At 45.4% G+C, this 72,089-nt stretch overlaps 1 long non-coding RNA gene across 1 annotated transcript; it reads left to right on the top strand.

Moving 5' to 3' along the window:
• The first annotated feature begins 31,349 nt into the window (after positions 1 to 31,349).
• LOC147965355 (uncharacterized) lies at positions 31,350 to 48,978 on the top strand. Its single transcript, XR_015608301.1, has 3 exons — positions 31,350 to 31,604; positions 35,784 to 35,872; positions 48,770 to 48,978. It is a non-coding gene; the product is annotated as an uncharacterized LOC147965355 (long non-coding RNA).
• Positions 48,979 to 72,089: the final 23,111 nt, after the last annotated feature.

Genomic DNA, 72,089 nt, shown 5'->3' with positions numbered 1-72,089 from the left:
AACCTTGTTAGTGGATTCCTTTTGATGAGCATGAGATGGATGAATTTAGAAAACACAGCTCTCTATACCCTCCTTTTACTTTCTGTTATTTATATTAAATAAAGCAAAAATAGTATTTTCTGTCTGCTTTCTGAATTATCCATGCAATAAAAAAATACCCCAAAAATAAAAGTTCTCCAAATGCCCTGAAAATGAAATATGATTTTTTTCTAGAATATTTGAGGATTTTAGGCACTCAGAACATAGCAGGGAGAGCAGCCACGTGCCCACGAGGGTGGAGGGCGTGCCCACCCCCTAGGCGCGCCCCCTGCCTTGTGGACCCCACGTGGGTCCCCTCCACTTATCCTTGCACTCACACACTTCGTCTTGCTCCAGAAAAAAACTCTAGGCAGCTCAAACCCGAGTTCTTGCTCATCTTGCTGCCATTTTCGATCTCCTTGCTCAAAGCTCCATTCACAAAACTGATTTGGGGATTGTTCTTTGGTATGTGACTCTTCCAATGGTCCAATTAGTATTTGTTCTAGTGCTTTATTCATTGCAAATTTTTGCTGCTTAGGTGCCCCTGTTCTTGAGCTTGCATGTCAAATTTATGTGGTCAAAAGTAGTTTTAATGCATGATATAGCCTCTAGGCACTTGTAGGAGTAGTTGTTATCAATCTTGTTGAGTTTGGTTCACTTTTATTTTAAGTTACTAAAATATTCAAAAAAATCAGAAAAAGATGAAGAGATTTTTTATGGGCTCATCAAGCCGAAGCTCGAAGGATAAGCAAAGTGAAGAGAACAAGAAGCCGAAGCTCGAGGGATAATCTCCCTCGTACCGCGGAGGTTCGGCCATGTGAATGGCCTTGCGATGAGTTCTTGAGAGAAGCCGGGATTCATGAAGATTTTTATCATTTGGCTGAGAATGCAGTGTTGGAAATATGCCCTAGAGGCAATAATAAAATGGTTATTATTATATTTCCTTGTTCATGATAATTGTCTATTGTTCATGCTATAATTGGTGTTATCCGAAAATCGTAATACATGTGTGAATACATAGACCACAACATGTCCCTAGTGAGCCTCTAGTTGACTAGCTCGTTGATTAATAGATGGTTACGGTTTCCTGACCATGGACATTGGATGTCATTGATAACGGGATCACATCATTAGGAGAATGATGTGATGGACAAGACCCAATCCTAATCATAGCACAAGATCGTGTAGTTCGTCTGCTAAAGCTTTTCTAATGTCAAGTATCATTTCCTTATACCATGAGATTTTGCAACTCCCGGATACCGTAGGAATGCTTTGGGTGTGCCAAACGTCACAACGTAACTTGGTGGCTATAATGGTGCACTACGAGTATCTCCGAAAGTGTCTGTTGGGTTGGCACGAATTGAGACTGGGATTTGTCGCTCCGTGTGACGGAGAGGTATCTCTGGGCCCACTCGGTAGGACATCATCATAATGAGCTCAATGTGATCAAGGAGTTGATCACGGGATGATGTGTTACAGATCGAGTAAAAGAGACTTGCCGATAACGAGATTGAACAAGGTATAGGGATACCGACAATCGAATCTCGGGCAAGTATCATACCGGTAGACAAAGAGAATTGTATACGGGATTGATTGAATCCTCGACATCGTGGTTCATCCGATAAGATCATCGTGGAACATGTAGGACCCAACATGGGTATCCAGATCCCGCTGTTGGTTATTGACCAGAGAGATGTCTCGGTCATGTCTGCATGCCTCCCGAACCCATAGGGTCTACACACTTAAGGTTCGATGACGCTAGGGTTATAGGGAAAGTTTGTACGTGGTTACCGAATGTTGTTCAGAGTCCCGGATGAGATCCTGGACGTCACGAGGAGTTCCGAAATGGTCCGTAGGTAAAGAATAATATATAGGAAGTGAGGTTTTGACCACCGGAAGTGTTTCGGGCATCACCGGTAATGTACCGGGACCACCATAGGGCTCCGGGGGTCCACCGGGAGGGGCCACCAGCCCCGGAGGCTTGCATGGGCCAAGAGTGGGAAGGGATCAGCCCCTGAGTGGGCTGGTGCGCCTCCCACCAGGGCCCAAGGCGCAGCTAGGAGGAGAAGGGGGAAACCCTAGGCGCAGATGGGCCTAAGGCCCACCCTAGGGCGTGCCCCCCTCTCCTCCTCTTGGCCGCCCCCCTCCATCCCATCTAGGGCTGCCGCCCCCTAGGGGTGGAAACCCTAGCAGGGGTGCACCCTCCTCCCCTCCTCCTATAAATAGTGGGGGTTTGGGGCTGCCAAGGACACGAATCTCTCTCTCTCTCTCTCTCTCTCTCTCTCTCTCTCTCGGCGCAGCCCTACCTCTCCACATCCTCGTTCTCCATAGTGCTTGGCGAAGCCCTGCTAGAAACCACTCTGCTCCACCACCACCAGGCCGTCGTGCTGCTGCTGGAGTTGTCTTCCCCAACCTCTCCCTCCTCCTTGCTAGATCAAGGCGTGGGAGACGTCACCGGGCTGCATGTGTGTTGAACACGGAGGCGCCGTTGTTTGGCGCTTAGATCAGAATCGACCGCGATCTGAATCGCTGCGTGTACGAATCCTCCAACCGCGTTCTTGAAATGCTTCCGCATCGCGATCTTCAAGGGTATGAAGATGCACTCCCCTCTCTCTCGTTGCTAGTTTCTCCATAGATTGATCTTGGTGATGCGTAGAAAATTTTAATTTCTGCAACGATCCCCAACATGGAGGCCTCACCGCCTTCCTCCACGACCAGCGTAAACAGTATCTCTTACTCACCAATATCTTTGTGCAAAATTTTCATTTCCATGCTAGGAGATCACCACCTTCGGTGGAATTTTATTTATATGATGAGCATAAGGAGATGTCACTTTATGATTTTTGCCGGGTCTGTTTGATACCCTTTGAAGGCGGCATAGAGGAACCACATTGTAATGATGTGGAGGGATTTATTGATACAATTATTGTAAGGGAAACGAGGAAAGTTTCCAATGCAAGAATCACTAGCATACATTTTCATGTTATATGTTACTTTGCAACATTTGCTAGTAGATGCTTAATTGGTCGTGGGAACTGTGGAAACCTTAGTGCCCCTGATATTGTTATTTTGCGCCATGCCTTGTTTCATGATACTACTTTCAGTTTAGGCGCTATTGTTGCTAAACAGTTAAATCTGAACCGTACTAAGGGCCCCGTCCTCGGAGGCATCTTTGCCTCACGCCTTGCTGCACACTTTAACATACCTATCAGGCATTATGAGAAAGAGGAAAAGTTGTTGCCTCCTATTGTTCTAGGTTATAAGAGTATGGTAGCACATGAGTTTATTGTTAAGGATAAGAATAATATACTCAAATATAAATTGATATTTAACAAAAATTATTGTGAGTTTATTACCTTGCCTGCGCCCTCTTTGTTCAACATATTTTCAGGCATGTACCTTGTTCTGCCAGAGGCCATTCATGCCTACTGGAGCCAGATGTCAGCTGCAGAGCCGGAGCCACCATCTGATCCTCACCGTCAGTCTGTTTATCAGTGGAATTCGGAGGAGATCGCCAGCCAGTGGCAATCTGAGGACCCTTCTCACTACGACCCCAGCTACAGTTTTGATCCATGGGCATAGACCAACTTAGGCCAAAAGCTTAAGCTTGGGGGAGTACGTATCTCTCACCGACATTACATTCATGTTCACACACTCATGCCAGTTGTCGGTGCTCATACTTTTTCATCGTATCATCCATGCTAGTTTAATTTCTTTTTAAGCTATCTTCTTGTGTGTTTGAAAAACCTTAAGAAAAACCAAAAAAATTAGTTGTAGCTTTTAGTTAGTTTACTTTCCATGCCTGTAGTAGTAGTAATTAAAAAGAAAACCCAAAAAAAATTCTCGTTCTTCTTTTGCTTGTTGGGAGCTTTCCCGTGTAAATAGTTTTATTTTCTTTCTTTTCCTTGGGGGTCGAGAGGACAAGACCATGATGACAATATTGAGTGGCTCTCATATGCATTATTGTTGATCTAACAAAGAGCCCATATTACCTTGACTTCTCTCTTGAATTTAATGCTTGCATATTCCATCTTAGTCCAATGCACGTGCACTATTATATTATCCACACCATTCAGTCGTGCAAGTGAAAGGCAATAATGAAGATATATGATGAACTGATTGAGATAAGAAAAGCTGGTATGAACTCGACCTATCTTGTTTATGTAAATATGATTAGTTCATCGTTCTTGATTCAGCCTATTATGAACGAAACATGTTTGCAATGACAATTAGAGATTATAGTTGCTTATGCCATGCTTAATTTTCTAGGAGTTTATAATGGTTTACCTTGCGTGTCAACATGCTATTAAAATGGTTGTGTTGTGGTATGATAGGGTGGTATCCTCCTTTGAATGATTCGATTGGCTTGACTTGGCACATGTTCACGCATGTAGTTGAAACAAAATCAACATAGCTTCTACGATATTTATGTTCATGGTGAATTATATCTTACTCATGCTTGCATTCGGTGTTGATTAATTTCAATGCATGTCCATGACTGTTGTCGCTCTCTAGCTGGTCGCTTCCTAGTCTCTTTCTAGCCTTCACTTGTACTAAGTGGGAATACTGCTTGTGCATCCAATTCCATAAACCCCAAAGTTATTCCATATGAGTCCACCATACCTTCCTATATACGGTATCTACCAACCGTTCCAAGTAAATTTGTATGTGCCAAACTCTAAACCTTCAAATAAACATTCTGTTTTGTATGCTCGAATAGATCATGTATCAACTAGGGTTGTGTGTATCTTCCATGCTAGGCAGGTTATTCTCAAGAGGAGTGGACTCTGCTCCTGATTCACGAGAAAATGGTTGGTCACCGGGATGCCCAGTCCCATGCTCAAATCAAATCAAAATAATTGCAAACAAAACTCCCCCAGGATTGTTGTTAGTTGGAGGCACCCGTTGTTTCGGGCAAGCCATGGATTGATGCTTGTTGGTGGTGGGGGAGTATAAACTTTACCATTCTGCTTGGGAACCGCCTATAATGTGTGTAGCATGGAAGATATCGAGATCTCTCGGTTGTTATGTTGACAATGAAAGTATACCACTCAAAATATTATTCATCTCTATTTCAAAATCGAGCTCTGCCACCTCTACAAATCCCTGCTTCCCTCTACGAAGTGCTTATCCATTTACTTTTATGTTGAGTCATCATCCTCTTATTAAAAAGCACTAGTTAGAGAGCACCGCCGTCATTTGCATGTACTACTGTTAGTTTACATTGAGTACGACTTGACTGGATCTCTTTTACCATGAATTACAATGTCTAGCCAGCCCTTGATCTTTAAAGGTGCTCTGCATTTATGTTTTGCGGTCTCAGAAAGGGCTAGTGAGATACCATCTTGTTATATCATATTATGATTGTTTTGACAAAGTGTTGTCATCCGAGATTCATTATTATTGCTTGCTAGTTGATTATGCCATTGATATGAGTAAACATGAGACCTAAGTGTCATTGTGAATATGGTTAGTTCATAATCTTTGCTAAAAACTTGAATGCTGGCTTTACATATTTACAATAACAAGAGCAAACAGAGTTTGTAAAAGTTTTTCTTTATCACTTTTAGTTTATCAACTAAATTGCTTGAGGACAAGCAAATGTTTAATCTTGGGGGAGTTGATACGTCTCCGTCGTATCTACTTTTCCAAACACTTTTGCCCTTGTTTTGGACTCTAACTTGCATGATTTAAATGGCACTAACCTGGACTGGCGTGGTTTTCAGCAGAATTGCCATGGTGTTATTTTTGTGCAGAAATAAAAGTTCTCGGAATGACCTGATAATCAACGTAGATTATTTTTGGAATATATAAAAAATACTGGTGAAAAGATCCACGTCAGGGGGGCCACACCCTGTCCACGAGGGTGGGGGGCGCGCTTACCCCCTGGGCGGTCCCCCTGCCTTGTGGGCCCCCTGATGCTCCACCGACGTCCATCTTGACTCCATATATTCACTTTTGGGGAGAAAAAAATCAGAGAGAAGAAATCATCGTGTTTTACGATACGGAGCCGCCGCCAAGCCCAAAACTCTCTCGGGAGGGCTGATCTGGAGTCCGTTCGGGGCTCCGGAGAGGGGAATCCGTCGCCATCATCATCATCAACCTTCCTCCATCACCAATTTCAAGATGCTCACCACCGTGCATGAGTAATTCCATTGTAGGCTTGCTGGACGGTGATGGGTTGAATGAGATTTAACATGTAATCGAGTTAGTTTTGTTAGGGTTTGATCCCTAGTATCCACTATGTTCTGAGATTGATGTTGCTATGACTTTGCTATGCTTAATGCTTGTCACTAGGGCCCGAGTGCCATGATTTCAGATCTGAACCTATTATGTTTTCATGAATATATGTGAGTTCTTGATCCTATCTTGCAAGTCTATAGTCACCTATTATGTGTTATGATCCGTTAACCCCGAAGTGACAATAATCGGGATACTTACCGGTGATGACCGTAGTTTGAGGAGTTCATGTATTCACTATGTGTTAATGCTTTCGTCTGGTACTCTATTAAAAGGAGGCCTTAATATCCCTTAGTTTCCAATAGGACCCCGCTGCCATGGGAGGGTAGGACAAAAGATGCCATGCGAGTTCTTTTCCATAAGCATGTATGACTATATTCGGAATACATGCCTACATTACATTGATGAACTGGAGCTAGTTCTGTGTCACCCTATGTTATAACTATTGCATGATTGATTGCATCCGACATAATTATCCATCACTGATACATTGCCCACGAGCTTTTCATATATTGTTCTTCGCTTATTTACTTTTCCGTTGCTACTGTTACAATCACTATAAAACCAAAACTGCTACTGTTACTTTTACCACTACTATCATATTACTTTGCTACTAAACACTTTGCTGCAGATATTAATTTTCCAGGTGTGGTTGAATTGACAACTCAGCTGCTAATACTTGAGAATATTCTTTGGCTCCCCTTGTGTCGAATCAATAAATTTGGGTTGAATACTCTACCCTCAAAAACTGTTGCGATCCCCTATACTTGTGGGTTATCACTAGTCTTTGATAGGCTAGGTTTTCCCCTTCTCTTCTGGCATTCTGCGGTTCAGTCCACAGATAAAACCCATTCCTTTACAGATGCATACTTAGTTTAGATTCGATGTAAGTCTTGCGAGTACTTTGGATGAGTACTCATGGTTGCTTTGCTACCCCCTTTTTTCCCATACCCGATTGTTGCGATCAGATGACGGATCCCCGGAACTAGATGCCACCGCCGACCTATCCCGACCGTCCTCGTAATGCGCAGGATTGCAAAGGATGATTGGCCCATGACCCCTTCGCATTTAGGATGTAAACTGGTGTGCTGGCCTCTCTGTTGGGCCTAGGTAGGACTAGGGGCGTGTTGATCGGTCGAGGCCGGTCATGACCTGATGATGTGTCCGACTGAAGTTGATCGAGCGTTTTGGGTAAGTTGGTGCACCCATGTAGTGAAGTATATCTATTCGAATAGCCATGTCCACGGTAACGAACGCTTGGAGTTGTATCCCGATCGGTACAACTAGAACTGGATGCCCAGGCATGAGAAATAGATATGATGGCTCCGGGATTGCTTTGTAGCAGTGAGTCGAGAAAGTAATCTCTGGGCATTGTTACAACATACTTACTACTGTTATAATATGCTATACTCTTATCTCTTCTGATGCTGCAAGATGCTTGAAGATTCTAGTCTTTGATAGGCCAGGTTTTCCCCTTCTCATCTGGCATTCTGCAGCCCCCCTTTTCCCATACCCGATTGTTGCGATCAGATGACGGATCCCATGAGCTAGATGCCCTAGAGGCAGCAATAAAATGGTTTCTATTATATTTCCTTAATCATGAGAAAGGTTTATTATTCATGGTAGAACTATATTGACCGGAAACTTAAATACATGTGTGGATACATAAACAAATACCGTGTCCCTACTGAGCCTCTACTAGACTAGCTCGTTGATCAAAGATGGTTAAGGTTCCCTAACATAGACATGAGCTCATTTGATAACGGGATCATATCATTAGGAGAATGATGTGATGGACAAGACCCAACCGTTATCATAGCATATGATCGTTCAGTTTATTGCTACTGCCTTCTTAATGTCTAATACATGTTTCTTTGACCATGAGATCGTGCAACTCCCGGACTCCGGAGGAATGCCTTGTGTGTTATCAAACTTCACAATGTAACTAAGCAATCATAAAGGTGCTCTACATGTATATTCGAAAGTGTTTGTTGAGTTGGCATGGATCAAGACTGGGATTTGTCACTCCGTATGATGGAGAGGTATCTTTGGGCCTCTCGGTAACACATCATCACAAGAAGCTTGCAAGCAAAGTGACTAAGGAGTTAGTTACATGATGATGTATTACGAAACAAGTAAAGAGACTTGCCGGTTGTAGCGACCTGACCCGAATGGATCAAGTCTCTGTGCTTAAGTGTCATCCCTGGATCGGTATGCTGACACACACAGTACTCGAGGATTTATAGCAGAGGTAAATCACATGTAAAAGTAACGTAGATACTATTACCTCAAATCCAAAATAGCGGAAGTAACAAGGTTGTGGATTCCCATCAACACCAACGGCAAAGTTGAGTGTAGAAATCGTAACCCTAACGTATCACTTACTCGTCGTAAGAAAATCCTGCAACATGAGACGTTGCAGCCACAAAGGGTCAGTACATTGAATGTACTGGCAAATTCACACCATAGAGAATGATGAATAAAGACTATCACTACATGCATATTTGGCTGGTGGAAAAGCTCTATGGTTATAAGGTTTTTGCGAAAAGCCAATTTTTCCCTACTATAAAGGAATACATTTTAATTAACTATCATGGTGGTTGTTGAACATTGAGAATGGTTGACAGCATTCTCAATCCCAATTAAGTAACATCATTAAAACCCAACAATTTTCATTTAAAGTAACGTGATGAGATCAACAGGATAATCCAAGAACTAGATACTCAAGATGTCCATAACCGGGGACACGGCTAATCATGATTAGTTTATACACTCTGCAGAGGTTTGCGCACTTTTCCCCACAAGACTCGATCGCCTCCGTTGGATTTCTCGCACTACATGGTGTTTGAGAAACGGATGACCGAGACACAGTCTTTCAGAAGCGCTAGCACCTTACGATGGATAGACCGGTACACCTACTTTCCCCTACATCTGCTAGTCTACCCTGTAAGAGTTCGCACGACTTACTCAACTATGCCAGAGCCCATAATGGCTTGTGGCTGCACACGGAAGTTTCTAGTTTGAAAAATCTCATGATCCCTTTGAGCCTGGGTGGCGGTCCAAAAGAAAACAGGCAAGTCCTGGATTACCCAGGTGCCTAGACAGGCAATCCTAGAATAACCAGGTGCCTCAATCCACCCAGATGTGTGTTTAAGTTGCCACCTTAAGTAAACCATTAATTAACAATCTCACATCTGTCATGGATACTCTCAAAACCCAATCCACGTCTACTAGCATAGCATGGCATAATAAGCAAACGTAGAAGTAACTCCCAAAGGTTTGATAATAAACAGGTAATAGGTACTACCTCATCTACTTCCCATCCCACAATTTAATTAGATCCTAATCATGCAATGTGTGAAGATTGATCTAATGCAAAAAAACTGGGTATGGAAGGGGATATGATCAAAGTGTGAACTTTCCTGCAATGTTGATGAAGATGATTCGCACTCAAAACTCTTGATAGATCTACTCGTCACACTCCGGTCAATCTATCGTAAGCAAGCAATAGTAACCACACATAAGCAATCACTCAAAAGATCAGGAAGAAGACGATTCGGAAACATCAAAACCAAGCAAATAACTCTTGCAACATAAAACAATTTCTAACAGTACCAAAATTATGTGGATTTGGCCTTATTAGAATGTTTAGGTCAAGAGCTTCGATTTGCAAAAAGAAACAACTCAAACGGAGCTACGAAACTCAAGTTATGATCAAACGAAGTTTGAATTCAAATCTGGTCTAATTCAAATTTTAAACTTTTCAAAAACATGTTTGAGTTGTTTTACTGGATAGAGGAGATCATAACGAAGACGTGGGCGTTGGTTTCGTTGAATTTGGACTAACGGTTGAAAAGTTGTGGTGTTTTGAAAATCAGGGACTAAACTGAAAAATAAAATCTACACCTAGGTCCCTGGCCACGTGTCAGAAATCTATTGGTTAAAAACCGTTCGCTGCGAAGGCAAAGCAGTGAACATTCACTAAGTAAGTAAAAACGATTTGAAAAGAAAAAAACTAATCTAATCCTATCCATCTAACCTAGATCGGACGGACGAGGAGCACCGGCGGCTTATCGCGGTGGTGGGCGTCGACGTCGCCAGAGAAGGAGGCGGCAGCGGCGTCGGGGTCGTCAGGGTCGCTGCTGCGGCGGTCCTCCGGCATGGCCATGGGGTCGGGGAGAAGCGGCGCGAGTAGGGGAAGGCGATGGTGGCGTCAGCGAAGGTCGAGGGTGGCGGAACGGGGCGCGGCGGCAGCGGCAGATCTCGTCGGAGGCGGGAACTCCGGCGAGGGCGGTGGCGGCTGCGGTTTGCGGCAAAGGAGGAGGAACGGGGACTGGGCGGCGGTATAAATAGGAGGAGGGGGTCGGCTTGCGCGAGGGGCAGAGGGAGAGGAGTCCCGCCTGGACACGGCGTCGCCGGCGAGGAGTGCTGGAGTCGGACTCCGGCAGCGGGTAGGAGAAGAACCCGACAGGTGGGTCCCACCTGTCGGCGGCAGAGAGAGGCAGCACCCGATCGGGGCTACGAGCGGGCGAGGGAGCGGAAGGCGGTTCGCGCGCGGGGAGCTGCTGGGCTGCGGCTGGCCTGGCCCGGTTGGTTGTGTCGGCCCAGTACGGCGTCGGGAATTTTTTTTTAAATAAAAAAACAATAACACAGAAAAAGAATAAAATAAAATAAAACAAATATATTATATGGGCATATAATATATCAAAAAATTTCAGAAAAATATTTTCTACAACGTGGACATTTTACTAACATTAAATAAAATACAAAAAAATTCTAATAATTCTAACAGTGCTCCTGCTCTAATAAAATCCAATAAAAATCATTCTAAAAATACCAAAATGATTCCAAATTAATTTTTCTCCAATTTTCTGTTGTAGGGAATCATGTTACCCAAATTTCCATATATTTTATTTTTGGAGAAAAATAATTTGAATAAAACTCAAATAATTCCAAATTGAAAATAAATTCAAAAGAACTTTGAACTTAATTCTTTGAACTCCCAACTCATATTTCATATAATTTGAAGAAGTCATTTTATCTTCTCTCATGAAAATCATTGAGTTGCATAAAGTTTCAGAATTGGAAATATTCTCAAATGAAATTCAAATATTTTCAACACCCCTTGTCATTTAATTAAATGGAAGAAGTCATGTCATCTTCTCTCCAGGGTTTCGTGATGAAAAAGTATTTGAATTCACGGAGAGCATAAAGGCAAAAATGAAAGTTTGGGAAAGTCCTTTTATTCCCTCTCATTTAACTTTTGAAAGTTACGAATTCACTCACTTTCAGACAATCAATCAAACAATCAGTCAAATCTATCTATTTATTATAACATTCCAAAATTTAGAATTTTGGGATGTTACACCGGTAACGAGATTGAACTAGGTATGGAGATACCGATGATCAAATCTCGGGCAAGTAACATACTGGCGGAAAGAGGGAACTACGTATGTTGTCATAAAGGTTTGACCGATAAAGATCTTCGTAGAATATGTAGGAACCAATATGCGAATCCAGGTCCCGCTATTGGTTATTGACCGAAGAAGCTTCTCGGTCATCTCTACATCATTCTCGAACCCATAGGGTCCACACACTTAATGTTTGTTGACGATATAGTATTATATGAGTTATGGCTGTTGGTGACAAATGTTGTTTGGAGTCTCGGATGAGATCACAGACATGAGAGGAGTTCCGGAATGGCCCGGAGGTAAAAATTGATATATAGGATGATATGGTTCGTCCAAGGGGTAAGGCCCATGAGGCCTTAAGACAGTACACAAAGGGGTTTTCTCCTAGGGCAGGGACTAGACGCCAGGGTTCCTGGCGTCTGCCCCCTGGGCCAGACGCGGTAGTCCGTGGCGTTTACGTAAACGCCAGGAACCGTAGAGTTTGGCCCTGGAGTTCGAGAAGGACTCTTCTTTGCGTTCCAAAACGACTTTGGGGAGGCCCTCTCCCCAAGAAACAACCCCAGGGCTCAACATATAAATAGAGAGGCAGGGCTAGCACCTAGAACACATCAAGATTCACCAAGCTGCGTGTCGGCAACCCCGCCCCCTCTGGTTTATCCTCCGTCATAGATTTCATTGTGCTTGGCGAAGCTCTGCGGACATTTTTCTTCACCACCACTGTCACCACACCATCATGTTGCCGGAACTCATCTACTACCTCGCCCTCTTGCTGGATCAAGAAGGCGAGGACGTCGTCGAGCTAAACATGTGCTGAACGCGGAGGTGTCACACGTTCGGTATTTGATCGGGACGGATCCTGAAGGTGTACCACTACATCAACCGCATTGATAAACGCTTCCGCTTAGCGATCTTCAAGGGTATGAAGATGTTATCCCCCTCTCGTAGCTATGCATCTCCATCGATAGATCTTGCATGTGCATAGAGTTTTTTTTTCTTTTCCATGCAACGTTCCCCTATAGTGGCATCATGATCCAGGTCTATTCATAGATGATATGCACGAGTAGAACACAAAGGAGTTTTGGGCGGTGAGGTTCATATTGCTTCCCACCAATGTATTATTTTGATTCGACGGCATTGTGGCATGAAGCGGCCCGGACCAACCTTACATGTCCAGACCGGTTCCATTGATTGACATGCAACTTGTTTTGCATAAAGGTGGCCGGCGGATGTCTGTTTCTCCTACTTTAGTTGAATCAGATTTGACTATGGCAGTCCTTGCATAAGGTTAGATAGCTTGATAATCACCTTTGTGGTTTTGTGTAGGTAAGAACGGTTCTTGCTAGTTTCCCGTAGTAGCCACGTAAAACTTGCAACAACAAAGTAGAGGACGTCTAACTTGTTTTTGCAGGCCATGTTCTGATGTGATATGGTCAAGATGTGATGTGATATATGTTGATGTATGAGATGATCATGTTTTGTAACAAGTTCACAACTTGCATGTCGATGAGTACAACAACCTGCAGGAGCCTTAGGGTTGTCTTTAATTATTATATGACATGCGTGTCAATCACTTAAGCGCCATGTAATTGCTTTACTTTATCGCTATGCGTTAGCAATAGTTTTAGAAGCAATAGTTGGCGAGACGACCCCGACACTACGATGGATATCAAGGTGTCGTGCCAGTCACAATGGAGATCATACCGATGCATTGAAGATGGAGATCAAAAGCACAAGATGATGATGGCCATATCATGTCACTTATTTCTGATTGCATGTGATGTTTATCCTTTATGCATCTTATTTTTCTTAGAACGATGGTAGCATTATAAGATGATCCCTTCACTTAATTTCAAGATAAAAGTGTTCTCCCCGAGTATGCACCATTGCTAAAGTTCATAGTTTCAAAGAACCTCGTGATGATCGGGTGTCATAGACTCTACATTCACATACAACGGGTGTAAGCCACTTTTGCACAAGCAGAATACTTGGATTAAACTTGATAGCCTAGCATGTACACACATGGTCTCGGAACACTTGAGACTGAAAGGTCGAACATGAGTCATATAGTAGATATGATCAATATGGAGATGTTCACCATTGATGACTAATACATCTCCATCGTATTTATAATTTTTGATTGTTCCATGCCAATATTATACAACTTTTACAAACTTTTGGCAACAATTTATATGATTTTCTTGGACTAACATATTGATCCAGTGCCAAGCGCTAGTTCCCGTTTGTTGCATATTTTTTGCTTCGCAGAAAATCCATATCAAATGGAGTCCAAACGGGATAAAAACTTATGGAGTTTTTTTGGAATATATGTGATTTTTGGGGGAAAATCAATGCAAGACGATGCCCGAGGGGCCCACAAGGGTGAGGGGCATGCACCAGGCGTAGGTCGCGCCCTGGGCCCTTGTGGTCACCCCGTAAGGCGATTGGTGCCCTTCTTATGGCGCAAGAAAGCTAATATCTGGATAAAAATCATGTTAAAATTTTAGCCCAATCGGAGTTACGGATCTCTGGGAATTTAAGAAATGGTGAAAGGCCAGAAATAGGGAGCGCATAAACACAAGGAAACATAGAGAGAGAGAGAGAGATCCAATCTCGGAGGGTCTCCCGCTCCTCCGCCATCATGGAGGCCATGGACCAGAGGGGAAACCCTTCTCCCATCCAGGGGGGAGGTCAAGGAAGAAAAAGAAGGAGGGGGGCTCTCTCCCCCTCTCTCCCGGTGGTGCCGGAACACCGCCGGGGCCATCATCGTGCCGCTATCTACACCAACAACTTCACCGCCATCATCACCAACAATCTCCCCCTCTATGCAGCGGTGTAACACCACTTTGTTGGGGAACACAGTATTTCAAAAAAAATCCTACAATCACGCAAGATCTATCTAGGAGATGCATAGCAACGAGAGGGGAGAGTGTGTCTACGTACCTTCGTAGACCAAAAGCGGAAGCGTTGAGTAACACGGTTGATGTAGTCGAACGTCTTCGCGATCCAATCGATCAAGTACCGAACGCACGACACCTCCGCGATGTGCACACGTTCAGCTCGGTGCCATCCCTCAAACTCTAGATCCGGCTGAGGCCGAGGGAGAGTTTCGTCAGCACGACGGCGTGGTGACAGTGATGATGAAGTTACCAACGCAGGGCTTCGCCTAAGCACTACGACAATATGACCGAGGTGGAAAACTGTGGAGGGGGCACCGCACACGGCTAAGACAAATCTTGGAGTGCCTTTGGGGTGCCCCTTCCCACGTATATAAAGGAGAGGGGAATAGGAGGCCGGCCTAGGAGGAGCGCGCCTATAGGGGGAGTCCAACTAGGATTCCCAATCCTAGTTGGAGACCCCTTCCTTTTCCAAGAGGGGAGAGAGGGAAGGAGTAGGAGAGGGAGAAGGAAAGAGAGGGGGGCGCCGCCCCCTCCCTAGTCCAATTAAGACTTGCCATGGGGGGCGTGGCCACCCCTTGAGACCCTTCTCTCCTTTCCCGTATGGCCGGGGAAGGCCCACTACTTCCCCCGGCGAATTCCCCTAGCTCTGTTGTACTCCGAAAAATACCCGAATCACTCGGAACCTTTCCGATGTTTGAATATAGCCTTCCAATATATCAATCTTTACGTCTTGAGCATTTCAAGACTCCTCGTCATGTCAGTGATCTCCTCCGGGACTCCGAACAACCTTCGATACATCAAATCACATAACTGATAATACAAATTGTCATCGAACGTTAAGCGTGCGGACCCTACGGGTTCGAGAACTATGTAGACATGATCGAGACACATCTCCGGTCAATAACCAATAGCGGAACCTGGATGCTCATATTGGCTCCTACATATTCTACGAAGATCTTTATCGGTCAAACCGCATAACAACATATGTTGTTCCCTTGGTCACCCCGTAAGGCGATTGGTGCCCTTCTTATGGCGCAAGAAAGCTAATATCCGGATAAAAATCGTGTTAAAATTTTAGCCCAATCGGAGTTACGGATCTCTGGGAATTTAAAAAATGGTGAAAGGCCAAAAATAGGGAGCGCATAAACACAAGGAAATAGAGAGAGAGAGAGAGATCCAATCTCGGAGGGGCTCCCGCTCCTCCGCCGTCATGGAGGCCATGGACCAGAGGGGAAACCCTTCTCCCATCCAAGGGGGAGGTCAAGGAAGAGAAAGAAGGAGGGGGGCTCTCTCCCCCTCTCTCCCGGTGGTGCCGGAACACCGCCAGGGCCATCATCGTGTCGTGATCAACACCAACAATTTCACCGCTGTCATCACCAACTATCTCCCATCTATGCAGCAGTGTAACACCTCTTTGTTGGGGAACACAGTATTTCAAAAAAAATCCTATGATCACGCAAGATCTATCTAGGAGATGCATAGCAACAAGAGGGGAGAGTGTGTCTACGTACCCTCGTAGACCGAAAGTGGAAGCATTGAGTAACACGATTGATGTAGTCAAACGTCTTCACGATCCAACCGATCAAGTACTGAACGCACGACACCTCCGCGATCTGCACACGTTCAGCTCGGTGACATCCCTCGAACTCTAGATCCAGCTGAGGCCGAGGGAGAGTTTCGTCAGCACGACGGCGTGGTGACAGTGATGATGAAGTTACCAACGCATGGCTTCGCCTAAGCACTATGACAATATGACCGAGGTGGAAACCTGTGGAGGGGGGCACCGCACACGGCTAAGACAAATCTTGGAGTGCCTTTGGGGTGCCCCTGCCCACGTATATAAAGGAGGGGGAATAGGAGGCCGGCCTAGGAGGGGCGCGCCTATAGGGGAAGTCCAACTAGGATTCCCAATCCTAGTTGGAGACCCCTTCCTTTTCCAAGAGGGGAGAGAGGGAAGGAGTAGGAGATGGAGAAGGAAAGAGAGGGGGCGCCGCCCCCTCCCTAGTCCAATTCAGACTTGCCATGGGGGGCGCGGCCACCCCTTGAGACCCTTCTCTCCTTTCCCGTATGGCCGGGTAAGGCCCACTACTTCCCCCGGTGAATTCCCCTAGCTCTATGGTACTGCGAAAAATACCCGAATCACTCGGAACCTTGACGATGTTCGAATATAGCCTTCCTATATATCGATCTTTACGTCTCGACCATTTCAAGACTCCTCGTCATGTCCCTGATCTCCTCCGGGACTCCGAACAACCTTCGGTACATCAAATCACATAACTGATAATACAAATTTTCATGGAACGTCAAGCGTGCGGACCCTACAGGTTCGAGAACTATCTAGACATGACTTTTACACATCTCCGGTCAATAACCAATAGCGGAACCTGGATGCTCATATTGGATCCTACATATTCTACGAAGATATTTATCGGTCAAACTGCATAACAACATATGTTGTTCCCTTGGTCACCCCGTAAGGCGATTGGTGCCCTTCTTATGGCGCAAGAAAGCTAATATCCGAATAAAAATCGTGTTAAAATTTTAGCCCAATCGGAGTTACGGATCTCTGCGAATTTAAAAAATGGTGATAGGCCAGAAATAGGGAGCGCATAAACACAAGGAAACAGAGAGAGAGAGAGAGAGAGAGAGATCCAATCTCGGAGGGGCTCCCGCTCCTCCGCCGTCATGGAGGCCATGGACCAGAGGGGAAACCCTTCTCCCATCCAGGGGGGAGGTCAAGGAATAAAAAGAAGGAGGGGTCTCTCTCCCCCTCTCTCCCGGTGGTGCCGGAACACCGGCGGGGCCATCATCGTGCCGCGATCTACACCAACAACTTCACTGCCGTCATCACCAACTATCTCCCCCTCTATGCAGCGGTGTAACACCTCTTTGTTGGGGAACACAGTATTTCAAAAAATTCCTACGATCACGCAAGATCTATCTAGGAGATGCATAGCAACGAGAGGGGAGAGTGTGTCTACGTACCCTCGTAGACCGAAAGCGGAAGCGTTGAGTAACACGGTTGATGTAGTCGAACGTCTTCGCGGTCCAACCGATCAAGTACCGAACGCACGACACCTCCGCGATCTGCACACGTTCAGCTCGGTGACATCCCTCGAACTCTAGATCCAGCTGAGGCCGAGGGAGAGTTTCATCAGCATGATGGCGTGGTGACAGTGATGATGAAGTTACCAACGCAGGGCTTCGCCTAAGCACTACGACAATATGACCGAGGTGGAAAACTGTGGAGGAGGGCACCGCACACGGCTAAGACAAATCTTGGAGTGCCTTTGGGGTGCCCCTCCCACATATATAAAGGATGGGGGAATAGGAGGCCAGCCTAGGAGGGGGGCGCCTATAGGGGGAGTCCAACTAGGATTCCCAATCCTAGTTGGAGACCCCTTCCTTTTCCAAGAGGGGAGAGAGGGAAGGAGTAGGAGAGGGAGAAGGAAAGAGAGGGGGCGCCGCCCCCTCCCTAGTCCAATTCAGACTTGCCATGGGGGGCCACCCCTTGAGACCCTTCTCTCCTTTCCCGTATGGTCGGGTAAGGCCCAATACTTCCCCCGGCGAATTCCCCTAGCTCTGTGGTACTCCGAAAAATACCCGAATCACTCGGAACCTTTCCGATGTTCGAATATAGCCTTCCCATATATCGATCTTTACGTCTCAACCATTTCAAGACTCCTCGTCATGTCCGTGATCTCCTCCGGGACTCCGAACAACCTTCGGTACATCAAATCACATAACTAATAATACAAATTGTCATCAAACATTAAGCGTGCGGACCCTACGGGTTCGAGAACTATGTAGACATGACCGAGACACATCTCCGGTCAATAACCAATAGCGAAACCTGGATGCTCATGTTTGCTCCTACATATTCTACGAAGATCTTTATCGGTCAAACCGCATAACAACATACGTTGTTCCCTTTGTCATCAGTATGTTACTTGCCCAAGATTCGATTGTCGGTATCCTCATACCTAGTTCAATCTCGTTACCGGCAAGTGATACATCTGCAACGTATCTAGAATTTTTGATTGCTCCATGCTATTATATTATCTATTTTGGTTGTTAATGGGCTTTATTTTACACTTTTATATCATTTTCGGGAATAACCTACTAACCGGAGGCCCAGCCCAAATTGTTGTTTTTTTGCCTATTTTACAGTTTCGCCAAAAAGGAATATCAAATGGAGTCCAGACGGAATGAGACCTTCGGGAACGTGATTTTCTCAACAAACGTGATCCAGGAGACTTGGAGTGGGCGTCAAGAAACAATCGAGGAGGCCACGAGGCAGGGGGTGCGCCTAACCCCCTAGGCGCGCCCTCCACCCTCGTGGGCCCCTCGTTGCTCCACCGACCTACTTCTTCCTCCTATATAAGTCAACGTACCCCCAAACATCCAGGAGCACCACGAAAACCTAATTCCACCGCCGCAACCTTCTGTACCCGAGAGATCCCATCTTGGGGCCTTTTCTGGAGCTCCGCCGGAGGGGGCATTGATCACGGAGGGCCTCTACATCAACTCCATGGCCTCTCCGGTGATGTGTGAGTAGTTTACTTCAGACCTTCGGGTCCATAGTTATTAGCTAGATGGCTTCTTCTCTCTGTTTGGATCTCAATACAAAGTTCTCCTCGATCTTCTTGGAGATCTATTCGATGTAATCTTCTTTTGCGGTGTGTTTGTCGAGATCCGATGAATTGTGGGTTTACGATAAAGTTTATCAATGAACAATATTTGAATCTCCTCTGAATTCTTTTATGTATGATTGGTTTATCTTTGCAAGTCTCTTCGAATTATCAGTTTGGTTTGGCCTACTAGATTGATCTTTCTTGCAATGGGAGAAGTGCTTAGCTTTGGGTTCAATCTTGCGGTGTCCTTTCCCAGTGACAGCAGGGGTAGCAAGGCACGTATTGTATTGTTGCCATCGAGGATAAAAAGATGGGGTTTATATCATATTGCTTGAGTTTATCCCTCTACATCACGTCATCTTACTTAAAGCATTACTCTGTTCTTATGAACTTAATACTCTAGATGCATGCTGGATTGCGGTCGATGTGTGGAGTAATAGTGGTAGATGCAGAATCGTTTCGGTCTACTTGTCGCGGACGTGATGCCTATATACATGATCATGTTACTGTTGAGCAATTGACAGAATTAAGCATAGTTATGAGAATATATAGGTATGATCATGTATATAGGCATCACGTCCAAGACAAATAGACTATCTCCTGCCTGCATCTACTACTATTACTCCACTCATCGACCGCTATCCAGCATGCATCTAGAGTATTAAGTTAAAAGCAGAGTAACGCCTTAAGGAAGATGACATGATGTAGAGGGATAGACTCATGCAATATGAAGAAAACCCCATCTTGTTATCCTCGATGGAAACAATACAATACGTGCCTTGCTGCCCTTACTATCACCGGGAAAGGACACCGCAAGATTGAACCCAAAGCTAAGCACTTCTCCCATTGCAAGAAAGATCAATCTAGTAGGCCAAACCAAACCGATAATTCGAAGAGACTTGCAAAGATAACCAATCATACATAAAAGAATTCAGAGAAGATTCAAATATTATTCATAGATAGACTTGATCATAAACCCACAATTCATCGATCTCAACAAACACACCGCAAAAAGAAGATTACATCGAATAGTTCTCCACAAGAGAGGGGGAGAACGTTGTATTGAGATCCAAAAAGAGAGAAGAAGCCATCTAGCTACTAACTATGGACCCGTAGGTCTGAGGTAAACTACTCACACTTCATCAGAGGGGCTATGGTGTTGATGTAGAAGCCCTCCGTGATCGATGCCCCCTCCAACGGAGCTCCGGAACAGGCCCCAAGATGGGATCTCGTGGATACAGAAAGTTACGGCGGTGGAATTAGGGTTTTGGCTCCGTATCTGATCGTTTGGGGGTACGTGGATATATATAGGAGGAAGGAGTATGTCGGTGGAGCAATAGGGGGCCCACGAGGGTGGAGGGCGCGCCTGGGGGGGAGGCGCACCACCTACCTCATGGCCTCCTCTTTTCTTTCTTGACGTAGGGTCCATGTCTCTCAGGTCTTGTTCGTTGAGAAAATCATGTTCCCGAAGGTTTCATTCCGTTTGGACTTCGTTTGATATTCCTTTTCTTCGAAACCCTAAAAGAGGCAAAAAAAAAACAGCAATTCTGGGTTGGGCCTCCAGTTAATAGGTTAGTCCCAAAAATAATATAAAAGTGGATAATAAAGCCCAATAATGTCCAAAACAGTAGATAATATAGCATGGAGCAATCAAAAATTATAGATACATTGGAGACGTATCAAGCATCCCCAAGCTTAATTCCTGCTCGTCCTCGAGTAGGTAAATGATAAAAACAGAATTTTTGATGCGGAGTGCTACTTGGCATAATTTTAATGCAATTCTTCTTAATTGTGGTATGAATATTCAGATCCAAAAGATTCAAGGCAGAAGTTCATATTGACATAAAAATAATAATACTTCAAGCATACTAACAAAGAAATTATGTCTTCTCAAAATAGCATGGCTAAAGAAAGTTGTCCCTACAAAATCATATAGTCTGGCTATGCTCTATCTTCACCACACAAAATATTTAAATCATGCACAACCCCGATTACAAGCCAAGCAATTGTTTCATACTTTTGACATTCTCAAAACTTTTTCAATCTTCACGCAATACATGAGCGTGAGCCATGGATATAGCACTATAGGTGGAATAGAGTGGTGGTTGTGGAGAAGACAAAAAGGGAGAAGATAGTCTCACATCAACTAGGCGTATCAACGGGCTATGGAGATGCCCATCAATATATACCAATGTGAGTGAGTAGGGATTGCCATGCAACGGATGCACCAGAGCTATAAGTATATGAAAGCTCAAAAAGAAACTAAGTGGGTGTGCATCCAACTTGCTTGCTCATGAAGACCTAGGGCATTTTGAGGAAGCCCATCATTGGAATATACAATCCAAGTTCTATAATGAAAGATTCCCACTAGTATATGAAAGTGATAACATGAGAGACTCTCTACTATGAAGATCATGGTGCTACTTTGAAGCACAAGTGTGGTAAAAGGATAGTAACATTGTCCCTTCTCTCTTTTTCTCCCATTTTTTTATTTGGGCCTTTTCTCTCTTTTTTTTTGGCCTCTTTTCTTTCTCTTTTTTTTATTATTTTTCATCTGGAGTCTCATCCCGACTTGTGGGGGAATCATAGTCTCCATCATCCTTTCCTCACTGGGACAATGCTCTAATGATGATGATCATCACACTTTTATTTTTCTTACAACTCAACAATTACAACTCGATACTTAGAACAAAATATGACTCTATATGAATGCCTCCGGCGGTGTACCGGGATATGCAATGATGCATGAGTGACATGTATGAAAGAATTATGAATGGTGGCTTTGCCACAAATACGATGTCAACTACATGATCATGCTAAGCAATATGACAATAATGAATGTGTCATGATAAACGGAACAGTGGAAAGTTGCATGGCAATATATCTCGGAATGGCTATGGAAATGCCATAATAGGTAGGTATGGTGGATGTTTTGAGGAAGGTATATGGTGGGTGTATGATACCGGCGAAAGGTGCGCGGTATTAGAGAGGCTAGTAAAGGTGGAAGGGTGAGAGTGCGTATAATCCATGGACTCAACATTAGTCATAAAGAACTCATATACTTATTGCAAAAATCTATAAGTTATCAAAGCAAAGTATTACACGCATGCTCCTAGGGGGATAGATTGGTAGGAAAAGACCATTGCTCGTCCCCGACCGCCACTCGTAAGGAAGGCAATCAAAAAATAAATCATGCACCGACTTCATCACATAACGGTTCACCATACGTGCATGCTACGAGAATCACAAACTTCAACACAAGTATTTCTCAAATTCACAACTACTCAACTAGCACAACTTTAATATCAGCATCTTTATATCTCAAAACAATTATCAAGTATCAAACTTATCATAGTATTCAACACACTCACAAGAAAGTTTTATTATTAATCTTGTGTACCAAGCATATTAGGATTTTAAGCAAATTACCATGCTATTTAAGGCTCTCAAAATAATCTAATTGAAGCATGAGAGATCAATAGTTTCTATAAAACAAATCCACCACCGTGCTCTAAAAGATATAAGTGAAGTACCAGAGAAAAACTATATAACTCAAAAGATATAAGCGAAGCACATAGAGTATTCTAACAAATTCTAAATCATGTATGGCTCTCTCAAAAGGTGTGTACAGCAAGGATTATTGTGGTAAACTAACAAATAAAGACTCAAATAATACAAGACACTCCAAGCAAAACACATATCATGTGGCGAATAAAAATATAGCTCCAAGTAAAGTTACCGATAGAAGTAGACGAAAGAGGGGATGCCTTCCGGGGCATCCCCAAGCTTTGGCTTTTAGGTGTCCTTAGATTATCTTGGGGGTGCCATGGGCATCCCCAAGCTTAGTCTCTTGCCACTCCTTGTTCCATAATCCATCAAATCTTTACCCAAAACTTGAAAACTTCACAACACAAAACTTAAAGTAGAAAATCTCGTGAGCTCCGTTAGCGAAAGAAAATAAAAGACCACTTCAAGGTACTGTAATGAACTCATTCTTTATTTATATTGGTGTTATACCTACTGTATTAGAACTTCTCTATGGTTTATAAACTATTTTACTAGCCATAGATTCATCAAAATAAGCAAACAACAAATGAAAAACAGAATCTGTCAAAAACAGAACAGTCTGTAGTAATTTGTAGCTAGCGCAAGATCTGGAACCCCAAAAATTCTAAAATAAATTTCTGGACATGAAGAATTTATCTATTAATCATCTGCAAAAATAATTAACTAAATAGCACTTTCCAAATAAAAATGGCAGTAGTTCTCATGAGCGCTAAAGTTTATGTTTTTTACAGCAAGTTCAACAAGACTTTCCCCAAGTCTTCCCAACGGTTCTACTTGGCACAAACACTAATTAAACACAAAAAACACAACCAAAACAGAGGCTAGATAAATTATTTATTACGAAACAGGGGCAAAAAGCAAGGAATAAAAATAAAATTAGGTTGCCTCCCAACAAGCGCTATCGTTTAACGCCCCTAGCTAGGCATAACAAGCAAGAATAGATCTAGGTATTGCCATCTTTGGTAGGCAATCCATAAGTGACTCTCATAATAGATTCATAAGGTAATTTAATTTTATTTCTAGGAAAGTGTTCCATGCCTTTCCTTAATGTAAATTGGAATCTAATATTTCCTTCCTTCATATCAATAATTGCACCAATCGTTCTAAGGAAAGGTCTACCAAGAATAATAGGACATGAAGGATTGCAATCTATGTCAAGAATAAAAAAATATACCAGCACATAATTCCTATTTTCAACAATAAGAACATCATTAATTCTTCCCATAGGTTTCTTAATAGTGGAATCCGCAAGGTGCAAGTTTAGAGAGCAATCATCAAAATCACGGAAACCTAACAAATCACACAAAGTCTTTGGAATCGTGGAAACACTAGCACCCAAATCACATAAAGCATAGCATTAATGATCTTTAATTTTAATTTTAATAGTTGGTTCCCACTCATCATAAAGTTTTCTAGGGATAGAAACTTCCAATTCAAGTTTTTCTTCATAAGATTGCATCAAGGCATCAACGATATGTTTAGTAAATGCTTTATTTTGACTATAAGCATGAGGAGAATTTAGCACGGATTGCAACAAGGAAATACAATCAATCAAAGAGCAATTTTCATAGTTAAATTCCTTGAAATCCATAATAGTGGGTTTAGCAACATCTAGGGTTTTAATTTCTTCAATCCCACTTTTATCAAATTTAGCATCAAGATCAACAAATTCTGAATTCTTGGAACGCCTTCTAGGTAAAGGTGGATCATATTCGGTCCCATCATTATCAAGATTCATATTGCAAAACAAATATTTAATAGGGGACACATCAATAACTTTTAGATCTTCATCTTTATTTTCATAGCAACTAGAAGAACACGCTCTTATAAAGGCATCTTTCTTAGCACGCATCCTAGCGGTTCTTTCTTTTCACTCATCAATGGAAATTCTCATGGCTTTGAGAGACTCATTGATATCATGCTTAGGTGGAATAGATTTAAGTTTCAAAGAATCAACATCAAGAGCAATTCTATCAATGTTCCTAGCCAAATCATCAATCTTAACCAATTTTTCTTCAATCATAGCATTAAAATTCTTTTGCGAAGTAATAAATTCTTTAATATTATATTAAAAATCAGAGGGAATCTTATTATAATTTCCATAAGAATTGTTGTAGGAATTACTATAATTATTAGAGGGATTACTAGGATAAGGCCTAGAGTTGAAATTTCCTCTATACGCGTTGTTACCAAAATTGTTCCTACCAAAAAAATTCACATCCATAGATTCATTATTATTATCAGTCAAAGTAGACAAGGGCATATCATTAGGATCAGAAGAAACACTCTTATTAGCAAATAATTTCATAAGTTCATCCATCTTCCCACTCAAAACATTAATTTCTTCTATCGCATGCACCTTTTTATTAGTAGATCTTTCAGTATGCCATTGAGAATAATTAACCATAATATTATCTAGGAGTTTAGTAGCTTCTCCTAAAGTGATTTCCATAAAAGTGCCTCCCGCGGCCGAATCTAAAAGATTTCTAGAAGCAAAATTCAATCCGGCATAAAAAATTTGTACAATCATCCACAAATTTAAACCATGAGTAGGGCAATTACGTATCATTAATTTCATTCTCTCCCAAGCTTGTGCAACATGTTCATGATCAAGTTGCTTAAAATTCATAATATAGTTTCTAAGAGAGATGATCTTAGTGGGACGAAAATACTTAGAGATAAAAGCATCTTTGCACTTGTTCCATGAATCAATACTTTTTCAGGCAAAGACGAAAACCAAGCTTTAGCATGATCTCTAAGCGAAAAAGGAAATAGCATCAATTTAACAATACCATTATCCACATCTTTCTTCTTTTGCATGTCACACAAATCAACGAAGCTAATTAGATGGGTAGCGGCATATTTGCTAGGAAGGCCGGAAAACGGATCTTTCATGACAAGATTCAGCAAAGCAGTATTAATTTCACAAGATTCAGCATCGGTAAGAGGAGCAATCGGAGTGCTAATAAAATCATTGTTGTTGGTATTGGCGAAGTCACACAATTTACCATTATCTTGAGCCATCGTGACAAGCAAGCAAACTAACACACAAGCAAATAGAAAGCAAGCGGGCAAAAAGAGGCAAATAGAGAGGGAGGAAGGAGAGAGAGAGAGAGGGCGAATAAAACGGCAAGGGTGAAGTGGGGGGAAAGGAAAACGAGAGGCAAATGGCAAATAATGTAATGCGGGAGATAAGGGTATGTGATGGGTACTTGGTATGTTGACTTTTGCGTAGACCTCCCCGGCAACGGCTCCAGAAATCCTTCTTGCTACCTCTTGAGCACTGCGTTGGTTTTCCCCGAAGAGGAAGGGATGATGCAGCAAAGTAGCGTAAGTATTTCCCTCAGTTTTTGAGAACCAAGGTATCAATCCAGTAGGAGGCTATGCGTGAGTCCCTCGTACCTGCACAGAACAAATAAATCCTTGCAACCACCGCAAATAGGGGTTGTCAATCCCTATAAGGCCACTTACGAGAGTGAGATCTGATAGATATGATAAGATAATATTTTTGGTGTTTTTGTGATAAAAGATGCAAAGTAAAATAAAGGCAAAGTAAATAGCAAAGTAAATAACTAAGTAGTAGGAGATCAATATGATAAAGATAGACCCCGGGGCCATATGTTTCACTAGTGGCTTCTCTCGAGAGCATAAGTATTCTACGATGAGTGAACAAATTACTGTTGAGCAATTGACAGAATTGAGCATAGTTATGAGAATATCTAGGTATGATCATGTATATAGGCATCACGTCCGAGACAAGTAGACCGACTCCTGCCTGCATCTACTACTATTACTCCACTCATCGACCGCTATCCAACATGCATCTAGAGTATTAAGTTAAAAATAGAGTAACGCCTTAAGCAAGATGACATGATGTAGAGGGATAGACTCATGCAATATGAAGAAAACCCCATCTTGTTATCCTCGATGGCAACAATACAATACGTGCCTTGCTGCCCTTACTGTCACCGGGAAAGGACACCGCAAGATTGAACCCAAAGCTAAGCACTTCTCCCATTGCAAGAAAGATCAATCTAGTAGGCCAAACCAAACTGATAATTCGAAGAAACTTGCAAAGATAACCAATCATACATAAAAGAATTCAGAGAAGATTCAAATATTATTCATAGATAGACTTGATCATAAACCCATAATTCATCGGTCTCAACAAACACACCGCAAAAAGAAGATTACATCGAATAGTTCTCCACAAGAGAGGGGGAGAATGTTGTATTGAGATCCAAAAAGAGAGAAGAAGCCATCTAGCTACTAACTATGGACCCATAGGTCTGAGGTAAACTACTCACACTTCATCAGAGGGGCTATGGTGTTGATGTAGAAGCCCTCCGTGATCGATGCCCCCTCCGGCGGAGCTCCGGCATAGGCCCCAAGATGGGATCTCGTGGATACAGAAAGTTACGGCGGTGGAATTAGGGTTTTGGCTTCGTGTCTGATCGTTTGGGGGTACGTGGATATATATAGGAGGAAGGAGTACGTCGGTGGAGCAACAGGGGGCCCACGAGGGTGGAGGGCGTGCCTGGGGGGGTAGGCACGCCCCCCCTACCTCGTGGCCTCCTCTTTTCTTTCTTGACGTAGGGTCCAAGTCTCCCAGGTTTTGTTCGTTGAGAAATCACGTTCCCGAAGGTTTCATTCCGTTTGGACTCCGTTTGATATTCCTTTTCTTCAAAACCCTAAAAGAGGCAAAAAACAGCAATTCTGGGCTGGGCCTCCGATTAATAGGTTAGTCCCAAAAATAATATAAAAGTGGATAATAAAGCCCAATAATGTCCAAAACAGTAGATAATATAGCATGGAGCAATCAAAAATTATAGATACGTTGGAGACGTATCACATACCTAGATATTCTCATAACTATACTCAATTCTATCAATTGCTCGACAGTAATTCGTTTACCCACCGTAATACTTATGCTCTTGAGAGAAGCCACTAGTGAAACCTATGGCCCCCGGTCTATCTTCCATCATATTAATCTTCCAATACTTAGCTATTTCTATTGCCGTTTATTTTACTTTGTATCTTTATTTATCTTTATCATAAAAATACCAAAAATATTATATTATCATATCTTTCAAATCTCACTCTCGTAAGTGACCGCGTTGGTTGTGAGGTTCTTATTTGTTTGTGTAGGTGCGTGGGACTTGAGCGTGATCTCCTACTTGATTGATACCTTGGTTCTCAAAAACTGAGGGAAATACTTACGCTACTTTACTGCATCACCCTTTCCTCTTCAAAGGAAACCAACGCAGTGCTCAAGAGGTAGCAAGAAGGATTTCTAGCGCCGTTGCCGGGGAGATTCGCGCCAAGTCAAATCAAGATTTGACCCCTGACAACAAGCCATTTATGGCACCGTTGCCGGAGTCTACGCACAAGTCAAGACATACCAAGTACCCATCACAAACTCTTATCCCTCGCATTACATTATTTGCCATTTTCCTCTCGTTTTCCTCTCCCCCACTTCACCCTTGCCGTTTTATTCACCCTTCTTCTGTTCGTCTTTCCATTTGCTTTGATGTCTTACTTGGCTCGTTTGCTTGTTTGGTTGGAATAGTTGTTTATTTATTGCTAAACATAGAACCTAAGATCTATGGATCCTCATCCACTTGCTAATCTTTTTAAGAGATCCAATTATGATGAACCAATTGCTAGTGAGTTTTGTGCACTAGATTATCTTTATGAAGTTTTGCTTGAAATTCGTGAATCTGAAAATTGTGATGAATTACTTTATGGAGTGATTCACGATGGATCTTTGAATAGAAAGCATGATTGCAATGATGATAGTATAAATTCTATTAATGTCAATTGTGCTTGTAATATGCAAAACCCTAAGCATGGGGATGCTAGTTTTGCTATGTCTACTACTTGTTGCAATGATCATGATTGGGGTGATTCTTCTTTTGATCTTGAAAATTTATTTTAAGCCCCATGATGAATATGATATTAATTATAATGTTTGCAATAATATTGAAAGTGGGTTTGGAGAGGTCATGACTTTAGTTAATGTTAATCCCACTATTTTGGAAGAGTGTCAACTTTTCATGCATGTGGATCATGGTGAAAATATTTTATGTGATAGATATTTGTTGAATTTTCTTATGATCCTACATGTAATTATTATGAGAGAGGAAAATATGGTGGTAGAAATTTTCATGTTACTAAATTACCTCTCGTTACGTCGAGATTGCTATTGTTTCTTTCCGCTTCCTTGCATATGCTAGTTTTTGCTTGCCTTGATAATTTGTTTTCCTATAAGATGCCTATGCATAGGAATTATGTTAGACTTAGATGTGTTTGTCATGTGTTTTATTATGCTCTCTTTGTGCTTCAATTCTTGTCTTTCATGTGAGCATCGTTGAAATCTTATGCCTAGCTATAAGGCTTAAAGAAAAGCGCTGGTTGGGAGACAACCCAATATTTTTTCCTTTCTGTTATTCAATAAATAATTTATCTAGCCTCTATTTTGGTTGTGCTTTTTGTGTTTGATTAGTATTTGTGCCAAGTAGAACCATTGGGAAGACTTGGGGAAAGTCTTTTTGATCTTGCTGTAAAAAACAGAAACTTTAGCGCTCACGAGAATTGCTGCCATTTTTATTTGGAGAGTGCTATTTAGTTAATTCTTTTTGAAGATGATTAATAGATAAATTCCTCACGTCCAGAAATTTATTTTAGAATTTGTGGGGTTCTAGAAGTGGTCGAAACCTACAGATTACTACAGACTGTTTTGTTTTTGACAGATTCTGTTTTTCGTGTGTTGTTTGCTTATTTTGATGAATCTATGGCCAGTAAAAGAGTTTATAAACCATAGAGAATTTGGAATACATTAGGTTTAACACCAATATAAATAAATAATGAGTTCATTACAGTACCTTGAAGTGGTGTTTTGTTTTCTTTCGCTAACGGAGCTCACGAGATTTTCTATTTTGTGTTTTGTGTTGTGAAGTTTTCAAGTTTTGGGTAAAGATTTGATGGATTATGGGACAAGGAGTGGCAAGAGCCTAAGCTTGGGGATCCCATGGCATCCCAAGGTAAAATTCAAGGACACCAAAAAGCCTAAGCTTGGGGATGCCCTGGAAGGCATCCCCTCTTTCGTCTTCGTCTATCGGTAACTTTACTTGGAGCTATATTTTTATTCACCACATGATATGTGTTTTGCTTGGAGCATCTTGTATGATTTGAGTGTTTGCTTTTTAGTTTACCACAATCATTCTTGTTGTGCACACCTTTTGAGAGAGACTCACATGATTTGAAAATTATTAAAATACTTGATGTGCTTCACTTATATCTTTTGAGCTATATAGTTTTTTGCTCTAGTGCTTCACTTATATCTTTTAGAGCACGGCGGTGGTTTTATTTTATAGAAATAATTGATCTCTCATGCTTCACTTATATTATTTTGAGAGTCCTTTAGAACAACATAGAAATTTTCTTTTAGGAATAATATAAAAACTTTCATAGAAGTGCATTGAATACTATGAGAAGTTTGGTACTTGATAATTGTTTTGAGATATGGAGATGGTGATATTAGAGTCATGCTAGTTGAGTAGTTGTGAATTTGAGAAATAATTGTGTTGAATTTTGTGATTCCCGTAGCATGCACGTATGGTGAATCGTTATGTGATGAAGTCGGAGCATGATTTATTTATTGATTGTCTTCCTTATGAGTGGCGGTCGGGGACGAGCGATGGTCTTTTCCTACCAATCTATCCCCCTAGGAGCATGCGCGTAATACTTTGTTTCGATAACTAATAGATTTTTGAAATAAGTATGTGAGTTCTTTATGACTAATTTGAGTCCATGGATTATTCGCACTCTCACCCTTCTACCATTGCTAGCCTCTCTAGTATCGTGCAACTTTCGCCGGTACCATAAACCCATCATATACCTTCCTCAAAACAGCCACCATACCTACCTATTATGGCATTTCCATATGTGACGCCCGGATAATTAAGCTACAGTAACCCTCTACTAATGTTGCCACGTCACCATGATTACTGTTGATAATCTCGCGATGATTCAAAACTCGTTCGAATTTATATTTAAAATAAAGTCAAACTATAAAAGTTTTCAATTGTCAAACTAAAATGTTCAAAAGGTGGTAACTAATCCATAGGCCATTATAGTGGTGAAATCAAACTTTTTGAAAAGATTTAAGTGGTCTAAAAAATTAAAATAGTAGGTAAAACAATAAAATAAATGTATTTTGAATTTTATAAAATAATAAACTATTTATTTAGTTTGGCAGTAGCATAATTATTAACACTAAAATTAGTGACTACTTTTATAATTTATAAAACTAATACAAAAGGAAAAGTAAAAGAAAAACAAAACAAAAAATAAAAAAGGGCGACGCCCACCACCGCTGGGCCGACTGGCCCAGCTGGCCTCTAGACCAGCCAACCGCCCCCAGCGTAACCACCCCGCACCCCGCATCGTGACCTAGCGTCCCTCCCACCCCCCCCCGCGCCGCATGATTTCCCCTCTCTCTCTCTCGCACGTCCCACCCCCGTCTCCCGCTCGATCTGGACGTCGTCCCCCCCCCCCCCCCCCCCCCCCCCCCCCGACGCCGGCCCCCTCGCCGGACGCCTCGCCCTCCTCCCCGGACCCCCTGATTCTGGATCGAGGAGGGCTCGATCCCATGCCGCCCAGCGCCCCCCCTCGCCTGGATCTGGATCGCGGCAGGCACGCCCTGACCCCGCCGCCCTTGTCGCCGATGGCCACCATCGTCGGTCTGCCCCGTCCTCGACCATCTCCCCGCCGCCTCCTCGTCCCCTCCCCGCCGGCCTCACCAGGCCTCGCCGCCCCTCGTCCCTTCCACGCATGTGAGCCCCGCTCCCCTCGTCCTCCCCTGCTCCCACGCCGCGCCGTCGTCGCATGCATCCCGCACCCGCTCGCCGCGCTAGACGCCCACATTCCCCGCCTCACGCTCGCCCTAGCTACGTTCCGCCGCGCTCCCCTGCCGCACCCCGCGACCTGCTGCGTGCTGGCTGCCGCCCACGTGAGCTCGCGCTGCCCGCCTCTGGATGCGCAGCGCGCGCCTGGCCACACGCACCCACGGGTATTGTTGCCCGACCGTGTCTCCCCGTTTCCCCGCATCGCCCACGTCCTCCGGCCACCACTGCTGTCGAACGCCGATGTTGCCGTCACTCCGGCCACCCCCACGACCTCCCACGGCCCCTCCTGGATGCGCGCGAGCCCGGAGATCCTCCTGATGCCCTCGGTTTGTTGTGTCGTCGTCTGCGGCCGATCTCCGGCGAGTCTCACATCGCGCCGCTGCTTGCCAATGGGACCCACACTCCAAGGACATTAGTGACTAATTGCAACACTAATAGCCACTGGCGGTGGGCCATGCAGATGTAGTGATTAGGACAAAATATGTTAATAATTGGACCCACTGACCACTAGGCCCACCCTGACTAATTGAGTTAATTAGTTAAAATAAACTCTGTTAATATTGCCACTATCTATGACATGTGGGGCCCCAAACCCCCCAGAATGTTTAATAAATAAAAATAAATAAATAAAATTAATTAATTAAAGAATTAATTAACTTAATTAATTTTGATTAATTAAACTAAACAAGTAATTAAACTAATTAATCAGGATTAGTTAGTCTAGTCAATGACGAATGGGACCCACACGTCAGTTGACCAGTCAACACCTCTATTGACTGCTGATGTCATGATGATGTCAGCAATCACTATTCTGGATAATGTTGATTTAAATAATTAAATAAATCCTAAAAGTGATTTAAATCTTTTCAAATTAATATAAAATAAACCGTAACTCGATTGGAAAAACTTTGTACATGAAAGTTGCTCAGAACGACGAGACGAACCTGGATACGCAGCCCGTTCGTCCGCCACGCATCCCTAGCATAGCGAACACGCAACTTTCCCCCTACGGTTCATGTGTCCGAAAACGCGAAACACCGGGGATCTTTTCCCGGATGTTTCCCCCCTTCAACGGTTGTAACGCCCCGAGACCGACGCTTCAGTTGCCCTTCCATTTATTTTAGTTGTTGACGTGTGTTTATTATGTTTGTTGCATTATCATAATTCTTTTGCATATTTCATTTTATATGTTTATGCCATGATCATGTTGAGTGCCTTGTCATTTTTGCTTCTTGCATCATGTTCATCTTTTATTATATCGCATTGTGACATCCTTGTTTGTTTGCCATGGTCATCTCACTTGCTTTGGTTCATGCTTCATGATGTGATGTTGCCTTTGTCATTTATGTTGCATTTGTATCATGATCATCATTGTAGTGTACATATTTCTCATGTGCTTGTTATCTTTGTGAACTCCTTCTCCTCATCTTCTTTGCTGTTTCATCTTGCCCTTCCATCTTAACCATCATCAAGTGCAACACCCAATCACTGACTTCTTCCTTTCAATTCTCACACATTTTTTTGCAAGTGACATTATTCCCTCATTCGTTAATGTTCATTTATGTCCTGATGATCATACTCCTTGCCTTATACCTCTCTGTCAAATTTCATTCATTTTGGAGTTGTTTTGGTTGGGTTCAAAAATGGCTCAAGTTTGAATTTAATTCAAACTTGAATTATTTTTATATCCTTAAAAATGGCCAAAACAATTTATTCAAATAGTGCATATCTCCAGGAGATCATATTAATTTTCTTCCTAGCTTCAACCCCCTCCAATCCCCCTGTACTTTTTGCCCTTTTATTTCTGTTTGAAGAAATAGAAAAAAGGCAAAAGTAGCACCAGCAGCAGCCCCAGCGTAGCCCAGTCCAGCACCACCATAGCCCAGCCCGCCAACCACCTCCCCCTCTGGTAATTCCACCTCCACGTAACACATTTTCACCCTGGCCCCACATGTCATCCTCTCTCCTTCCTCCTTTCTTCCTCCTTGGCAGAACTCCCTCGCTCACAGTAACTCTAGGTCACCACGGCGCACATGGCCGCCGTGGCAAGGCCGACTCCATCCTCGCCATCCAGCCCCCCTATTTAACCCCCGTAGCAACCCCCTAGGGTTTCCCCTTCCTCCTCTCCCTCTTCTCCGCCGCCGCCGCGCAGGTAATGGCACCCAAGCGCCCAGTTGCCTCACTTCCGATCGCCATGGCCGAGGCGAGCCGGAGCTCTCCTCCGGCGTAGGAGCTCCAACGCTGGCCTCTTCTTCATCCACGACCCCATTCCCGCTGCGATCCAAGGCTGGAGACGCCAAGTTCCTCGGCGTCTTCCTCCCCGCTTCCTCTGCTTCGCGGATCCGAGGATGTCGCCCCGATCGGCGCGTCCCCACGTCGTCCCGGCAAGTCCAAGAGCTAGGAGGTCCAAGGCCGACGCGGTCGTCCTCCTCTACGTCGCCTACCTCCCCTGTTTCGTCTTCTTCGCGGAGCCGCACGCCGCCACAATCAGTGCCTCGCTTCGCCCTCTGCATCGCGCCTCCGGTCCCCTGTCTTGTTCCTCGAGCCCAGGGTGAGCAACCTCGTGTCCCAGCTCGTTCCCGTCAACGATTCTTCGCATCATGTCAAGGCCACGTTCGCCTTTCTCTCACGCCGCGCCTAGCGCAAACTCTTGGCGCTCCTGCTTCTGGCCTACCGCGCGCACACCAGAGGATGTTTTCCTCCTCTGCACGCACTTGCGCACGCCTCGCCTCGTCGTTTATTTTGCATACTCCTGCACACTCCCACACGCACGCACGCGCGGCACGCGCAGTAGCCGCAGAGCACCACCCGCGCGGCTCCGGTCGTCTTCTTTGCCATGTCCGGGGCAAGCTGAAGCTCGTGCCCGAACGCCCGCGCATCCACACAGCACGCGTGCACCCTGTGTGCTTCGCCTCGCCGCGCCTCTGTACTCACCCGGCCTCGCCGCGCATCGCCCAGGCCGAGTCGAGCCTGCTCGTGCTCGAGCACCTCCGTGGAGCCGTTTGCCCGCGCTCGCCATGCTGCTCAACAGTCTCTGCCGCACCCACGAGCACTCCGACCTGCAAGCCCGGCCCTGTCTCTCTGTTATTTGCTCCGCTTGGTTCAGGCCCAACGTATGCATCTTCAGCGAGTCCACACGCATCACCAACAGCCGCTAAAGCCCCTCCATGCACACGCACACCCTCACCTATTTCCGCACCCCCGCCGGCGCTTGGTAGCTGCAGCACGCGCCGTCTGTTGTTACTGTCGCCCTGTTTGGTCTCTGTTCATTTAGCCTTGGCCTTCTACTTTTCCACAAGCATAGCTGTAGCCTAGTTGGCCGTCGCTCCACGCCTCATTCAGGAAACCTGGGTTCGAATCCCAGGCTCACACCTTTTTGTTTCCCACCTGTTTTATTTATTTTTTGCCACACACACGCACGCAGGCACTTGGGCCCCTCTCACAGCCACATGGGCCGAATCCTCATCTGGGCCGCTGCACCTTGATGCTTCGGGCCCGTGCATGTTTTTTTTTCTGCCTGTGGATTTGTTTAATTTCCAGTGCATTGCATATTTACAGAATTGCCACTGTTTTACATTGTCTATAGCCAAATATGCATGCATCCAAACTAAACAAACTATATATGCGACATGCTTAGAATTTCATCTAGTTTCATAATATGTTGTTTTCATCCAGGTTTAAAATGTTTAAAATATGTTTAAAATGGTGTTTGATTTAATTTGCATAAATGACTTGCTAAGATTGTTTAATTCATATCTAAATAACCGTAGCTCCGTTTTAAATAAACTTTATATGTAATTGGGGTAGAAAAATGCATAGATTAACTTGCTGCACTTTATTTTGCTGTTTAACAACATTAGAACTGTGTTTAGGGCAGAACAGTACCAAATTCGAAATATGCATATGAAGATTTTCCGGAATTGTTGTTTGTGTTTCCGGCCTTATTTAAACTTGCCTAAATAGGTAGTTTGCTTATGCTTCACCTCTTGCCATGTTAACACCATTTAATCTTGACATGCATCGTACTTGGTTGTGCATCATGTCATGTTATGCTTGTTTGTTTACCTATGTTGTTTGCTTCTTTCCGGTGTTGCTTCTTCCTGATAGTTTCGGTAACGTTGCGATTGTGAGGATCCGTCCGTCTACGTGGCTTCGTCTTCTTCATGGACTCGTTCTTCTTCCTAGCGGGATTTCAGGCAAGATGACCGTCACCTTGGATCTCACTACTATCATTGCTATGCTAGTTGCTTCGTTCTATCGCTATGCTGCGTTACCTACCACTTTCTTATCAAGCCTTCCAAATTGCCATGAACCTCTAACCTTTGTCACTCTTCCTAGCAAACCGTTGTTTGGCTATGTTACCGCTTTTGCTCAGCCCCTCTTATAGCGTTGCTAGTTGCAGGTGAAGATGAAGATTGCTCCATGTTGGATTATGTTTATGTTGGGATATCACAATATCTCTTATATTTTTAATGCATCTATATACTTGGTAAAGGGTGGAAGGCTCGGCCTTATGCCTGGTGTTTTGTTCCACTCTTGCCGCCCTAGTTTCCGTCATATCGGTGTTATGTTCCCGGATTTTGCGTCCCTAACGTGGTTGGGTGATTTATGGGACCCCCTTGACAGTTCGCTTTGAATAAAACTCCTCCAGCAAGGCCCAACCTTGGTTTTACCTTTTGCCTCACCACCACCTACTTTTCCCTTGGGAGTCGCTCTCTCGAGGGTCATCTTTATTTTAGCCCCCTCGGGCCAATGCTTGTCTAAGTGTTGGTCCAAACTAGAGCCACTTGCGGTGCCGCCCCTAGGCAACTTGGGGTATCGTCGGTTGCGTACGTAGTGTTCATCCGGTGTTGCCCTATGTGACGCACCGATTCAATCGTACACTAATCATACACGCAAACGTGTACGATCAAGATCAGGGACTCACGGGAAGATATCACAACACAACTCTACAAATAAAAATAAGTCATACAAGCATCATATTACAAGCCAGGGGCCTCGAGGGCTCGAATACAAGAGCTCGATCATAGATAAGTCAGCGGAAGCAACAATATCTGAGTACATACATAAGTTAAACAAGTTTGCCTTAAGAAGGCTAGCACAAACTGGGATACAGATCGAAAGAGGTGCAGGCCTCCTGCCTGGGACCCTCCTAACTACTCCTGGTCGTCGTCAGCGGGCAGCACGTAGTAGTAGGCACCTCCGGTGTAATAGGAGTCGTCGTCGATGGTGGCGTCTGGCTCCTGGGCTCCAACATCTGGTTGCGACAACCAGGTAGAAGGGATAGGGGAAAAGAGGGAGAAAGCAACCGTGAATACTCATCCAAAGTACTCGCAAGCAAGGAGCTACACTACATATGCAGGGGTAAATGTGAAAAGGGCCATATCAGTGGACTGAACTGCAGAAAGCCAGAATAAGAGGGGGGATAGCTAATCCTATCGAAGACTACGCTTCTGGACACCTCCATCTTGCAGCATGCAGAAGAGAGTAGACTGAAGTCCTCCAAGTATCATCGCATAGCATAATCCTAACCGATGATCCTCCCCTTGTCGCCCTGTGAGAGAGCGATCACCGGTTGTATCTGGCACTTGGAAGGGTGTGTTTTATTAAGTATCCGGTTCTAGTTGTCATAAGGTCAAGGTACAACTCCAAGTCGTCCTGTTATCGAAGATCATGGCTATTCGAATAGATTAACTTCCCTGCAGGGGTGCACCACATACCCCAACACGCTCGATCCCATTTGGCCGGACACACTTTTCGGGGTCATGCCCGGCCGCGAAAGATCAACACGTCGCAGCCCCACCTAGGCACAACAGAGAGGTCAGCACGCCGGTCTAAACCTATGCGCACAGGGGTCTGGGCCCATCGCCCTTAGCACACCTGCACATTGCGTACGCGACCGAAAGCAGACCTAGCCTAGTGGCGTTCCAGTCCAATCCGGCGCGCGCCACTCAGTCGCTGACGTCACGAAGGCTTCGGCTGATACCACGACGCCGGGATACCCATAACTACTCCCGCGTAGATGGTTAGTGCGTATAGACCAAATGGCCAGACTCAGATTAAATATCCAGATCTCGTTAAGCGTGTTAAGTATCCGCGAACGTCGACCAGGGCCAGGCCCACCTCTCTCCTAGGTGGTCGGAACCTGCCCTGTCGCTCCGCCTCAAAGATCCACTCGCGGGTGCTCCTCAAGCCGACCCGTCTTTAGTCACCACATGTATCATGTATAAAGTATATAGTATATACCCGTGATTAACTCCCGAGTGATCACGGCCCGATAGTATAGCAAGGCAGACGGACAAGGATGTAGGGCCACTGATGATAAACTAGCATCCTATACTAAGCATTAGGATTGCAGGTAAAGGTAACAACAGTAGTAGCAAGGACAGGCTATGCATCAGTATAGGATTAACGGGAAGCAGTAACATGCTACCCTACTCTAATGCAAGCAGTATATAGAGAAGAGTAGGCGATATCTGGTGATCAAAGGGGGGGCTTGCCTGGTTGCTCTGGCAAGAGAGAGGGATCGTCAACTCCGTAGTCGTACTGGGTAGCAGCGACGTCGGTCTCGGTGTCTAGCGAGAGAAGAGGGGGGAGAAACAATAAATATTTAAGCAAACAGATGCATAGCGATGCATGACATGACAAGTAGCGGTGCTAGGGGTGCCCTATCGCGGTATGAGGTGATACCGGTGAAGGGGGGAAACATCCGGGAAAGTATCCCCGGTGTTTCGCGTTTTCGCACAGATGAAACAGAGGGGGAAAGTTGCGTGTTCGCTATGCTAGGGATGCGTGGCGGATAAACGGGCTGCGTATTCAAATTCGTCTCGTCATTCTGAGCAACTTTCATGTACAAAGTTTTTCCATCTGAGCTGCGGTTTATTTTCTATTAATTTTAAAAGATTTAAACCATTTTTAGGATTTATTTAATTATTTTAATACAACATTATCCAGAACAGTGCTTGCTGACGTCATCATGACGTCAGCAGTCAACAGAGGTGTTGACTGGTCAACTGACGTGTGGGACCCACTGGTCATTGACTGTTTAGCCTAATAAGTGTTTAACTAAACTAACTACTGTTTAATTAAACTAATTAGTTAGTTAGGTTAATCTAATTACGATTAATTAACTTAATTAATTCCTCAATTAATTAATTAAATTATTATTATCTATTTATTTGTTTTACATATTATTTTTAATTCCTATTTTTTTAACAAAACGTTCTGGGGCTGGGGCCCCCATGTCAGTGGCCCATCGGGGCCTAGAGGGCGCGGGCGAGCGGGTGCGGGTGCTCGCCCGAACGGGGCGCGGGCAAGGCCGTGGCCGGCGATGGCCACCGGAGCGGCGGCGCGGCACCGGCAAGGGGAAGCAGGGGCGAGGCCAGGTGCAGTGGTGGCCGGCGGAGAGGCGGGGCCGCAAGGGCCACCGCAGGCGCGGCGGGCGCTAGGGAGGCGCAGCGGCAGCAGCGGTGCGCGGCCACGGCGGGGCTCACGCGGTGGAGCCAGGGGGCTCGGCCTGGCGCGCAAGTGGGCGGCCAGGGACGCGGGCACCGACAGGGGAAACGACGTGGCCGACGAGGCGGTGTGCGTGCGCGCGAGGCGACACAGAGGAGAAGGAGGGGAAAAGGCGGCTGCTCACGGCGAGAAGTAGGGACTAGGCAGCGGGCGTGAGGAGGGCGACGGGGACGAGCGACGTGGCGGTGGCGACGGGCGTCGGGGTGACCTCGGGGCGAGGTGATCCTGGTCGACGGCGAGGTGGCGATCCAGTCGACGGCGCGGTCGGCGCGAGGCGTGGTCGAGGCTTCCGGCGGGCGTCGCGCGAGGGAGAGGAGGGCGAGGAGTCCCTGAGGGGCGGCAACGAGCCCGGCTGGGGGTGGCCTTGCGGCGCGGCGACTTGCGTCGGGCGCGGCCGTGCGGGAGGAGGGATCGAGCAGGGGCGCCCCTCCCCCAGGCACGAGGTGTGCGTGTGTGTGTGCGCGTGTGTTGCGTGTGGTGGCGGCGCCAGGAAGGGAGCGAGGGGAGAGATGGGGGTAGTGGGGATTAGGGTTACGGTAGGGGCAAAGGGAGGCCTTGTAGGCCAACGTGCGGGGGTGGGCCGGCAGGCAGCTCGGCCGCCTGGCCAACTGGGCCAAGGCCCAGTCAGGGAGGGGGGTATTATTATTGTTATTATTTTAGTAATTTTTTCTATATTGTTCTATCTTTATTCCATTTGTTTTGTTTTACAAAAATACAAACAAGAGCACCTAAATTAGTGTGACTAGTTTTACCACTGCCACAAAAGGTTTCACACTAAATTAAAATCGTTTAATATTTTATAAATTATAAAAGGCATTTAATTTATTGTTTAAGCCACTGTTTTATTCACAAAAGGGCATTTAAACTCTTTACCAAATGTGGTTTTCAACATGACAATTATCTAGGGATTATTTGCCACACTTTGAACATTTTAGTTTTTATATTTGAAAACTTTTATTATTTGACTTTAATTCGAATTTGAATTTGTTTCGGTTTTGAATTATCTAGAGTTCATCAATAGCAACCGAGGTGACGTGGCATCCTTAGTGGGGGATCACTGTAGCTTAATTATCCGGGCGTCACAATTCTCCTCCACTACAAGAAATCTCGTCCCGAGATTTAGGAGGGGAGTAAGGGGGAGAGATTGGTTACGAAATTCTAACGGATCTTCTCGGTGTTGGTTGCTCTTCTCGAAGAGGTCAATCCAATATATTGATGCCTTCATACTTCTGCTTCAGGTCAAAATGGTGAAGTCGTCATCCTGTCTTCAGGATCTTCATCGTACTTACGAAAAGGATATGGGGGAAGACTCGGGGAGGGCGGGCCTTACCAAGTTGACTATCTGGTAGGTAACATCGGGGAAGGTTGCGGAAAGTAACTCTCGGATTGAACTTAAGAAGATATCGAGAGCAAGTAAGAAGGTACCAGGAGAAGTTTCAAGCGGGCAGGCAATCGTTTGATGCCTGAAACATGGCGTGATAAGGGGTTCAGAGCAACGAGAATAAGTATTGCGTCTGATACCAGAATAGGTCACAAGGAAGGTGGCTCATGAATTAATACAAGGTCACGTGCGAGGAACAACCTTGAGAACAGGGGGTGTACAGGAGAGTCAGGTTTCAATCCTGTGGAACCGTGGGTTATGGGCCCACCATGTGTTTTTTTAAGGAGCAGTGACATCTTGCACGGTCATGATAGCAAGGCATGTCAGAGAGTACCATGTCAGTTATGTCGGCAACAACGTTGGTACCTAGGGTGAGGGACGAAGAGAACCATTTTCCTGCTCGTTGCAACGAGGCGGACCAATAGGCAAAGTTCTCGTCCATCGGTGGTTACCAAAATGCTATCGACAAATGTAACAGGGGCTTACCGACACGGTTGTACACCAAGGAGTTTACATAAGCTGTGAATTATTACCGCTTAGATTATATAGATCACAAGAAAGGTCAAACAAACCAATGGAAAGAAAAATGTGATCATCAGGTTAAACATAAAATGGAAAGGAAAAATGTGTTTAAACACATTTCAGGGGTATATCCTTCCCAAGGACAAGCAAAGCAAGATATCCACGACAGGATAGAAAGCAGGAACCATTTAGGCAAGGGGAGAGGAATTTGACGACAATACCCATACAACGGTGTTTGGGTAATTTCAACAAGAAACATTTAGCATGGTGCTTCAAATGTTCTTATTGAAAATCGGAGTACCATAGACATGCTTCGAGATAGCACTGACATGTTCTTCAAACAAAGGTCAAACTTTGGATACACAGAGGATCCATCAGGAACAACTCATAGAATAAGTCTTGCAATAGGTCCTCCAACCAGGTGTGCTAGGCATGACATCACCTTATTGGGTTATAGAAAGACCAATGATATGACTCTTGGAAAATGTTCCAACCATCATATCTGACCGAGTTTTAGATCCGGTTGGTGTCAGGATAACTCAGACTCAGAATGCTTGAGAAGAAAGGTGCAACACAAATTGTCGAGATGACATCGTAAGATTCTCGGCAAATGAACTATGGGAGTGAGTATCGACACAAGAGTTCATCATTTACACCAAAGCGAGGATGACAGGGTAGCTGATGGAGTCAGCGACAATCCTCGAGATTTCCAAAAAGGTGGATTTCCACAGTTACGTGAACAAGGAGATAACATTTGTCAGATCAAATGATATAAGGAAGTATGCTCACGGAAAACATACACAATTAAACATTGGTTGATAGGTGCGCCCAAAATATGGGTTAGGTTGCACGACCAATGTCAGCATGGTGATTCAGTAATCAATAGTCTAAGAACGAACGGCCGACCATTAACTTCAAAGCAATAGGGTTGCTAGAAGTGCAGAATCCAGACAACACCGTTCACTTGTTGGTACCCCGGTTGGAATCAACGCGAGGACCAAGAAAGAATGGTGATGATGAGAAGTATCACTATACCAAGAATTCTTACGAGGTGGTGAAATTATCACAACATTCTTGACATAAAAGATGGTAATACTCCAAGGTAAAGGAGAACAAATGCTGGATAGCAAGGATCTCAAGGTATAACACAAAACACGAACAAGTTTGTGTTGAACGGAAGGCAATCGAGGGGTCGATGATAACACAAATCATCGAGGGCAAGGATGGTATTTCTCATCAGGAATTCAATTGATATCCTTGAGGAGCTCGAAATGTTGATGATGATCATGACAATTTCTGTCGAGAGGTTTCATGGAGATGTAATCGGTCGGCGACGACATCAAGTCAAACGAATGATGAAGCGAAAGGTTATTGGAACCATGGGTACGACACAAACTTGAAATCAAGTTTGTTGTTTGAGGTGAAACAATAAGACAAGGAAGATCGACGTAAGCTTAGCCCATCGTCGAAATTGTGCTCCGGAAAGAAGGACCAGGTAGCACAGTTAAAATTTGGCACGATAATGATATAGCCGAGTAGGCTCGGAATGACGAGATCGAGTTCAGACTCGTAAGTAATGAAGGTTACCAAGAGTTGTTGAATCGTAGTGCGGACTCAATACAGTTGTTGGTGTCCTTGAGGGGTTCTAACAACTAAGAACCCGTTGGAAAAATGGAATCGGCAAGAATATTAGTTGATGAAGAACTCATAAGAAGTTACGTATCCCATGGTACCCTCGAGATACCAGGGGGGTAATACTCGACGGCAGATCAAAGTAGAGGTTGGACTGGGGTATTGCTCTGCAGAAGACAAGTGCTTAAACTTGCACGAGAAACGGTACCTAAAAGAGAACATGGTCGAAACCACGATTGTAAAAGGCCAGATCCCAGATATAATATGAACTTATACCAAGGGAGTAATTAATTTAAGAGAAGCTTTAATGATAAGATCTACATTGTGTCCATGGGCATGAACGCAAGGTTCAAGGTCGACTCCCACTTCTTCAATGCAATAACTTTCATTCACTGCTCTAGTTAAAAATGATTTCATTGTCAAAACCTACCTGGTGAATTACCAGAGGAGTATGACCCGTGAAAACTTTCGGGTTCACACAGATTAAGAAAGGCATAGGTTCAACCCGTCAGGGCATCGTGGAAACATATACCACAAGCTTTGAGAGTAAATATTACTAGCTCGAAAGCAGAGCATGGTTGGCAAAAGGAGAGGATACAAATTACCGAAGGCATTATGTATCGGAGAAAGAACTCACAAGGTGATTAATTATGAAGGACACTGTCGGATAATAACCCAACAGTGGATATGGTGATCCACAATGGAGCTGATGTGAGTATCGGTACTCAATCAGACGAAGAAAGAATGCACGGTTATCATTTTATAGAACATCTAAATAATTCGAGGTTTAGATACCAAAGGAATTATGATTTTCAAATCAAGGGATCAGGAGCAAACGCTTTGATAAAGGACCGACAAGTTGAATAGACTTAGGGGTACAATCGATGGCAATCTGATTGGCCGAGGACCAGCTCACGTTTTAAATGACATCTGAGCTGGAAGGATGAATTCTATGATCTGAGTGAGGATTGCGAGAATTCGCAACATATTGAGTCAATGGACTCAAAATGATATTGACAAAGGTTGCCAATAAGATTACTATACTTATGGGATTAACCATAATGCAAGCAAGCAAGAATTTCAGGAGCAATAGGTTGCTCAGGACTTTCGGAAGACCGAATGGTATTTCGAAGGATTTTGTGAACTGCATGAATATCTGGGGATGAGCGGATACTCGATAAATGCGAGTAATTATCCGTAGTGGTATGCATGTGGCAAAGAACTGCAAGGCAGTAGGCACAAAGTATTCTCGGGGTATCTTATAATAACAAGATCGACTGGGAATAAAAGTAAGCACGTCAGGTCTAAATACTTATCCATAGGGATATTTCGGTGGAAGGGAATTGCAAAAGCAATGGCATAAGGTTTCGGGAGAACATCGGAGAGTATTGTCAGAATCTTCTGTTGAAGCAGTCGATCATCTGTAATGAAGGGGCTCTTCGGCAGGAAGTGGTAACGAGAACCTAGAGTTAGATTTTAGCAAAATCATTTAACCCGAGTAGGAGAGAGTCAGAATCCCAGAGTATAGATGAGGAATAAAAGATCCTAGTATCACCCGATAGAGACGTGGGCCCGTAAGGCACACAGCCAAGTTAGTAAAAGTTTTTGCAATGTCTAGACTCGACTTCGGCCAAGGAGTGTGGAAGGGGAATTTCTACAGGCACTCGGCTCTGATACCAACTTGTGACGCCCCGATTCAATCGTACACTAATCATACACGCAAACGTGTACGATCAAGATCAGGGACTCACGGGAAGATATCACAACACAACTCTACAAATAAAAATAAGTCATACAAGCATCATATTACAAGCCAGGGGCCTCGAGGGCTCGAATACAAGAGCTCGATCATAGACGAGTCAGCGGAAGCAACAATATCTGAGTACAGACATAAGTTAAACAAGTTTGCCTTAAGAAGGCTAGCACAAACTGGGATACAGATCGAAAGAGGTGCAGGCCTCCTGCCTGGGATCCTCCTAACTACTCCTGGTCGTCGTCAGCGGGCAACACGTAGTAGTAGGCACCTCCGGTGTAGTAGGAGTCGTCGTCGATGGTGGCGTCTGGCTCCTGGGCTCCAACATCTGGTTGCGACAACCAGGTAGAAGGGATAGGGTGAAAGAGGGAGAAAGCAACCGTGAATACTCATCCAAAGTACTCGCAAGCAAGGAGCTACACTACATATGCAGGGGTAAATGTGAAAAGGGCCATATCGGTGGACTGAACTGTAGAAAGCCAGAATAAGAGGGGGGGATAGCTAATCCTGTCGAAGACTACGCTTCTGGACACCTCCATCTTGCAGCATGCAGAAGAGAGTAGACTGAAGTCCTCCAAGTATCATCGCATAGCATAATCCTAACCGATGATCCCCCCCTCGTCGCCCTGTGAGAGAGCGATCACCGGTTGTATCTGGCACTTGGAAGGGTGTGTTTTATTAAGTATCCGGTTCTAGTTGTCATAAGGTCAAGGTACAACTCCAAGTCGTCCTGTTACCGAAGATCACGGCTATTCGAATAGATTAACTTCCCTGCAGGGGTGCACCACATACCCCAACACACTCGATCCCATTTGGCCGGACACACTTTTCGGGGTCATGCCCGGCCGCGAAAGATCAACACGTCGCAGCCCCACCTAGGCACAACAGAGAGGTCAGCACGCCGGTCTAAACCTATGCGCATAGGGGTCTGGGCCCATCGCCCTTAGCACACCTTCACGTTGCGTACGCGGCCGAAAGCAGACCTAGCCTAGTGGCGTTCCAGTCCAATCCGGTGCGCGCCACTCAGTCGCTGACGTCACGAAGGCTTCGGCTGATACCACGACGCCGGGATACCCATAACTACTCCCGCGTAGATGGTTAGTCCGTATAGACCAAATGGCCAGACTCAGATTAAATATCCAGATCTCGTTAAGCGTGTTAAGTATCCGCGAACGTCGACCAGGGCCAGGCCCACCTCTCTCCTAGGTGGTCGGAACCTGCCCTGTCGCTCCGCCTCAAAGATCCACTCGCGGGTGCTCCTCAAGCCGACCCGTCTTTAGTCACCACATGTATCATGTATAAAGTATATAGTATATACCCGTGATTAACTCCCGAGTGATCACGGCCCGATAGTATAGCAAGGCAGACGGACAAGGATGTAGGGCCACTGATGATAAACTAGCATCCTATACTAAGCATTAGGATTGCAGGTAAAGGTAACAACAGTAGTAGCAAGGACAGGCTATGCATCAGTATAGGATTAACGGGAAGCAGTAACATGCTACCCTACTCTAATGCAAGCAGTATAGAGAAGAGTAGGCGATATCTGGTGATCAAAGGGGGGGCTTGCCTGGTTGCTCTGGCAAGAGAGAGGGATCGTCAACTCCGTAGTCGTACTGGGTAGCAGCGGCGTCGGTCTTGGTGTCTAGCGAGAGAAGAGGGGGGAGAAACAATAAATATTTAAGCAAACAGATGCATAGCGATGCATGACATGACAAGTAGCGGTGCTAGGGGTGCCCTATCGCGGTATGAGGTGATACCGGTGAAGGGGGGAAACATCCGGGAAAGTATCCCCGGTGTTTCGCGTTTTCGCACAGATGAAACAGAGGGGGAAAGTTGCGTGTTCGCTATGCTAGGGATGCGTGGCAGATAAACGGGCTGCGTATTCAAATTCGTCTCGTCGTTCTGAGCAACTTTCATGTACAAAGTTTTTCCATCTGAGCTGCGGTTTATTTTCTATTAATTTTAAAAGATTTAAACCATTTTCAGGATTTATTTAATTATTTTAATACAACATTATCCAGAACAGTGCTTGCTGACGTCATCATGACGTCAGCATGACGTCAGCAGTCAACAGAGGTGTTGACTGGTCAACTGACGTGTGGGACCCACTGGTCATTGACTGTTTAGCCTAATAAGTGTTTAACTAAACTAACTACTGTTTAATTAAACTAATTAGTTAGTTAGGTTAATCTAATTACGATTAATTAACTTAATTAATTCCTCAATTAATTAATTAATTAAATTATTATTATCTATTTATTTATTTTATTTATTTTACATATTATTTTTAATTCCTATTTTTTTTAACAAAACGTTCTGGGGCTGGGGCCCCCATGTCAGTGGCCCATCAGGGCCTAGAGGGCGCGGGCGAGCAGGTGCGGGCGCTCGCCCGAACGGGGCGCGGGCAAGGCCGTGGCCGGCGATGGCCACCGGAGCGGCGGCGCGGCACCGGCAAGGGGAAGCAGGGGCGAGGCCAGGTGCAGTGGTGGCCGGCGGAGAGGCGGGGCCGCAAGGGCCACCGCAGGCGCGGCGGGCGCTAGGGAGGCGCAGCGGCAGCAGTGGTGCGCGGCCACAGCGGGGCTCGCGCGGTGGAGCCAGGGGGCTCGGCCTGGCGCACAAGTGGGTGGCCAGGGACGCGGGCGCCGACAGGGGAAACGGCGTGGCCGACGAGGCGGTGTGCATGCGCGCGAGGCGACACAGAGGAGAAGGAGGAGGGGAAAAGGCGGCTGCTCACGGCGAGAAGTAGGGACTAGGCAGCGGGCGTGAGGAGGGCGACGGGGATGAGCGACGTGGTGGTGGCGACGGGCGTCGGGGTGACTTCGGGGCGAGGTGATCCTGGTCGACGGCGAGGTGGCGATCCAGTCGACGGCGCGGTCAGCGCGAGGTGTGGCCGAGGCTTCCGGCGGGCGTCGCGCGAGGAAGAGGAGGGCGAGGAGTCCCTGAGGGGCGGCAACGAGCCCGGCTGGGGGTGGCCTTGCGGCGCGGCGACTTGCGTCGGGCGCGACCGTGCGGGAGGAGGGGATCGAGCAGGGGCGCCCCTCCCCCAGGCACGAGGTGTGCGTGTGTGTGTGCGCGTGTGTTGCGTGTGGTGGCGGCGCCAGGAAGGGAGCGAGGGGAGAGATGGGGGTAGTGGGGATTAGGGTTACGGTGGGGGCAAAGGGAGGCCTTGTAGGCCAACGTGCGGGGGTGGGCCGGCAGGCAGCTCGGCCGCCTGGCCAACTGGGCCAAGGCCCAGTCAGGGAGGGGGGTATTATTATTGTTATTATTTTAGTAATTTTTTCTATATTGTTCTATCTTTATTCCATTTGTTTTGTTTTACAAAAATACAAACAAGAGCACCTAAATTAGTGTGACTAGTTTTACCACTGCCACAAAAGGTTTCACACTAAATTAAAATCGTTTAATATTTTATAAATTATAAAAGGCATTTAATTTATTGTTTAAGCCACTGTTTTATTCACAAAAGGGCATTTAAACTCTTTACCAAATGTGGTTTTCAACATGACAATTATCTAGGGATTATTTGCCACACTTTGAACATTTTAGTTTTTATATTTGAAAACTTTTATTATTTGACTTTAATTCGAATTTGAATTTGTTTCGGTTTTGAATTATCTAGAGTTCATCAATAGCAACCGAGGTGACGTGGCATCCTTAGTGGGGGATCACTGTAGCTTAATTATCCGGGCGTCACACCCTGAGAACGAGATATGTGCAGCTCCTATCGGAATTGTCGGCGCATCGGGTGGTCTTGCTGGTCTTGTTTTACCATTGTCGAAATGTCTTGTAAACGGGATTCCGAGACTGATCGGGTCTTCCCGGGAGAAGGAATATCCTTCGTTGATCGCGAGAGCTTATCATGGGCTAAGTTGGGACACCCCTGCAGGGTTTGAACTTTCGAAAGCCGTGCCCGCGGTTATGTGGCAGATGGGAATTTGTTAATGTCCAGTTGTAGTAAACTTGAAGTAAACTCTTCTAAAATACACAAACCGTGTGCGTAACCGTGAGTGTCTCTTTTCGGGGTTGTTCGAGAGGAGAACACGGTTCTTGTGTTATGTTTGACGTAAGTAGGAGTTCAGGATCACTTCTTGATCATTACTAATTGACGACCGCTTGCTTTGCTTCTCTTCTCGCTCTTACTTACGTAAGTTAGCCACCATACATGCTTAGTCGCTGCTGCAACCTCACCACCTTACCCCTTCCTTTCCCATTAAGATTTGCTAGTCTTGATACCCATGGTAATGGGATTACTGAGTCCTCGTGGCTCACAGATTACTACACCAACAGTTGCAGGTACAGGTTATCCGATGATCATGACGTGAGAGCGATGTTACTTGTTTTGGAGTTCTTCTTCTTCTTCTTCGATCTTGGGTTAGGTTCCTGGTCGGCAGCCTGGGCTAGCAGGGTGGATATTGTTTGAGTTGCTGTTTATGTTTCATCCGTAGTCGGATGTTGATCTTGTATATGATGTATTGTTGTATTCATGTGACACTGTATGTCTTGGTTGTATCCCCACTATTATGTAATGTTGATGTAATGATATCCACCTTGCAAAAGCGTCTTCAAGATGCGCTTCTATCCTTGGTGGGACCTTCGAGTTCCTTTAGGATAGGGTTGCATCTTTGGCGTGACAAGTTGGTATCAGAGCCTCGACCGACCCTAGGAGCCCCCTTGATTGATCGTGTAGTTTGGCCGATGTCGAGTCTAGAAATTTTTTTTTTCTGAGTCTAGTTATATCGGAGAGTAGGATTTCTTTTTACTTCTCTGCCCCTTCGTCGCTCTGGTGAGAAATCTTGACGTAGGTGTTTTGAATTACTCCTCTTCCCCTTCAAATTTTTATTTAGGATCACGCGGTTAGTTTTCGTTCGTTGTCCATCCTCTTTTCAATCCGGCGCATTTCTCTTCGAGTGGATTCGACCCTCGTTGTCTTTTGCGAGATCAATCCCCAGTTTCTTCTCATTCGACGTTGTTTTCCCCATCCGAAGTTGTCTTCTTTTCCCACCCGCCCACCCTTCTTCTTATCGGAACCGGAGTCTGTAATCAAGTATCCATCCTACTCGTGCGAAGCCTTTGCATTCTCTCCTCAATCATTTCAACCAGCGCTTTTCTATTCAATTATTCGTCGATTCCTCGTTCAAGTTGCCTATGTTTTCCCGCCCTCCCACCCATTTTTATTCCAGAGTCTGAGCCTCTATTCGAGCAATCATTTTCATTCGTGCGGAGTATCTTCAGTCTTTCCTCAATTGTTTCAACTGGTGAATTCTCGTCTGGTTCCTCAATGTTCGTATTGTTTTCTTTCTGGTGGATCCCATTCAAGTTTTTCGTTGTCGATCGTATTCTTTCCCTCAGCTCAAATATTCCCCTTTGCTCGTTCGCCTCTCGCCATTCTATTATCCCGGAGTGTTGAAAACATCTCAGAAGATTCATGTTTGCATTCTATTATTTCGAGGTTGTCACCTCATTCAAATCTTTCAAGCGTTTCGGTGCATCATTTCTCATTCGGCAATCCTTTCCAACGGTGTTTCTTTTCAGTGGGCCCTAACCCACAGGTCTTTTCCCAGGATCTTACCTAACTCTTCTAATTCTTTCCGAAGTCATTCCCAAATTCTTTTCGAAGTTTGACGTAAGAATGAAGCATCATCAGTCATATTCCTTCTCCAAGATCGCTTTCAAATTCTTTTCATCGTTGGTTCAAACTTTCTAATTTTCATCCCGGAGTATCTCAACAATTCATGGTGGTTTCTCGTCGTCATTCTCGGATTTTGAAGACCGAAGAAGAGTTTCCCTTTTGCTCATTCTCTTGAAGATTCATGGTTCTAGCTTGATGCCATCCTCTCATAATTGTTTTCGATTGCGAGAATCCTTTTCACCCATCCGGAGCAATCAGGAGTCTTTTCATTTTGATTCTCCGAAGCCCATCATCTCAGTATTATTCATTCTCAGCTTTCAGATCTCATTCCCCAAATCTTACCGGTGCATCGTTCAAATATCCTCTAATCAGTTCATGACCTCTTCGTTCTCATGTATCTAAATACTCTAAAGTGTCTTCGTGTTTTTCTAATTCTTCCCGGTGTCTCATTCTTTTTCATCATTCGATTTTCAATTCTTACGGTGGTTCGTTCAAGATTCCTTTCCGCTCTTATCACATATACTCATTCGTTCTTTCCAATTCTACCGGTGGTTCGTCGAAGACCTTCCCAATTTGACGCTATATCCCTCCATATTATTTTCCAACGCGAATAAGTAGTATGCAAATCCATTGCTTCTCATCAATTTAATTGGTGAAGGATAAGCATAACGTAATTCTTATTCTTCTTTCATCAAGCTGATTAATTCCTTCCCTCGGAGATTTTTCTTGAGGAATAATCTCTCGATGCTAAGTGGTTCACCTTTTTCTTTTCCGGAGTTCCAAGTCTTCTCGCTTGTCTCATCGCGAAGCTCCATCTAATCATCGCAAGGCTTTAATATTATTTCTTTTCATCCTTCAATTTTATCTCATCATCCTTTGTTACCGGAGTCCTTCACGGTGGCTCGTCAGTATTTAATTCATTCTTCAAGTGTTCATCAAGATTCTTGTTGAAGGAGCTCAAGTATCTTTTTCGTCTTGCATCTCAAAGTGCAATTAATTCTCCGTTTTCCTTTGAAATGGAGTTTTGCATTTCTTCTTTCTTCTCAGCTATTTAATTTTTCCGCTTGTGGTCAGCGATCACCTCATAATTTTGAGATGTTTTCCATAACTCCACAACAAGCTTAGTCTTTTGGTTGTTGATTTTCTCAACACCTCCGTTCCATCCTTTCTTCTAAGATTGCTTTCTATTTCATTCGTGGTAGAAGATGTCGTCTTCTTCTCTGTTCTTTTCTTTCAACTCTTTCAAGTCTTCCGGAGGCATTGTGTCGCTCCTCTCATCAAGTATCATTCCATCTTCTCAAGTTCATGTTCTTTTCTTTCCTTGTTCAGCCGGAGTGCTGCATAAATTCCTTCGTTATTATTCCTTTTCTATCTTGTCCAAACCGGAGTGGTTTAAAATTCAGTCTTATTCCTTGAGCTTTTGCTTCTTGTCATATTCAACATTCCTCTTTTCTACCCGAGTGCTCTCGGTCTTGTTCATCCTCTCTCTTGCTTTCTTGTTTCACCTCATCCCTTTTCCCTTCCGTCTCGGTCCTAAGATCTCGGGACGAGATCTCTTGTTAGTGGAGGAGAGTTGTAACGCCCCAAGACCGACGCTTCAGTTGCCCTTCCATTTATTTTAGTTGTTGACGTGTGTTTATTATGTTTGTTGCATTATCATAATTCTTTTGCTTATTTTATTCCTATATGTTTATGCCATGATCATGTTGAGTGCCTTGTCATTTTTGCTTCTTGCATCATGTTCATCTTTTATTATATTGCATTGCGCCATCCTTGTTTGTTTGCCATGGTCATCTCACTTGCTTTGGTTCATGCTTCATGATGTGATGTTGCCTTTGTCATTTATGTTGCATTTGTATCATGATCATCATTGTAGTGTACATGTTTCTCATGTGCTTGTTATCTTTGTGAACTCCTTCTCCTCATCTTCTTTGATGTTTCATCTTGCCCTTCCATCTTAACCATCATCAAGTGCAACACCCAATCACTGGCTTCTTCCTTTCAATTCTCACACATTTTTTTGCAAGTGACATTATTCCCTCATTCGCTAATGTTCATTTATGTCCTGATGATCATACTCCTTGCCTTATACCTCTGTGTCAAATTTCATTCATTTTGGAGTTTTTTTGGTTGGGTTCAAAAATGGCTCAAGTTTGAATTTAATTCAAACTTGAATTATTTTTATATCCTTAAAAATGGCCAAAGCAATTTATTCAAATATTGCATATCTCCAGGAGATCATATTAATTTTCTTCCTAGCTTCAACCCCCTCCAATCCCCCTGTACTTTTTGCCCTTTTATTTCTGTTTGAAGAAATAGAAAAGAGGCAGAAGCAGCACCAGCAGTAGCAGCCCCAGCATAGCCCAGTCCAGCACCACCACAGCCCAGCCCGCCAACCACCTCCCCCTCTGGTAATTCCACCTCCACGTAACACATTTTCACCCTGGCCCCACATGTCATCCTCTCTCCTTCCTCCTTTCTTCCTCCTTGGCAGAACTCCCTCGCTCACAGTAACTCCAGGTCACCTCAGCGCACATGGCCGCCGTGGCAAGGCCGACTCCATCCTCGCCATCCAGCCCCCCTATTTAACCCTCGTAGCAACCTCCTAGGGTTTCCCCTTCCTCCTCTCCCTCTTCTCCGCCGCCGCCGCGCAGGTAATGGCACCCAAGCGCCCAGTTGCCTCACTTCCGATCGCCATGGCCGAGGCGAGCCAGAGCTCTGCTCCGGCGTAGGAGCTCCAACGCCGGCCTCTTCTTCATCCACGACCCCGTTCCCGCTGCAATCCAAGGTTGGAGACGCCAAGTTCCTCGACGTATTCCTCCCCGCTTCCTCTGCTTCGCGGATCCGAGGATGTTGCCCCGATCGGCGCGTCCCCACATCGTCCCGGAAAGTCCAGGAGCCAGGAGGTCCAAGGCCGACGCGGTCGTCCTCCTCTACGTCGCCTACCTCCCCTGTTTCGTCTTCTTCGCGGAGCCGCGTGCCGCCACGATCGGCGCCTCGCTTCGCCCTCTGCATCGCGCCTCCGGTCCCCTGTCTTGTTCCTCGAGCCCAGGGTGAGCAACCTCGTGTCCCAGCTCGTTCCCATCAACGATTCTTCGCATCATGTCAAGGCCACGTTCGCCTTTATCTCATGCCGTGCCTAGCGCAAACTCTTGGCGCTCCTGCTTCTGGCCTACCGCGCGCACACCAGAGGATGTTTTCCTCCTCTGCACGCACTGGCGCATGCCTCGCCTCGTCGTTTATTTTGCATACTCCTGCACACTCCCGCACGCACGCTCGGCAGGCGCAGTAGCCGCAGAGCACCACCCGCGCGGCTCCGGTCGTCTTCTTCGCCATGTCCGGGGCAAGCTGAAGCTCGTGCCCGAACGCCTGCGCATCCACACAGCACGCGTGCACCCTGTGTGCTTCGCCTCGCCGTGCCTCTGTACTCACCCGGCCTCGCCGCGCATCGCCCGGGCCGAGCCGAGCCTGCTCATGCTCGAGCACCTCCGTGGAGCCGTTTGCCCGCGCTCGCCATGCTGCTCAACAGTCTCTGCCACACCCACGAGCGCTCCGACCTGCAAGCCCGGCCCTGTCTCTCTGTTATTTGCTCCGCTTGGTTCAGGCCCAACGTATGCATCTTCAGCGAGTCCACACGCATCACCAACAGCCGCTAAAGCCCCTCCATGCACACGCGCACCCTCACCTATTTCCGCACCCCCGCCGGCGCTTGGTAGCTGCAGCAGGCGCCGTCTATTGTTATTGTCGCCCTGTTTGGTCTCTGCTCATTTAGCCCTGGCCTTCTTCTTTTCCACAAGCATAGCTGTAGCCTAGTTGGTCGTCGCGCCGCGCCTCATTCAGGGGACCTGGGTTCCAATCCCAGGCTCACCCCTTTTTGTTTCCCACCTGTTTTATTTATTTTTTGCCACACACACGCACGCAGGCACTTGGGCCCCTCTCACAGCCACATGGGCCGAATCCTCATCTGGGCCGCTGCACCTTAATGCTTCGGGCCCGTGCATGTTTTTTTTCCTGCCTGTGGATTTGTTTAATTTCCAGTGCATTGCATATTTACAGAATTGCCACTGTTTTACATTGTCTATAGCCAAATATGCATGCATCCAAACTAAACAAACTATATATGCGACATGCTTAGAATTTCATCTAGTTTCATAATATGTTGTTTTCATCCAGGTTTAAAATGTTTAAAATGGTGTTTGATTTAATTTGCATAAATGACTTGCTAAGATTGTTTAATTCATATCTAAATAACCGTAGCTCCGTTTTAAATAAACTTTATATGTAATTGGGGTAGAAAAATGCATAGATTAACTTGCTGCACTTTATTTTGCTGTTTAACAACATTAGAGCTGTGTTTAGGGCAGAACAGTACCAAATTCGAAATATGCATATGAAGATTTTCCGGAATTGTTGTTTGTGTTTCCGGCCTTATTTAAACTTGCCTAAATAGGTAGTTTGCTTATGCTTCACCTCTTGCCATGTTAACACCATTTAATCTTGACATGCATCGTACTTGGTTGTGCATCATGTCATGTTATGCTTGTTTGTTTACCTATGTTGTTTGCTTCTTTTCGGTGTTGCTTCTTCCTGATAGTTTCGGTAAGGTTGCGATTGTGAGGATTCGTCCGTCTACGTGGCTTCGTCTTCTTCATGGACTCGTTCTTCTTCCTAGCGGGATTTCAGGCAAGATGACCGTCACCTTGGATCTCACTACTATCATTGCTATGCTAGTTGCTTCGTTCTATCACTATGCTGCGTTACCTACCACTTTCTTATCAAGCCTTCCAAATTGCCATGAACCTCTAACCTTTGTCACTCTTCCTAGCAAACCGTTGTTTGGCTATGTTACCCCTTTTGCTCAGCCCCTCTTATAGCATTGCTAGTTGCAGGTGAAGATGAAGATTGCTCCATGTTGGATTATGTTTATGTTGGGATATCACAATATCTCTTATATTATTAATGCATCTATATACTCGGTAAAGGGTGGAAGGCTCAGCCTTATGCCTGGTGTTTTGTTCCACTCTTTCCGCCCTAGTTTCCGTCATATCGGTGTTATGTTCCCGGATTTTTGCGTCCCTAACGTGGTTGGGTGATTTATGGGACCCCCTTGACAGTTCGCTTTGAATAAAACTCCTCCAGCAAGGCCCAACCTTGGTTTTACCTTTTGCCTCACCACCACCTACTTTTCCCTTGGGATTCGCTCTCTCGAGGGTCATCTTTATTTTAGCCCCCTCGGGCCAATGCCTGTCTAAGTGTTGGTCCAAACTAGAGCCACTTGCGGTGCCGCCCCTAGGCAACTTGGGGTATCGTCGATTGCCGTACGTAGTGTTCATCCGGTGTTGCCCTGAGAACGAGATATGTGCAGCTCCTATCGGGATTGTCGGCGCGTCGGGTGGTCTTGCTGGTCTTGTTTTACCATTGTCGAAATGTCTTGTAAAAGGGATTCCGAGACTGATCGGGTCTTCCCGGGAGAAGGAATATCCTTCGTTGATCGCGAGAGCTTATCATGGGCTAAGTTGGGACACCCCTGCACGGTTTGAACTTTTGAAAGCCGTGCCCGCGGTTATGTGGCAGATGGGAATTTGTTAATGTCCGGTTGTAGTAAACTTGAAGTAAACTCTTCTAAAATACACCAACCGTGTGCGTAACCGTGAGTGTCTCTTTTCGGGGTTGTTCGAGAGGAGAACACGGTTCTTGTGTTATGTTTGACGTAAGTAGGAGTTCAGGATCACTTCTTGATCATTACTAATTGACGACCGCTTGCTTTGCTTCTCTTCTCGCTCTTACTTGCGTAAGTTAGCCACCATACATGCTTAGTCGCTGTTGCAACCTCACCACCTTACCCCTTCCTTTCCCATTAAGCTTTGCTAGTCTTGATACCCATGGTAATGGGATTGCTGAGTCCTCGTGGCTTACAGATTACTACACCAACAGTTGCAGGTACAGGTTATCCGATGATCATGACGTGAGAGCGATGTTACTTGTTTTGGAGTTCTTCTTCTTCTTCTTCTTCTTCTTCTTCTTCTTCGATCTTGGGTTAGGTTCCTGGTCGGCAGCCTGGGCTAGCAGGGTGGATATTGTTTGAGTTGTTGTTTATGTTTCATCCATAGTCGGATGTTGATCTTGTATATGATGTATTGTTGTATTCATGTGACATTGTATGTCTTGGTTGTATCCCCACTATTATGTAATGTTGATGTAATGATATCCACCTTGCAAAAGCGTCTTCAAGATGCGCTTCTATCCTTAGTGGGACCTTCGAGTTCCTTTAGGATAGGGTCGCATCTTGGGCATGACACCGGTACCACCTTATACCGCGTTAGGACACCCCTAGCACCGCTACTTGTCATGTCATGCATCGCTATGCATCTGTTTGCTTGATATTTATTGTTTCTTCCCCCTCTTCTCTCGCTAGACACCGAGACCGACGCCGCTGCTACCCATTACGACTACGGTGTTGACGACCCCTCTCTCTTGCCAGAGCAACCAGGAAAGCCCCCCTTGATCACCAGATATCGCCTACTCTCCTCTATACTGCTGCATTAGAGTAGTGTAGCATGTTACTGCTTTCCGTTAATCTTATCCTGATGCATAGCCTGTCATTGTTGCTACCGTTGTTGATACCTTACCTGCAATCCTAAATACTTAGTATAGGATGCTAGTTTATCATCATTGGCCCTACATTCCTGTCCGTCTGCCATGCTATACTATCGGGTCGTGATCACGTCGAGTGTTGATCATGGGTTTATACTATATATACATACTATACATGTTGTGACTAAAGTCGGGTCGGCTCTTTGAGTACCCGCAAGTGATTCCAATGTTGGGGGCTGAAGGGGCAGGTGGTTCCACCCAGGTAGTGGTGGGCCTAGGTTCCCGACGGCCCCCGCCTGTTACTTTGAGGCGGAGCGATAGGGTAGGTGGAGACCACCTAGGTGAGAGGTGGGCCTGGCCCTGGTCGGCGTTTGTGGCAAAATAACACGCTTAACGAGATCTGGGTATTTGATCTGAGTCTGGCTACTGGCCTATATGCACTAACCAACTACGCGGGGACAGTTATGGGCACTCGACGTCGTGGTATCAGCCGAAGCCTTCGTGACGTCAGCGACTGAGCGGCGCGCGCTGGGTTGGACTGGAACGCCTGCTCTTGTATAAGGGAGGCTAGGTCTGCTCGCCGGCCGTGTACGCAACATGCAGGTGTGCAACGGGCGATGGTCCCAGACCCCTGCGCCATAGGATTTAGACCGGCGTGCTGACCTCTCTGTTGTGCCTAGGTAGGGCTATGACGTGTTGATCTTCTGAGGCCGGGCATGACCCAGAAAAGTGTGTCCGGACAAAGGGGATGGAGCGTGTTGGGGAATGTGGTGCACCCCTGCAGGGAAGTTAATCTATTCGAATAGCCGTGATCTTTGGTAACAGGACGACTTGGAGTTGTACCTTGACCTTATGACAACTAGAACTGGATACTTAATAAAACACACCCTTCCAAGTGCCAGATACAACCGGTGGTCGCTCTCTCACAGGGCGACGAGGGGAGGATCATCGGTTGGGATTATTGCTATGCGATGTAACTTGGTGAACTTACCATCTGATCTCTTCTACATGCTGCAAGATGGAGGTTACCAGAAGCGTAGTCTTCGATAGGACTAGCTATCCCCCTCTTATTCCGGCATCCTTCAGATCAGTCCACATATGATACCCTTATTCCATTTGATACCAATGCATACATATGTAGTGTAGCTCCTTGCTTGTGAGTACTTTGGATGAGTACTCACGGTTGCTTTGCTCCCTCTTTTCCCCCTTTCTATACCCGATTGCTGCGACCAGACGATGGAGTCCAGGAGCCAGACGCCACCATCAACGACGACTCCTACTACACTGGAGGTGCCTACTACTACGTGCAGCCCGCTGACGACGACCAGGAGTAGTTTAGGAGGATCCCAGGCAGGAGGCCTGGGCCTCTTTCGATCTGTATCCCAGTTTGTGCTAGCCTTCTTAAGGCAAACTTGTTTAAATTATGTTTGTACTCAGATTTTGTTGCTTCCGCTGACTCGTCCATGATCGAGCTCTTGTATTCGAGCCCTCGAGGCCCCTGGCTTGTAATATGATGCTTGTATGACTTATTTTTATTTGTAGAGTTGTGTTGTGATATCTTCCCGTGAGTCCCTGATCTTGATCGCACACGTTTGCGTGTATGATTAGTGTATGGTCAAATCGGGGGCATCACAAGTTGGTATCAGAGCCGACTGCCTGTAAGAATCCCCTTCCACACTCCTTGGCCGAAGTTGAGTCTAGTCGTTGAAAAACTTTTACTAACATGGCTACGTGGCTTACGTGCCCACGTCGCCACTGGGTGGTATTAGGATCTTTTATTCCTCTGGGATTCTGACCTCTCTTCTATTCAGGTTAAATAATTTTACTAAACTCTGACTCTAGGTTCTCGTAACTACTTTCTCCTAGAGAGCCCCTCACTCAAGATGATTGTTCGGTCCGCCGATGGTTCCTGAAGATACTCTCCGATGTTCTCTCAAGACTTTGTGCCATCGCTATTGCAATTCCCTTCCATCAACAAGCCCCAATGGATAACCACGTGCACTTGCCATTGATACAATCATTCCCCGTTGATCTTGTTATTGCAAGATACCCCGAAATTCTCTCTATTGTTCCGAGAATACTTGGTGCCTACTGCCTTGCAGTTCTTGCCACATGAATACCCCCTATGGATAATTCCTCACGCTTACAGAGATCCGTTCTTTCCCCATTGCTCTTATGATTCACAAGATACATGGAAATACTATTTGATCTTCTGACAATCCTCTGCCCGCTATTGCTCTCCAAATACTTGTCTATTGGCATTATGGTTGCGTTCCATATGTCTAGTAATATTCATTAGTACCCTTTGTCATTTCATTCGAGTCCCTTCATTCAATATGTTGCAAATGTTCACAATCCTCAATCAGATCCTAGAATTCATCCTTCCGGCTCACACGTCATATTAAACATGAGCTGGATCTCAACCAATCAAATTGCCATCGATTGTACCCCTAAGCCTACTCAACTTATCCATCCATGATCAGAGTGTTTGCTTCTGATCCCTCGATTTGAAGGTCATAATTCCTTTGTATTTCAGCTTTGAATTAGTCAGTTGTTTGTATAGTCTGATCTCCTTGCATCCTTTCCTCCTCTGGTTGAGTACCGATGCTCACATCAGATCCCTTGAAGACCACCGGATCCTTTGTTGGATTTTATCCGATAGCGTCCTTCATATTCAATCACTTTGGAAGTTATTTTTCCATTGGTAAATCCTATCCTCTAATTGACCAACCATGCTCTGCTTTCGAGCTTGTGTTATTACTCCGAAGTTTGTGGTATATGTTCCTAAGATGCCCTGATGGGTTGAACCTATGCCTTTCCTAATCCATGTGAACCCGAAAGATTTCACGGGTCATGCTTATCTGGTATTGCACCAGGTAAAATTTTCAACAAATAATGTCATTTTCGAAATACGAGAGGTGAATGAAAGGTTATGCGTTGAACAAGCGGGAGTCGACCTTGAACCCTGTGTTCATGCCCATGGACACGATGTATACCTTATCATGGAAGCTTCCCTTAAATAAATTATCCGCTTGTTATAAGTTCATCTTGTATCTGTGGACGTGGTTCCGATCATGTTTCTCCTTGATTCCATTTCTCGTGCAAGTTTGAGCACTTGTCGTCTGCAGAGCAATACCCTAGTCCAACCTCTACTTTGATCTGTCATCGAGTATTACCCCCTGTTATCTCGAGATTATCATGGAACTGCATAACTTCTTATGAGTTCTTCATCAAGTACTACATTCTCACCGATTCCAATTTTTCACAGGCTCTGAGTTATTAAACACTCAAAGACAATGATAACCGAACCAAGCCTGCACTACGGTTCAACAACTCTTAGTAATCTTCTTTACGTACGAGTTTGTACCTGATCACATCATTCCTAGCTTGTTTGGCCATATCATTGTCGTGATGATTTTAACTGTGCTACCTGGTCCTTATCCCCGGAGCACCACTTTCGACGATGAACTAAGCTTACGTCGGTTTTCCTCGTTTCGCCTTGAACAACAAGCTTGATTATGAGTTTGTGTCGTATCCGTGGTTCCAATAACCCTTCGGTTAACCATTGCTTTTGATTGATGTCGTCGTTGATCAATTACATCTTCATGAAACCTCTCAACAAATGTATCATGATCATCATCAACATTCTAAGCTCTTCCAGAATATCAGTCGAATTCTTGATGGGAAATACCATCCTTGCCCCTTGATGATTTGTGTTATCAACAACTACCTTATTGCCTTCCCTCCACCACAAACTTGTTCGTGTTTTGTGTTATGCCTTGAGTTCCTTGCTATCCAGCATTTGTTCTTCTTTACCTTGGAATATTACCACCTGTTATGTCAAGAATGTCGTGGGAATTTTACCACCTCTTGAGAATTCTTGATACAAGTGATACTTCTCACCATCACCATTCCTTCTTGGTCCCCGTGTTGTTTCCAACCGAAAAACTGACAATTGAACTTGGATGTACGAATTCAAAACTTCTAGCGACCCTATTGCTTTGAAGTTAATGGTCGATATTTCATTCTTAGACCATTGGCTATCGAATCACCATTCTAACATTGATCATGCTACCTAAGCCCATATCTCGGGTGCACCTTTCAACCAATTATCAGTTGTGTATGCTTTCTTTGAGCATACATCATTATATCACTTGATCTGACAAATGTATCCCCTTGTTCACATAATTGTCAGAATCCATCTTTTTAGATATCTTGATGAGTTGTTGCCAACTCCAGTAGGCACCTCCTCATCCTCTCCTTGATTTAATGATGACTCTTGTTTCAGAACTCGCTCCCATAGTTCAATTCTCAAGAATCTTACATTGTCATCTCGACAATTTGTGCTGCACCTATCTTCTCAGGCATCATGAGTCTGAGTTATCCTGACACCAATCAAATCTGAATCCCGGTCAGATATGATGATTGGAACATATTTCCACGAGTTGCAACAATGGTTTTTTATGTGACCCGGTAAGGTGATGTCATGCCTAGCACACTTGGCCGGAGGCCCTATTGTTATAACTTCCTTTTTAGAAAGGTTAACCATTCAGCCATGAGGAAATTGTAAAACTTATTCTATAAGTTGTTTCCGATGGATCCTTTGTATCCAAAGTCTGACCTTTGCTTGAAGACCATGCCAATGCTATCTCGAAGCTTCCCTGTGGTACTCCGATCTTCAAAATGCTATATTTTCTTTATCAATTATCCAGACATCGTTGTATGGGGAATGCCATGAAATTTCTCTCCCCTTTCCTAAAGGGTTTTCTACATTATATCATGTCATGGATATCATGTTCTGCTTGTCCTTGGGAAGAATATACCCTTGAAATATGTGTTTAAACACATTTTCCTTTCCATTGTTCTGTTTAAACCTGATAATCACTTTTCCTTTCCATTGGTTTGTTTAAACCTTCTTGTGATCTATATTATATAAGCAATAATATTTCCCTGCTTATGTAAACAACTCGCCGTACCACTCTGTCAGTAAGACCCTGTTACTTTGTTGATGACATTCAGGTAACCACCGATGGACGAGAACTTTGCCTACTGGTCCGCCTCGTTCAATGAGCAGGAAAATGGTTATCTTCGTTCCTTGCCCTAGGTACCGATGTTGTTGCCGACATAACTGACAGGCTATCCTCTGACATGCCTTGCTATCATGACCATGCAAGATGTCATCGCTCCTCCTACTTTTAACCCACATAGTGGGCCCATAACCCACAATTCCACAGGATCAAAACCTGACTCTTATGTATACCCCAGTTGCCAAACATATTCCTCGCGTTTGGCTTCGTAAGTAATTCACGAGCCACCTTCCTTGAGATGATCTATTCTAGTTTTAGCCGCCATACATATTCCATTGCTCTGAACCCCTCTCACACTCCGTTATAGGCATCGAACGTTTGCCTACCCGCTTGAAAATTCTCATGCATATTATTATTTCTCTCGATGCTTTTTCTGATTTCCAACTCGAGGGATACTCATATGATCATTCATGGGTTAACCCCGGATGAATACCCTCTTAGCATTCTATCGCATCCCTCTTAGCATTCTATCGTTGCCAGGCTGCCCTTACCTATTCGTAAGTACGATGAAGGCCATGAAGAAAGGACGAAAACTTCATCATGATGCATAGGAATAAAGACATCAACGCTATGGATCGACCACTTCGAGAAGAAAAACTAAGACCGAGAAGACTCGATAGAATTTCGTAGCCAGAACTTCCCCCTTTCTTCACCTCTTAAATCTCGGGACGAGATTTCTTGTAGTGGAGGAGAATTGTGACGCCCGGATAATTAAGCTATAGTGACCCTCTACTAATGTTGCCACGTCACCACGATTACTGTTGATAATCTCGCGATTATTCAAAACTCGTTCGAATTTAGATTTAAAATAAAGTCAAACTATAAAAGTTTTCAATTGTCAAACTAAAATGTTCAAAAGGTGGTAACTAATCCATAGGCCATTATAGTGGTGAAATCAAACTTTTTGAAAAGATTTAAGTGGTCTAAAAAAATTAAAACAGTAGGTAAAACAATAAAATAAATGTCTTTTGAATTTTATAAAATAATAAACTATTTATTTAGTTGGGAAGTAGCATAATTATTAACACTAAAATTAGTGACTACTTTTATAATTTATAAAACTAATACAAAAGGAAAGTAAAAGAAAAACAAAAATAAAATAAAATAAAAAAAGGGCGACGCCCACCACCGCTGGGCCGACTGGCCTAGCTGGCCTCTAGGTCAGCAAACTGGGCCTCAGCCCCGCCGCCCCCAGCGTAACCACCCCGCACCCCCCACCATAACCTAGCGTCACCCCACTCCCGCCCGCACGATTTCCCCTCTCTCTCTCGCACGTCCCACCCCCGTCTCCCGCTCGATCTGGACGTCGTCCCCCCCTCGACGTCGGCGCCACGGGGCCCCCTCGCCGGCGCCTCACCCTCCTCCTCGGACCCCCTGGTTCTGGATCGAGGAGGGCTCGATCCCATGCCGCCCAGCCCCCCCCCCCCCCCCGCCTGGATCTGGATCGTGCCAGGCGCGCCCCGACCCCGCCGCCCTTGTCGATGACGGCCACCATCGCCGGTCTGCCCCGTCCTCGACCTCCTCCCCACCGCCTCCTCGTCCCCTCCCCGCCGGCCTCACCAGGCCTCGCCGCCCCTCGTCCCTTCCACACATGTGAGCCCCGCTCCCCTCGTCCTCCCCTGCTCCCGTGCCGCGCCGTCGTCGCACGCATCCCGCACCCGCTCGCCGCGCTAGACGCCCACCTTCCCCGCCTCACGCTCGCCCTAGCTATGTTCCGCCGCGCTCCCCTGCCGCACCCCGCGACCTGTCGCGCGCCGGTTGCCGCCCACGCGAGCTCGCGCTGCCCGCCTCTAGATGTGCAGCGCGCGCCCACGGGTATTGTTGCCCGACCGTCTCCCTGTTTCCCCGCATCGCCCACGTCCTCCGGCCACCACTACTGTCGAACGCCGATGTTGCCGTCGCTCCGGCCACCCCCCACGACTTCCCGCGGCCCCTCCTGGATGCGCGCGAGCCCGGAGATCCTCCTGCTGCCCTCGGTTTGTTGCCGTCGTCTGTGGCCGATCTCCGGCGAGCCTAACATCGCGCCGCTACTTGCCAATGGGACCCACACTCCAAGGACATTAGTGACTAATTGCAACACTAACAGCCACTGACGGTGGGCCATGCAGATGTACTGATTAGGATTAACTCTAACAAAATATGTTAATAATTGGACCCACTGACCACTAGGCCCACCCTGACTAATTGAGTTAATTAGTTACAATAAACTATGTTAATATTGCCACTATCTATGACATGTGGGGCCCCAAATCCCCCAGAATGTTTAATAAATAAAAAATTTAATAAATAAAAATAATAAAATTAATTAATTAATTAATTAATTAATTAACTTAATTAATTTTGACTAATTAAATTAAACAACTAGTTAAACTAATTAATCAGGATTAGTTAGTCTAGTCAATGACGAACGGGACCCACACATCAGTTGACCAGTCAACTCCTGCGACGTCATGCTGATGTCATGATGACATCAGCAATCACTATTCTGGATAATGTAGATTTAAATAATTAAATAAATCCTAAAAATGATTTAAATCTTTTAAAATTAATATAAAATAAACCGTAGCTCGGATGGAAAAACTTTGTACATGAAAGTTGCTCAGAACGACGAGACAAACCCGGATACGCAGCCCGTTCGTCCGCCACGCATCCCTAGCATAGCGAACACGCAACTTTCCCCCTCCGGTTCATCTGTCAGAAAACGCGAAACACCGGGGATCTTTTCCCGGATGTTTCCCCCCTTCACCGGTACCACCTCATACCGCGTTAGGGCACCCCTAGCACCGCTACTTGTCATGCCATGCATCACTATGCATCTGTTTGCTTGATATTTATTATTTCTTCCCCCTCTTCTCTCGCTAGACACCGAGACCGACGCCGCTGCTACCCATTACGACTATGGTGTTGACGACCCCTCTCTTGGCAGAGCAACCAGGCAAGCTCCCCCCCCTTGATCACCAGATATCGCCTACTCTCCTCTATACTACTTGCATTAGAGTAGTGTAGCATGTTACTGCTTTCCGTTAATCCTATCCTGATGCATAGCCTGTCATTGTTGCTACCGCTGTTGATACCTTACCTGCAATCCTAAATAGTTAGTATAGGATGCTAGTTTATCATCAGTGGCCCTACATTCTTGTATGTCTGCCATGCTATACTATCGGGTCGTGATCACGTCGGGTGTTTATCACGAGTTTATACTATATATACATACTATACATGTTTTGACTAAAGTCGAGTCGGCTCTTTGAGTACCCGCAAGTGATTCCGATGTTGGGGGCTGAAGGGGCAGGTGGTTCCATCCAGGTAGTGGTGCGCCTAGGTTCTCGATGGCCCCCGCCTGTTACTTTGAGGCGGAGCGACAGGGCAAGCGGAGACCACCTAGGTGAGAGGTGGGCCGGGCCCTGGTCGGCGTTCGCGGTTACTTCAAAATAACACGCTTAACGAGATCTGGGTATTTGATCTGAGTCTGGCTACTGGCCTATATGTGACGCCCTCGGTCAATCGTACACTAACCATACACGCAAATGTGTACGATCAAGATCAAGAACTCACGGGAGGATATCACAACACAACTCTAGACACAAATAAAAATAATACAAGCTTTATATTACAAGCCAGGGGCCTCGAGGGCTCGAATACATAAGCTCGAATACACAAGAGTCAGCGAAAGCAACAATATCTGAGTACAGACATGAGTTAAACAAGTTTGCCTTAAGAAGGCTAGCACAAAAGCAAAATCGATCGAAAAGGCAAGGCCTCCTGCCTGGGAGCCTCCTAACTACTCCAAGTCGTCAGCGGTCGTCACGTAGTAGTAGGCACACTCGGGGTAGCAGTAGTCATCAGTGGTGTCGTCTGGCTCCTGGGATCCATCATCTGGTCGCAACAATCGGGTATGGGGGAAAAAGAGGTAGCAAAGCAACCGTGAGTGCTCATCCAAAGTACTCGCAAGACTTACATCAGATCTAAACTAAGTATGCATCTGTATCAAATGAATGGGTTGTATCTATGGACTAAACTGCAGAATGCCAGAATAGAGAGAAGGCCTAGTCCTATCGAAGACTAGCATCTTCTGGAAACCACCATCTTGTAGCAACAAGACGGAGTAGAGTAGCATAAAGTAAAGTAATAGAAGTGTTATCAACCTTGGCCAGAGATCCTTTCTCGACTCCCTGCGAGAAAGCAATCCCAGAGCCATACTATCCAGTTATCATCTCATAACCAAGTCTCATCTCCATGTCTCATCTCAAGTATGCACTTCTAATTGTATCGATCGGGATACAACTCCAAGTGTCTGTTACCGTAGGACAGGCTATCGATAGATGTTTTCTTCCCTACAGGGGTGCACCAACTTACCCACCACGCTCGATCAACTCCGGCCGGACACACTTTCCTGGGTCATGCCCGGCCTCGGCCAAACAATACGCCGCAACCCGACCTAGGCTTAATAGAGAGGCCAGCACGCTGGACTAAACCTATGCCCCCAGGGGTCATGGGCCATCGCCCCGGGAACTCCTGCACGTTGTGTGGGCGGCCGGTGAGCAGACCTAGCTACCTCCTTCAACAAGGCAGGAGCTTACGCAGTCCAACCCGGCATGCGCCGCTCAGTCGCTGACATCTATTAAGCTTCGGCTGATGTATACGACGCAGAACGACCATACTATGCCCACGTGATGGTTAGTGCTATCAGGCCAGAGGCCCCTCGGATCAAATATCCAAATCGTAGTGGATTAGGAGCACGCGGTAACGAGCAAAGACTCCCGATCGATGTGACCCCGTCTCCCCGTCTCGAGTACTTGCGGCAAGGGCTAAGAATGCCCGGCCACGCCTCGTAAGTATCTCGCGGGCACCTTCCAGGTCAACCCGACTCCACATCACTCGCTATTAAGCTCGCGCGGGTACCCCTCAGGGTCGACCCGTCTTTAGTAACATGGCTTAGTGCAAAGTCATAGTAACCATAGTAACTGTGTGTCTAACACCAAGGGGAAAACCCGAGGAATCACCCCCGGTGGATTCCACTCGATGTAATCATCAAGGTGAACGTAAGAGGAACCACCCCCGAGGTTCACACTTGAGGGGTTGCACGACAGAGTCGTGTCGAAAGTGGTTAAGGAGGAATCACCCTCGATGACCATGACCGAATAACTACACTACAGGGTTAACATCAAAAGTGCTGTAGAGGTCTCACCCTCGGCACTCGATAGTAACCCAGTAGTGTCGAGCAACTAAGGGGAAAGTGATGTGCGGTGCCGGGGCCTGGTCTTCGATCCCGTTGATCGGGTCTTCAATGATGAAGCAGGGGCAACAAAGACGAGGTGGGGGTCACTGATGGATCACTAACCAACCTATACTAAGCAGTTTAGGATAAGCAGGTAAGGTACAACAACAGATACAAAAGCAGGCTATGCATCAGAATAGAAGCAAACAATAACAGTAGCAAAATCTAATGCAAACATGAAATAATAGAATGGGCGATATTGGGATGATCAAAGGGGGGCTTGCTTGCCTGGTTGCTCTGGCAAGGAGGCGTCGTCGCCGGCGTAGTCGATCACAGGGGCAACATCAGTCTCGGGGTCTGCCGGAGAAGAGAGGGAAGAAACAGTAAATACACGCAAGCATAAGCATAACAAGACAATAAGCGGTGCTAGAGGTGTTCTAACGCAGCACTAGGCGATACTGGCGTAGGAGGATAACATCCGGGAAAGTTTTCCCGGTTCCGGATGTCTGTCAAACAGATGAACCGGAGGGGAAAAGTTCAATTTTTGCTATGCTAGAGATGTGTGACGGGCGAACGGGTTGCGCATCCGGGTTCATCACGTCGTTCTGAGCAACTTTCATGTAGAAAACATTTTCATCCGAGTTACGGATTACTTTCTATGATTTTTCAAAGATTTAACAATATTCTGGAATTTCTCGATTTAATATTAATTTGTAAATAAATGGTAAAAATGTTATAGGTACACACAGAGTGTACCCAGCTGTTTGCATGTGAGGCCGACAGTGGGCCCAGTCAACTGCCCAGTCAGCAGTTGACTTCTTAATGTTGACCGGTCAAAGGTTGACTTGGGGGCCACCTGTTAGTGACTAGACTGAGTTTACACTTTAGTTAAGTTAGAATAATTAGTGGTGGGGGCCACTAGCCATAGGGCCATCTGGCTAATGTAACAACACAAAACAAAAAATAAAAAAACTAACATGGGCTAATCCCCCAAGAACAGGGTCGGCCCCTTCGTGCTGTGGCACAAGGCCGTGGCTGGGTCACGCACGCGCGGCCGCTCACAGAGAGCGCTGGCGGCCCGTGCCCAGCTCACGCAACGGGGAAGCAGGGCCAGCCAAGTAGCGAGCAGGCGCGGGAGTAGGGCTCCGGCGGGCGCGGCGCTCGGCAGAGGACGGCGCGGCAGGCTGGAGGACGAGCGGCAGGGAGAGGCGGCGAGGCGGCGCTGGAGAGAGGTCGCGCGGACGGGTGTCGGGGCAGGGCTGCACGAGACGGCAGCGGAGCAGCAGCAGCGTCGCCAGCGAGCAGCAGAGCAGTGCGGCAGTAGCAACGCAGCAACGGGGCAGGGCACGGCGGCGGTGATGGTCGGAGACGGGCGCTGCAGCGACGACGGCCAGCAAGGCGCGAACTGCGCGGGTGTGCAGACGCGTGACAGCACAGGGCGCCGGCGGCTAGGCCTGGGCAAGCAGCGGCGGCGGTAGAACAGTAGCAGTGGCATGGAGCAGTTAAGAGCACCAGCAGCTCGCAAGGAGAAGAGGCAGAGCAGCGGGAGTACGCACACATGTACACGTACGCTGAAGCTCGGGCACGACGGTGACGGCAGCTTACGACGTACAAATCGAAGGGGAAAACCAGGGGAATCGGTCGAGGGCCTCACCGCGAAGCTCGTGGGTGCGCTCGGGGAGGCCGGGGCGGTTCGGTGGTGGAGGACCCGACGGCGACGACCGGTGGTAGAGGTTGAAGAAGGCTGTCGATTCGGTCGAGGTGGGGCCTCCGAGCTCGAGTTTATCTGCGTAGAGTAAGTAGGGGAGGCAGGTGGAGCTCCTGGCGCAAGCTCGGCCGGAGGGGACGACGACAGCCGCGGAGACGATGAGGCGGCGACGACGACAACATCTTGGACGAAGTGAATCGGGAGAGGGAAAGGTTGAGGGGAAGAACAGAGGCTAGGGTTTCGGGAGGGTGCGCTGGCGACGTCTTAACCAACGGGAGGAACCGCGGGATGGACGACGCGTGTGCATCGGCGATTTGAACGAGCGCTCTGCCTCCAGCGCGATGGGGATGAACAGGAGGTTGAAGGAGACTAGAGGTGGGCTGGGTTGCACTATTCATTGGGCCATTTAAGCGCACAGTTCTGGGCTTTTTTACCTCTCTATGTTTTCTTCTTTAGTTATTGTTTTGTATTTTTATTTTGTACCAAATGATTTTTGTTGAACGGGAGACTTGTCACTAAAATACTTGGCGACAATATGGAGTTGCCCACAAGGTTTTGGGTTTTGTTTCAAATCCATCCAATTTATGTTTGAATTTAAAAGCTCTACATAAGTGCTATTGGGCCACTTCATCATTTATTGGGGAATTATTGGTGAGTCAAATGATGTTGGTTTTAACATGACAAAGGTCAGAGGGATTTATACTAAAATGCGAACATTTTAGTATTATAGTTTGGAGAAACAATATTTTGACTTGTCTTTTAATTTGAATTTGAGGTCGGGTTGGAACAAAGTGATGATTAGCAAAATTTACTTATAATGATGTGGCGCCATCAATAGGAGTTTACTATAGCATGACACTGGGGGTGTTACAAATCTCCTCCACTACAAGAAATCTCGTCCCGAGATTTATGTGGGGAAGTGAAGAGTAACTTCGGAAGAACGAACCCTTATAGGGTCAATTGTCTGGTGAACAATGCAGGGAATGAGGCAGAATTATCTCTCGAGTTGAAACTTAATAACACATCAAGGGCAAAGTATGAAGGTACAATAGGAAATTTCAAGCGGATGGACAAACGATTGATACCTAAACTGAGTGAGAGAAAGGAGTTCAGAGCATCAGGAATAGATCATCCCTCGGAAGGTGGCTCGTGACATGATACCAAGCCAAGAGTGAGGAATAACCTTAGAAACAGGGGGTACAGGAGAGTCAGGTTTCGATCATGTGGAACTATGGGTTATGGGCCCACCATGTCAGTTAAAAGTAGGAAGGGTGCTAGCATCTTGCACGGTTATGATAGCAAGGCATGTCAGAGGGTAGCCTGTCAGTTATATCGGCAACAACGTTGGTACCAAGGGCGAGGGACGAAGAGAACCATTATCCTGCTCGTTGAACGAGGCGGGCCATTAGGCAAAGTTCTCGTCCATCGGTGGCTACCGGAATATCATCAACAATAGTAACAGGGTCTTACTGACAGAGTGATACAACGAGGTGTTTACATAAGCAGGGAAATATTACTCCTTATATAATATAGATCACAAGAAAGATTAACAAAACAATGAAAAGGAAAATGTGATTATCAAATTGAACACAAGTATTTGGAGTATACCCTTCACAAGAACAAGGAGAGCAGGATATACAAGAAAGGGCATCAAGTAGATAACCACTTTGGTAAAGGGGGCGAGGAAATTTATGACGTTACCCATACAACAGTGTTTGGATAGGTGATCAAGAAACATTTAGCATTGTGCCTCCAATGTTCTTAATGATGTTCGGAGTACCACAGCCATGCTTCGGGATAGCATTGACATGATCATCAGGTAAAGATCGGATCTTGGGAACACAAAGGATCCATCAGGAATTTCTAGAACAGCTCATGCAATTTTATCAGGGAAAGGAAGAGGAGGTGGCCGATGGGTTCAGCATCAATCCACCGACATGTCAAAAAGGACGTATTTCCAAAATTATATGAACAAGTTTGTGTTGGGAGGAAGGCAAGAACGTTGTCGATGATAACACCAACCATCGAGGGGCAAGGATTGTACTTCTCATCAGGAATTCGATTGATATCCTGAAAGAGCTCAGAATATTGATGATGATCACGACACATTTGTTGAGAGATTTCATGAAGATGTAATCGATCGGCGATGACATTAAGTCAAAGGAATAATGAAGCGAAAGGTTATTGGAAACAATGGTATGACACAACTTGAAATCAAGCTTGTTGTTCAAGGCGAAATGGTATGACGAGGAAGATCGACATAAGCTTAGCTCATCGTCGAAAATTTTGTTCCGGGAAGAAGGACCAAGTAGCACAGTTAAAATTTAGCATGATAATGGTATAGCGGATCAGGCTAGGAATGACTTGGAGGATTATTAAACTCGTAAGCAACAAAAATTACTTAGAGTTATTGAATCGGAGGGCGGAATCAATTCACTTATCGGTGTTCTTGGTTGACAAACAATCCAGAACCCATGAAGTGTCAAAGACAGGGTAAGGTAGAACTCCATCAAAAGTTCATAAGATGTACTGCAGTGGCATGATATCCTCGAGATACCAGGGGTAATATTCGAAGGTAGATCATAATAGGGGTTGGGCAGGCGTATTGACCTGCAGAAGACAAGTGATTTAACTTGTCCAAGAATATGGGGCCAAAGAAGAACAATATGGTCGGAACCACGGTTGGGAAGGATCAATTCAAAGATACCAGATGATATTATATGAAGAAAAATAGTTATTATAACAAGAAGCTTCCATGATAAGGTCTACATCGTGTTTATGGGCATGAACACAAAGTTCAAGGTCGACTCCCACTTCTTCAATGCGTAACCTTTCATTTACTCCTCGTTTTCGAAAAAATTGTAGTGCAGGGGATTTATCTGGCGAAGTACCAGAAGAGTAAGACTCGTGAGAACTCTCGGGTTCACTTGGATTATGGAAGGCATAAGTTCAACCCATCGGGGCATTTTTACGAATCTATACAACCATCAACCAAGCAAAAGATACAAGTTCAAAAGCAGAGTATCAAAGTCAAAGCAGATGATACAATTTACCGAAGGTATTATGTATCAGGGGAAGAGCGCATGAGATTTTTAATATGAAGGACATTGCTGGATAATAATCCAACAAAGGATCCAGCGGTCCTCAATGGATCTGATGTGAGTATCAGTACTCAATCAGAAGAGGGAAAGAATGCAAAGGCATCAGATTATAGAAACAGCTAAATAATTCGACGTTCAAATTGAAGGGAACTAGGTGGACAATCATTACAACATGATTGGCCGAGATCCAATTCATGTCTAGAATGACGTATGAGCAGGAAGGTCAAATTTCAGGGTTCGACTGATGATTACAAGCAATCGCAACATAAA

The sequence above is a fragment of the Triticum urartu genome, chromosome 6A, assembly GCF_056163025.1.
Source record: "Triticum urartu cultivar PI428250 chromosome 6A, HENAU_Tu73, whole genome shotgun sequence".
NCBI classification, from domain to species: Eukaryota; Viridiplantae; Streptophyta; class Magnoliopsida; order Poales; family Poaceae; genus Triticum; species Triticum urartu.
This window is presented reverse-complemented; position numbering and strand designations above follow the sequence as displayed.